This window comes from Boleophthalmus pectinirostris, unplaced genomic scaffold (genome assembly GCF_026225935.1).
Source record: "Boleophthalmus pectinirostris isolate CB_2022bp ecotype Guang Dong unplaced genomic scaffold, ASM2622593v1 HiC_scaffold_8, whole genome shotgun sequence".
Lineage (NCBI taxonomy): Eukaryota > Metazoa > Chordata > Actinopteri > Gobiiformes > Gobiidae > Boleophthalmus > Boleophthalmus pectinirostris.
The window spans coordinates 19398213-19470301 of NW_026571515.1; the positions used below are offsets into that span (position 1 = coordinate 19398213).

The 72089-nt window shown below is 37.4% G+C and overlaps 1 protein-coding gene across 4 annotated transcripts; it reads right to left on the reverse strand.

The window, feature by feature from the left end:
- Positions 1-365: 365 nt before the first annotated feature.
- hdac7a (histone deacetylase 7a) lies at positions 366-56332 on the reverse strand. 4 transcript variants are annotated; one of them, XM_055165748.1, is made up of 27 exons: positions 56168-56332; positions 54221-54289; positions 34086-34207; positions 27354-27547; positions 26215-26305; positions 24762-24879; positions 24584-24684; positions 23458-23586; positions 22873-22976; positions 21830-21931; positions 21562-21736; positions 20812-21014; positions 20172-20372; positions 19751-19961; positions 19102-19235; positions 18637-18757; positions 18417-18466; positions 16503-16610; positions 15841-15896; positions 14972-15059; positions 14773-14892; positions 13645-13742; positions 6089-6207; positions 5701-5834; positions 4256-4337; positions 3053-3191; positions 366-2980 (listed from the first exon to the last, which is right to left on the reverse strand). In XM_055165748.1, the coding sequence occupies exons 3-27, from the start codon at positions 34093-34095 to the stop codon at positions 2938-2940; spliced, it is 2931 nt and encodes a 976-aa protein (XP_055021723.1). In that variant the 5' UTR covers positions 34096-34207; positions 54221-54289; positions 56168-56332; the 3' UTR covers positions 366-2937. The 4 variants fall into 4 exon arrangements, with proteins under 4 accessions (XP_055021723.1, XP_055021722.1, XP_055021725.1 ...); XM_055165747.1 differs by having other exon boundaries at positions 55988-56332; XM_055165750.1 differs by lacking the exon at positions 34086-34207 and having other exon boundaries at positions 56168-56331.
- Between the last annotated feature and the right edge of the window lie 15757 nt (positions 56333-72089).

A 72089-nucleotide genomic window follows, 5' to 3' on the forward strand; every position in this document is an offset into this window, starting at 1 on the left:
TTTTCAATTTAGCCTCGATGAATGTGCTGTTCAAAATAAATCAACATCTGTCACCATTAAAATTATGTTTCTGTTTCAGTGTGATGAAAACGTTGCATCGTTACCAATCGACAACAGGAAACAGAAACCCGTGAAAAAACTCGTTTTCTGTCTCTGAAAATGTTGTTTGACTTATAGAAACAGCTCTGGTCTGTGTGTGATGTAGTTTCTGTGTCTGCCAATGGTACAGGTTTCAATCATTTTGTTTAGACCAAGTTGTTTATCAATCAAGCAGGTGAAGCTAGCTGCTAATTTATTGTTTGGAAAGTTGCTGTTTAGGAAAAAATAAGTAATTCTCCACAATATGAAACGAAATAAGACAGACCTCATAGTGAAAATTCTTTTAATAAGGGGAGACCAACAGTAAAAAATAGACAATCTCTATACAAAGTAGGAAAAGTCAAGATTACATGTAAAGAACAGTATGAAACAAAGATTCCAATGTCATGTTTACACAGACAGAGTTAAGTCCAGTTAGTTGCCAATACACAGTACTGAATGCATCAAGGCACACATTGTGTATTTTGGTCTTTGAGTTTCTATTTACAGTGTATTACTAACAAGAAAATGACATCAGTAATAAAAAGGGAATTAAGAGTTGAGGCAATACTGGCCCCTATGTGTTTAAGACAAAAACAGTCACTATAAATATAATACAGGAGGTCATTACACCAAGATAAGGCTAACACTTGCAAAGGCAGTCACACAGTACACAAGTGAATACTGTACTTATGTGTACTACAGTCACAGATGTAGGTTTACTTCATTAAAGGCCTGCGGGCAAGAGACACAGCATGGTCAAAATGGCTGACACCTGAAGGCTGGTTATTTTGTTTTAAATTATAGGCCTGTTTAAGTTATAGGCCTAAAGTAAATGTAATGTAGCTTTCACTTTGTATTGAGACTAGTTATGTAAGATCTAAAAGTGAATAGCAAAGGTTTAACTTGTCAATTTTAGACTGAGGTTTATTATTATTAAGGCATTTAGTGAGGGTTCTGGATTTAACTAAAACTATTTAACTGCAATGACGTTTTCCTGATTTTCAAACCCTGCTTTGTTTATTGTGGTTAAGGGTGCTTAAGACTGCAGACTAGTAACAATGCTTCTCATGTAACGACTCGGTTTAGGAATTATAATGCCACTTTAAGCATTTATTAAACATAATTACAAAATCCAGATTAGGCCAAATCTCTGGCCTAGTGCGACTGAGGATGTTGACCACACTGACATAATATTTGATTAAAAATAAGTAGCCTTTAAAGGTCTTATATTACACAAAATGGATTCTTGTGAGCTTTAAGCCGTGTTATAATGTTGTTACCTCATCAAAAACAGGTTTGGTTTCATTCACACATGTTTGAGTAATCCTGGTTTATTAGGCTATGTTTATATGATGACGGTCTGAACAGAAGACGTTTAGACGCGTTCAGACGAGGGAGGAAATCTGCCTGCATACGGTGACGCAAAAGTGTGTGGAATTCGATTGGGTATGCATGGTGGTGGTGATTTATGTGATGAAAATGTGTTCGTGAGCAGATCTGACCAGAGTTTTGCATCTTGGGCAGTGTAGATGGAAAAGCTACGGTTGAGCGTATTCAACTTTTCCACTCTGGAAGGTGGTTTCAGATTTTTGCGTTTTTAAGCCCCCAAAACGCCGCCACTATCTAAACGAAAGGCACTTCCGATAAAATATTTTGTCATTTTTAACCGCAAGTGTTATGCCCTCAGTCTGTCTACATTTCCAAAACTGAAAATGCTTAGTTAACAGAAGACAGTGTTAAACATGTGTGAATAAAACAAAACACAACTCAGATGAGAAAACAACCTCACAAAAATCCAAAAAATTGTGTAACATGGGCCCTTTAAGTTGTATACCAAAAGAATAAAAAAGCTAATTACTATACAGTAAATCCACAGGTTCAGATGCAGAGGGCAGGTGCATACTGGCCCCTCTGCGTACAGTCTCTTTGCCTTTTTGCAGGCTGTTTCTAAGGCAGTTGTCTTTGGGTGACTTCTATTAAGTGCATGTATTTATTGCAGCTACAATTCGATGGTCCTCAGCATGGCCACAGTGGAATGAACGCTCCTTTAGTCTCAGGACAAACAGTAATATACTGTACACAGGCATCAATACTAGTGGTAGAGAAGGTCATGGTTAGGTACAGTATGTGCTTTTAAGACTCCACTGCTCGCAAATCTCGTCTACTTTTCAACGTAGCTTTATAAGAAATACAACTCAAGTATTTCGGTCAGCATGTGTCCTAGGAACCAGATATAAGGCATGATCAAAGGGAGAAACACAGCCATACAAATCTTCAAGAAACCATTAAATAGGCTATACAAAGAGGAGCTTTGGGTCTGCTGATGGTTCACATTATGGACTGAACAGTGCAAACAACAAGGACCTCAGCCCTAATTCTGTTTTCTGTCTTCATCTCTCTTCTCTCCTCCTCTAATAGTGGTTATGCTGACATCAAATCAAATGCAATGTCCGCTCGGCATCGTATTCACAAGTCCATTCTTCATCAAAGTGTTACGAAAAAAACAAAACAAAACATGGAATCATTGACAGTTCGCAAATGTCCTTCTGGAACCGGATATTGGTCCTATCGTTTTAAGGCGGATAAGGTGATAAAAGTCTGTTCCCATACTAGTCCGATGTCAGTTAGAAAGACAGTCTGGTATTGCTCTTTGGTGAGGTTTCTTGAGGTTTCCCAGCAGAAGTTTCACCACTGGTTTGAACTAAAGGTTTATTAGCACCGAGGTGGTATTTCTAGAGGTGCTGACATACGCCTGGTTGGCAGTGGGTGTGGGTTTAATAAGGCAGGTGGTGGGGCTCAATCTCGCGCCCCTTGTGGTCACTCGAAACAGCGCAAAACAATCTACAGAAGAGTTTTCTACATGGACTCGCTGTCATCTTCCATTGGCTCATCAGAAAGGCTACGAAAAGACAAATAAAAATGAGCTAAAATACCGAGATAAGGTTGTTTTAAAGATTTGAGGTATACTTACGTCTCATTGGACAGTACCCCCACGGACAGGGAGGCTAAGGCATTGACCGCGTCCGTCTCCTCGCAGTCTCTTCTCTGGGCGCACAGGTACGAGAGAGGCACAGATCCACTGGAGCCTTTCAAACTCTGCCAGTACTGACCTAAATATTAAAGGAATAAATCAAAAATCCATCAGAAGTGATATGGTTGTTGAGGTTCAAATGTTTTGTTTTTGTTTGCTTATTTTCTAAGGCAGCTGGGAGGGCTTGTAAAAAACGCAAATGCTGCAAAAAAAATACAAATGCGACAACAAAAATGCAAATGTCACAACATAACAAAAAGCCACAACACACCAAAAAAAGACACAACGGAAGTGACCGAGGGACGGACCAAGGGACCAAGCAACGGTCAGACAGTGACATCGATTACTTTTACTTACATTCTCAACTTCGTTCACTTCTGCGTTCCTTTACTTTTCACATTCTTGTTCTTCTTCAACTTTTCCCATTCACTTCCTTGATCCTTTAACACTTCGCTTGGTCCATCAGAAAATAGAGTCCCGCAGTCACTTCCATTGTGGCTTTTTGGTTTATTGTGGCTTTTTGTTGTGTTGTCGCATTTGTATTTGTTGTGGCGTTTGCATTAAAATAAGAGTCCCGCGGTCACTTCCGCTGTGGATTTTTTTTGGTGTGTTGTGGCTTTTTTGGTTTGTTGTGGCTTTTTTTTTAGTTTGTTGTGGCTTAATGTTGTGTTGTCGCATTTTTATTTGTTGTGGTGTTTGCGTTTGTCATGAGCACTCCTGGCTTCCCTAGTTGTCCAACTATTTGTACATGTTAATTAAGCGGTGCATTAAAGTGTCTGTACCTGATTTTAACTTATTCTAGTCAAGATAAATACGCTTTACATGGCACAATTTTACAAAAAATCATGAGCAACCAACTATCTAACACTATCCAAACCAGCCAGACCCTGTATTATTTGTCATGGTGCAATTTCAAAAGTAATACAATTGCAAATAGTAGGCAGAGATTTGAAAACCATGAGCAAAAAACTGCATGACACTATCCCAAACTGTTGTTTCTGTATCATGGTGCAATATTCAATTGGCTGAAAGGACTAGGTGGGCAGTTCTACAGGTCCAAACTAAAACATGTTCCTGACTCACAGTTTGAAATCAGGTACAGGCCCTTTAAATACAACAGACATCCACACTGGTGTTACTCACTTTGTATCTGGATGACAGTCTGCAGGGAGCGCACGGCGTTGGCATTTGGTTTCTGCATCAGAACTTCCTCTGATAGCAGCTCCTGAAAGACAGAGATAATGTTCATATTTGAGTTGTTTTTTGTTTTGTTTTTTTCATTTCAGGAATCATGTTTTAAACCTTCTCAAACATCTGTGCTCCCTGGTGAATTTCATACATTTTTGGCATTGGTCACACATAGTTGTCTCAGACCATCAAACACAATGATACAATGGTACAGTATATGAAAACTGAAGATCTGTTTGTGGATAAAAAGCTTGAAATTGTATTGTAAGCTTTCATTTTTGAAGACTAGTGACTAATTTAATCCTATATTACCCTGTTTTGTAATCAATGTTATAATGCTTCCACACAAAAACATACCTAGAGCTGTGTTTTTTTTCATTCACACATGTTTAACCTTCATCATTTGGATAATTTTATCCTTGGAATTGCTTATTTTTATAAACTGTAAAAGGTAAAAAGAGATGTAGACAGACTAATAATAAACCAGGATTACTCAAACATGTGTGATGTGTGATTGACTCTGGGTATGTTTCTGAGGAGGTAACATTGTCACATGACTTAAAGCTCACAAGAATCCCTTTTGTGTAACACAGGACCTTTAAAGGCTACTTATTTTTAATAAAATATTATGTCAATGTAGTCAGTGTCTTTATAATTCCTAATTCCTTTATAATTCCTAAACATTACATGAAAAGATTTGTTACTAGTCTGCAGTCTTAAGCCGGGCGTACACTTTTGGCCCTTTTTGAGCCGATTTTTCACTTGTGGATTGTGCCGAGGTTTGGCTTAACTGTGTGCCGTGCTTCATGTAGTAAACATGGGGTAACAAGAACCAATTAATACCTCACGATCAGCTCTCGGCAATTGTAGGTCGCAAGAATATCAAACCTGTTTGAAATCCAGTCGCCTCTCGTGAGGTTTTCGCACAGAGCATCAGTTCGTATAGTGTGAAAACATGAATCGTGAGCTATGAACTTTTAAACCCTTTGGTCATTTGGTCATACAGTTTGAGCTGGGGCTGAGTGAAACAATCGAAAATATCACACAGTGTATGCATTAAGCAGCTTTAAGCACAATAAACAAAGCAGGGTTTGAAAATCAGGAAAACGTCAATTTTGCATAATATAAACTAAATAAATTAAACCTCACTTGTTCAAAAAGTTTTCTGAGGAGGTCAACCAGGCTGACTAATTCCACAATGGTTCAGCTAAATACCCTGTGCACTCTATGTTGTGAGTTATGCACATTGAATAAGACAGGAGCTAACCGCAGCAGTTATAAATGCCTCTTATGTATATCTATCCAATGGGGAGTTTCCAGGCCCCTGAACACCCATGGAAATTCCACAAACCCTCTAAACACATCACACAGAACTATTCTTCAGACACTTGTCTTTTCACCTGTAGACCCAGCAGAGCTCCCACACAGGACTCCGAAGCATCGCAGATGGCGGTAAGGTCGTGACCTCCTTCGAGCGCGAGCACCAGCCGACCCCCAGCCAGGGCCATGAGCTGTCGGGTCAGGAAGCCAAAGCCTGTCACAGAGATACAAGTGTCAACCACAGAAAAGACGACTGCTTACCGTAAATGACATCGTAGTAACGTCCAATATTCTTTCAAAACAAATCTGTATTTTTAACTTGGGGATCCTCCCACAGCAAACTAGCAACTACTCATTACGGTAATTATGGCCCGACAACTGGGCTTTGAGTCGTAATAATCTAATAATATCTTTCGAGGACCACGAGCAAAACTAGAGAAGAGGGAGCGTGTGGTGAGAGGAGCGTACATTTGGCAGAAACTTTGTAGCCTCCCAGTGGAGCAGGGTTACCCTCCGCAGCATCGAACCCGGCTGAGACCAGCACGACATCAGGGGAGAACTCCTGAGCTATGGGCATCACCACGGTTCTGTAAAATAAAGAAGAGAAAAGGTTAGACAAGACTTCCTACGGCAACATTAACAGCGATGACAAGAAAAATCTCTCACTTTATTTATTCAATCAATGACGATTTTCAGTTTAATTTGACTTTGTGTTAATTAAAATTCGATATTTTAACATAAACAATACAGACAGAAAGAAGAGAAACATTTAGCAACTACTGTCAGGCAAACAAAAAAAATCACAACTTTTAAAATTATTATTGTTTTGATCAATGGCGATTTTCAGTTTGATTTTTATTTTGTTTTAATTAAAATAGCTTTCAGTATTATTTTACTGAACATAAACCATACAGATTAATCAGTGCCATTTAAAACAAACAAAACTACTCAAATTTCTTCCTCCATAGTCTTTTACTGACAGAAGATCGGCTGTACACTTCTCAATTAAAACTGACAAGTAGAAATTACTGAATCGCACTGTGATTAAAATTTTATTCATTCCTGTTAAGAGAAATTCCATATCTGTGCTGTACGGAGCTTCACTGCCAGCTCAGTCCTTCCTTGTTATCTTGGCTTGTGTCATCAGAGATATAATACTCCCTACAACAGCAGCATAGCCAGATTAGCCTTTACTACACTACACTGTCATAATGTCTGATGTAAATACACTTCTCCTGTGTCAGAACTCCAGCATCATCCCTCTTCTTCCAACTCTGGAGCTACTACTTTTTATTCCACAACTGTTACACAACCCAAAGGTCATGTGTTTTTCTTTTCTTAACCAAAAACATGACAACTGTAACTTACAAACTGCTTGCCTTGCCATTGTTCTGATCAGCTGCTCCACGTTTGTCTACAGTCCTCTCTGTAAGTGACCAGATAAGACCAGTCCAAAAGACCAGTCCAATACGTGTAATTGTGGATAAAGTTGCCGGGGAAACCTAGCCTAAAACAAACGGGAACTTAAAAGGTGAATCATCAGAATAACTTCCTCACGAGAAGATGATTCACTGGATTTTTACTTTGGCAACCTCTGAAAGAAGGAGAAGTCTTGTGGAGAGGTTAAGATGAACATGCCTATTTGCTCTATTTGTGCGCAATTAAATTAATTTCTTGCTTTTGTTATGCTTCTTTTATTATTCAAACCTGGACTGTCTTAAGCAGAGGTGGGAGCACTCATTTTTAATACACCATTTAAGTAAAATGTTCTCAGAAAATGTTCTTTCTTTGTCTGGAATGTTTCACAGTATGACATTAAACCTTTCCATCTTCATGGAGACCAAACCAGACCAAGTTACAGGTCGGATCTGTGGTGAAGCGACCCCACTCACAGTCAGAATGCCTGTTTTTCTACACATTTTGAGCTATAAACCCACTTGTAATTGAATAAATGTAAGACAAATCTGTTTAATATCACATTCTCAGCAAAGCAATGACGAGAAGGTGACAGACCCCCAAACAAAAAGTTACACAGTGCACCTTTAAACTCACTCAAAGTAAAACGCTGAGAGCAACAAAACGTATAATCCAACATAAAAAACCATTAGCATGACAAGCGGATGCAAAAGCTCTGTTTGAAAGTGCTCTCGCTGCCGACAAAGCACCATTGATGAATCTGCGGAGCGTGAGTAACACAAAGTCATATTGTTTGGTCAGCTCTCTGTTGTTTGTTGGACTGTAAACAGAACCGAGATCTCCTTAATGCTATTGTTGTGAAGGGAATAGAACGTTGCTGTCCCGAGGCGGGCTGGGTGCGGTGGGGGCTGGGGTGGGGGGGCTCTGTGGCGGCCCAGTTCAAAGCCTGAGTGAGGCAGTCTGTTTCCCATTAGAGGCTTGTCACTCTCCTCACGTCATTGACAACACAGAGAGAAGAGGAAAAACAGTCCATCTGGGATCCATTTACCTTCATTATTCTGCCTGGGGACTTTGTAGACCCCCCCCACCCCCACCTCACCCTCCCCTTCCTCGTGCGCACATACATAAACGCAGACTCGGACGCACATATCGGGATGTGTGCGATGCTGTCATGGCTGCGTGCAGATGGACAACGTGAGCTCATTGATAGAACACGAGATATAAACACGTAAACACCTTTCTGTGAGTGGATACACGGCAAAGGGAAATGCCAAACACTGATTATGTAAACATACACAAAAACAAGGACGCGAGCCCATCCAACTCTTCATCACTTCCAGAACTTTTAAAGTGTGTTGAGTGAACTTAAAAGGAGCCATTTCAGCTGTAAACTAGGAATGTCCCAACGCGACTTTCTCTAGAAGAAGTCAAATTGGCTAATGAACCATAAAAAGTTTGCAGACAATGCGCTGTTGTCCTTTCACAGATCACTTTGAATGAGTCTCCTGTGGGCAGCATTATTATTATTTTATTTAATTTATGTGCAGTTAACCTTCATTTCCCCCAAAAAGGTATAAACTGTCCTCATGGTTTTCTGTAGGCACTGAACATTTTTGTGAATGCACCCTGATTATGGCCTATAGCTACAAAAGGCTTCACAAATAGTATTGGGGGGTAGAACTTTTAAAGTATTTAGCCAAAACAATAAAAATTAAGTAACAGAAAGTTGTACTGATATATAAGTTACTGTCTTTATAGAATAGTGCTCAATTTTGGTACACTGCCAGTTAGTGTCCATTCCACTTGTTAAGAAATGTAAGCTTTATGCAAGGGCTGACAGCCAGCATTATACATTACTTTAACTAAGATATGAAATATATGTTATGTGTCTTGTCTAAGGACACAAAACCAGCCTGCACTTTATTATAATTGCCAGTTCGAGTCTGTTGCTGTCCATTTTGGCTACACGTGATTGGAGATTAATACAGCTCACTACAAACTGGGCTTTTGCGGTTGGTGTCATACTCTATTTCTAAAATTGTCCATTTCTCACAACAACTCTTTTTCATCAATGACTTTCAGTTACTCAAGAGAAATCCCAGTGACTAACACAGTCTTCCGTCATCTCGGCCGTTCTTAGGAGTAGGTATATCACGTCTTCGTTCTGATATGGCGCCCCGCTGTCAGGACGTGAGGAATGCACACAATAACGTCGCCGTTCACATCCAACCGCAAAAACCCAGGGCCCACCTCCTGCGTGGAGCCATTAAAGCCAACCCGCTCCCCTAGGACTGAGAGACTACAGACAAACTAATGGAAAAGATGGAGGAGGCGGGAGACGCTGAGGGGAGCCTTATTAAAGATCAATCAGAGGAGGAGCGGAAAAAGGGAGAGCGCATTGGGGGCTGGGGGTGATGGAAAAGAACGAGGGGGTGTGAGTCAGGAATAAAAGAAAAAAAAAATACAAAAAACTCACAAACTTTAAGACCATAAAAGTGGAGCTATTAAAGTCTTTAATGGTTTGGTTGCAGGTGAGGGGTGTGTGTGGTAAGAGGGGGGGGGGTTTAATGAGAAAGAAACTATTGAGGTGGTTGGCAAACTACGCTATCGGCTTTTAAAATGAGAGCAACACCAAAACAGAGCAGGAAAAATTACTGAACCATCCTAAACGCGTCAAGAGTTTTATATGTTGTCTGCTATTATCATGACATCAGTGCCATTTACACGACTGGTGTTCCACAAGGTTCAGTTTTAAGACCGAAACTGTTTATTCAATTAAATGTCATTAGTTGCAGTATGCCCTAAACAGTAAAGATGACAACAGTTTTAATTTTATCATGAGGACAAATTTGTGATATATTGTACTCTAAGTAAAATAGTTCCTCAGGGCACAGTTTTAGGGTCAAATAATTACCCTTTATTTGATGAATAGTGGATCATCTCTGCTTATGTTTATTTTGTTTATCTCTGCTACATTATAAGTTAAAATATATTTAATATTAGTGCAAAAAATTATATGGGAAATCGGTTTATATTGCAAATTTTTTGTTTAATGAGAAATATAAATGACTACAACTCTGTATTGAATGTAGAAACCAACAAATGTTCCTGTTCAATCAAAAATCACTGCTTCATTGTCCGTTTAAATCCTCATCTTTATTTAAAAATCTGAAATATTGACTAATAAAATTGTAGAGTGACAGTAATTCCTTAATGTTTTTGATACAAATAGTGCAATATAAATGCAATCACTTTTTTCTTGGCTTTTTGCTAGTGTAATTGTAAATGCGGCCAAAGGTAGACTCATAAAGGAAACATCTTTATTTAAAAATCTGAAATATTGAGTAACAAAATGACATAGTGACTGTAGTTTCTTAATGTTTTTGATACAACTAGAGCAATATAAATGTAATCACTTTTTTCTTGGCTTTTTGCTAGTGTAATTGTAATTGCGGCCAAAGGTAGACTCATAAAGTAAACTATTCTTCGATTTCCCCTTTCCATCTATAATTTCACTAATTAGTCTTCCTTCCTCTATTGGCACATTTTCCGGTGTTGTTTATATGTGGTAAACTTAGTCCATCTGGCGTTGTAAACAAAGAATTTCTTAGAACTTTAAGTCCAAATCCACAAGTTTGGCAATTTGCAATAAAACAATACAAATTACATTTTAAGGGGACACAACCTTTCCAATTATTCATTTTGGTTTGAAAAACAGGGTCAATTGTCTTTTAATTATCAATCTGAAATGTAATCAACAATCAATTCATCTTTTAACGGTAAAAAAGCACTGTGGAGCCAATACGCTTCCTGCTCTGATTGGGAAAACAAACAAGGAGGGTCTAATCATAATCGTAATTATGAGCCATAGATCAGAAACATATGTGCCGTAATCCAAGATTGAACTGAATCAACTAATACAAACTCCACTGTTCCTTTATTAAATTGAGAAATTAGGATATGATTACAGAACATGGACAATTTGTGTTTTACTTGCAGACTCGCCCTTTCCTGCTGCGAGGCAGGGTCAGAGGTCATTGTCAGTTAGATGCCACACAAGATGCCAGAGTACATAAGCCTTTCCTGACATGCTTTCTCAGCTATAGTACACATTCATACATCATTCAAACATCATAACTCGCCCGCACCTGTGAGAACGAGGGGGTGCAAATATATTGTTGATGCTTGCAGGAGTAGTACTTATTAGTCACATCTTACAAATACACCAAGAGAGAAAGAATTCAGAGTCAGCTAAGTGTGTGCATTATAACATTGCAGTAGAAGCTTTGCAAAAGCTTTGTGCGTTTGTGAAATACAGGCGACATTATAGTATACTGATTTAACTGAGATATTTGGTGTAGAGCTGCACGATTTGGGAAAAATATCGAATTGCATTTATTTATTTATTTTTTATTCTTTGGACAAGCACTGCATAAAAAGATTTAGATTTGTTATTTATGTTTTAATGATAGGATTCTGATCAAAGTTCTGAAACATGAACATATATGACAAACTAATCATATTTAATTAGTTTGAACAGATCTAAACTGCAGGGTTAGCTTTTTTATGCAAAATAAGACAGGATATTTTGTTTTTTGTGGTGGAAGTTATTGTACTCAAAATGACTGCAGTATTTGTGGTTTGCTAATAATGTTAATTCAAGTTGCGTTTCGTTTCGATTGCAATTAGTCTTGAAACCCAAGTTTGTATCAGCGATAGGCCTATATTTAGTTGGGGGTGACCACTTTATTTGAACATTTGAATACTGTGAAGACTGTGGAAGTCTAAAAGTCTTCTTCTTTTTATGTTAATTGTAATTTATAATATAACTTGTAATAATTGGCCGCAAATATCAGCCTCAATACATTGGTAGAGCTTTTTCGCATATTGGTATCTGGAATATGGTCAGATATTTCTTTACAGCATGACTAACTATACTTTCTCTACTAACTCTCAATAAAATGCTTGATCATAATTAATGGAAGATTTAACTTTTAGTCTATTCAGTATCCATCTTCTAATTGATTTTGTAAATACATAATGGTTTACTTTGTTGATGTGTGATTATGTGAATGTGTGTGGGCTACAGAGTGGACAGTGTGAATAGCTCCTATTGTTGACTGAATGTAATTGCGCTGTATAATTTATTTCTGTAAATCAGGGGCTGCAGATGGAAACTAGCTGTTTATTTTTATTATCTGGTGTGGAACATCTCTGTTTTTATTAGTCTAATGTCTCTGTACATTGTCCCTTCAAATAAAGACTAAACAGAGTGATTGTTATATTAGAGAAGAACTGTAGGTGTTTTATAATGACAATGTATAGGAAATAAATAGGGATGCACCGATACCGATATAGAATATCAGCACTGATACTGAAAAGTTTGATATCGGTTAAATCGATATCGTGGTTGGGCCTTTAACTGGATGTAATAAGGCTATTTACAAGCTGATTTTGGTCTAGAATGTTGCATAATGTTTGAACTTTTATTCATATGAAGCTGTTGCTGTAGTGATGTGAAGGACAAATAACACTTGCATCACGCAATTGGATCTCTCTTGGATCTCTTATTGTGATTTTTTGCAGTATCAATATCTGCTCAAATGATTATCTAGTTTCAGTATTAGTTTTAGTATCGATTGGTATCTGATTTCAATACTTATATCAACCCCACATGACATTGATATTCCACATTTAATTTGGAAAATTCATGCTAAATGTACGTTCTGATGCAGTTTATAAATAAGGGCTGGCATCAAGTCCATTTTGTTTCATGTAATGTCTCTTGTGTAATAAATTTTAAGGCGCCATTATCAGTCCCTACACTGATACTGGTTAATATCTGGAATCAACTGATATTTTTGATGGTTCCTTGACCACGTGACCAACGATAATACCAGGTCAAAAACCGTTGTGAATATTCTGATGTATCTAGATCACCCAAAGACTTCCATAAAGACACCTCATATTAATGACCCCTCTGCAGTGGCCTGTGTTTGTACATACCATAACAGCATTCACATGTTCGTCATTATTGAGCCTGCCTTCGCCACTGTACCCCCCCTTTTCCATAACGCTGCGGTTGCCACAGTTTCCTAAAGCTTTCGGCGCTGCAGACTAGAAAACAGCCCACACTCCTGAAGCTTAACTGCTGCCAACCACCCACCAATGACAATTATGGAAGCCACCAGCAGGAAGTAGCCGTCTGCGCTCTGTCAAACGCACAACCTGCACACAATTTACTGTAAGGAATCGCCAGTTATTGGAACAGAGGCCAGAGCCAGACACATGCTCCCCAAATGACAGGGATTATTAATTACGCAAGAGATACGTCAACGCAGAAGTGTTTGTTGTGGCTCGAGGAGGAAACTGGGGGAATTGACAGATTACAATCCAGGCAGAAATCATAATAGGGATCAATAAAAAGACAATAAAGGAAACATCAAAGCTAAACTAAGCTGTCACTGGCAAATGTTGCAAAGAAGTACAGTTTGAGACATTGTGCTTTGATTTGCAGTTCATTTGAAGAGAGTTATGCGCTATTGTGTCATCCAATAGAATTTAAGAATCACATTTTTATATTAATCCTGATGATGTGATAATTTTACCTGAACGCAGCAATATATTCTGCGTCTCCCATGGGCGGGTCCAGTCCTCCGGTAAAGGCCACGTTGACATTGAAGCCTTCCCCTGCCCCTGATCCAACCTGAGAGTAAGTACACATCTATGTTAGGATCAAAGATTAACAGTTTTTACTGTTTATTTATTATGATTATTATTATTTTTTTTACTTTTTAGGCTATCTTCATTCTCTGTAAACGAACATGCAATCTTTACCAGAGCAAAATTCAGTTAGCCTGATTCATCAGCTGGTTTCACTTCGTAGAAACCTTCTGACCTCGCAGTGGTAGGATTCGTTCACTCGTCAGTAGGCAGGTACTTTTTTTATTTAACCAATTGCTACTATTTGATTGTGAAGTGTGTAATGCTCCACTAATGGGGCTAACTGGTATATTAAGCTTTTCCCAAATGCCGTAGGAAGAAGGGCGATAACGTCTTTCTCCTTGATAAAATTCACCACACATTCTCTTTGTTTCGGCTTTAAATCCTCGATCTCGGGAATCGTTGCCAACACAGAAAGCATGGCTCTTCGCTGATTGGCTGGTGCCCGAACTCGCACTTCTGGGGTTTTTGTGAACCGTCTAGTGTAGTTGCTAGAGAGAAATGAAATTGAGCGGAGGCACTAGGGTGGCGCCAGTCTGGCAAGAATTCAGTTGCCACGATACTAAAATTTCAAACTTGATTTCGATACTAAATAATTAACAATATTGATTATGATACCGCAATTAAGTTTTTTGTATTACAATGTCATTTTCATAGATAAAATAATGGTAGCTTTTATCTTAGCATGACATCTTATTTATTTGTGGTGATAAAGCTTGAAATCATACTAAAACTGTTCATCAGGAAAGCTCAAATTTTGATTTTATTGTGATTTTTTGCAGTATCAATATCTATTGAAATGATGATCTAGTTTCAATATTAATTTTAGTATTGATTAGTATCTGATTTCAATACTTGTAACAACCCTACATATTGATATTCCACATTTAATTTGGCAGATTAATGATAAGTGCACGTTCTGATGCAGTTTATAAATAAGGGCTGGCATCAAGTCCATTTTGTTTAATGTAACTGCAATGCCTAATAGATGCTTACAAATTGATATTACTCACTTCTGCAGGAGAGCCACTGCCAGGGAAGAAGTTGCCATCATCATAACGGTGTAGGGATATATACAGGACGTTGGGGTCGTTGTAGAAAACTTCCTGGGTACCGTTACCATGGTGAACATCCTGATTAAGAGATCAGAGGTTTGACTTCAGAGAAACGTCCTCATGTGTTGCTTAAGTATTCATATTTACAGCTTCTTACCCAGTCAACGATGAGAATCTTGCTGACACTAAGTTTGTGCTGAAGCTGCTTGGCGGCGATGGCCACTGAATTGAAGTAACAGAAACCCCTGAGGAAAAAACAAAGGAATGTTAACATGAGTCAGAAGAAGTTAAATAATGATAATAATAACACATTTTATTTATATAGTGGTTTTCAGGACGCTTTGCAGAACAAATATTAAAGTAAGCAATAAACCAATAATACAGGAAAGATAAAAACTGTGAATCATCTTGAGAAACGTCAAACATTAATAGCTATTCTAAATTCCAAGTCTAAAGTTGTCAAAAGGCAAGGATAAAAACTTTATTGAAGACCTTTTAAACAGAAGAGGTGATGTTTTGCTTTGCTTTGTTTTTACCGTTCCCTTTGCTGCATTAAAAAGTTATGTTTGTGAAGAAATGAAAACGGAACTGTTCTCAAGTTTTGTTTTCCCAGCCTTACAGCCGATTCATGATCTAATCTAACAGATATCTCACAGACGAATCTCTCTTTAATTAAATAAACATAACATCTTATACTGCCTAGATCCTGAATCACTGGAAACTCTTCATCCACAGTCTATCTACCAGCTAAATCTCTAATAAACACCACTATAGCTGCTAACATAAGGAAAGACAGGAAGCCTTCACTGTCGTAAAACAAAGCATTCGTTTCATGTGTTTTCAACAACATTACATTTACTTCCATTCATTTCCGACACACATCCTCCACCACGACATGCCTGGCTTACACCATAATGCCAACCTTTAAACCAACTTTACAGGCAGATACTCGTCCCTTCAAGGCCCTGTGGAAACTGTCTTAGCGGCCTGGGGTCTAATGAAAGCACCACACAGGAGCACACTTACATTGGGTTGGACGGGTCTGCGTGGTGCCCCGGTGGTCTGACCACAGCAAAGCCATTCTGTACGGAAGAAGAAGAAATGTAATTAATGACTGTTCCACAAGACAGGAGATTGTTTACTCGAAGAAATCTGCAGCGTGCTATTTGAGGAAAAATTCAATTATCTTTTAATGTTGTTTAGATTAGACCCTTCAAAGTTCTATGTGACTAAACACTGCAAAAAAATGATATCTTACATTGGTTAAAATTAAAATGGATTTGAGTGGTTTTGAGTTAGATTTAAAATGTTAGTTTTCATTGCTTAAATGGTTTGATTATCATTTAAGATAATTTATCTTTAATTAAGAAAAAGCATTTTCTAAAGGGGAAGTACATTTTTCTTTGCCTTGTGCCTGATTTGGTTTGAAATATGAGGTAACGTTTTTACATAAGTAAAGAAACATTAAAACAAACAAAATAATCTAGGTCTATCAAGTAACTAAGTCTACAGTAGTAAAAACTTCTCAAATAAAAAATAATATCCTGAATTCAAGTCATTCTAACTAATCTGAATAAATAAATCAATATTTCTTTTTTCCACTCACTCTAGCCTTAAAATTAAAAACAGCTCAAAGTTTTAGGCTAAAATTACAACTAGTATTAGTATCTAAAAGAACTTGAGTTGACCTTGAGTTCCCCTTTAGCCACTCTGAATGCCAGCTCCACCACACTGCCCGCTGCCATCCGTGACGCTGTGGACGTGTGAGCCTCGTTCCAGATGGTGTCATTGTCAACCTGCAATACAATAATATGAATACATTATTATGAATACATTAGTCTATGTTTATATGGGACAAGATCTCACGAGACACAATTGACGCAAGATTGTGCAGATATCCTGAAAATGATCTTGTGAGATTTTTTTTAAAATGTTTGTATGTTGTATGTTTGGTTTGGATAATAAATGAAGCAAAGTACTGGCAGTTACATTTTTGGGAATCTGTAGTCCCAAAAAGCAGTGCTACATTGACAGCAGAAATATTAAATAAAGTAAATAAAAATGGTGATGCTAAATTTGGGAGCTGGATCATATAATTTATTAATTATAAACTCAAAATCTCGTCTTGTCTAAAGTTACCCAATGTTTGTATGCTTCTAAAACTAAACTGAGCAGACTTCTCCCTTCTGTTTCACCATTGTGTGACAGGTGTAAAGTGAGTAATGGTTCATTAGGTCATTTATTTTTTATGTGTCCTGTACTCAAAACCTCTTGGTCTGAGATTTTTCATTTATAAAGTACCATAGAAAATTATACTGCCTGATGTTCTGACTGGTGCTTGGGTATTCAGATCAAACATTGACACAGTCCCAGATAATTCAGCAAACCATTATGTTTGGCACGATTATCGCAAAGAGGACAATTCTGAGGGAATGAAACACCACAACACCTCCCTGTTTCCATAAATGGTTAAACTATATGATGTCTTGATTGTATCTTGAAGAGATTCAGTACAGTCTCTCGGACCAGAGATAAATTTACGAAAATTTCAGGACCTTTTATAGATGATATTAAGCAGAGGACTCGACCTCAAACTTCAAAGGACTGCTTTCTCATTTGAAACAGGCAAACAACAAGTTTTTTTTTTTGTACATATGTGCACTGGCAGTGTTTATGTGTGTTTTTTTAATTGAAAAAATGGAAACCAAATAAACAACATCTTGAAAAAAAAAAAACTAATCTTGTCTGTTTCTCGTTGATCCAATCTCGTGTCTCGTCTCATCTTGTGGAAATGATCACATCCCACCCCAATGCATTATTATGAAACTTCTTGTGGTGTAATAAATTTATATTTTGGAAAAGTGGAATATGAAAATATGTAATAGGCCAAATGGGAGCCTACATAGAGTTAACTAATATAAAAAAACAAGCACAATGACATAATGCAGATCTACACTTTGCATTTTGTTTTGGATAAACCATAAACAAACTCACCAGTACCAATAGATCAACTTCAAACCTTCATATTTCTTTGAACATTAGAAGCGTCTGCTCCTCTATTTAGCATGTATTTATTTGTTTCCATTCGTAGTAAAAGGCTTATAGGACAAACAGATGTGTTTCTTGGCTTTTTGCGAGTATTGTGTTTTAGCTGTTTATATTTAAACCCCCTGGAGGCCATAAAAGAATATTTAGCTCTTGTATTTGAAAAGACGGCCTGACATCCAGCTGCGATTGGATCTCCACATCATTCTTTCCTCTCTCCTCTTCTCTGTTTGTTCATAAAGCGGCATTACTGTCCATCTGGCTCGCTGACAATGAAATCCAAAGCATTTCTTTTATCCTGGCTCGTGCACATGCGGTTCCCATTAGTTTGACTTGTCATGGTCAGACACGGACTGTCAGGCAAAAGTTAGCAAAGCGCACGGCCAGCTCTCTTTTCCTCTTTAATATCCTGCCTTCTCTCCGTCTCTCTCTCTCTCTCCTAATTTCTGTCCTTGGTCGTCTGTTCTTTTGAAATAATATTGCCTTTCATCAGTACAGTGATTGTATAGAATAGCGTTCATTAAGGGCTTTGGGGCATTATTGCAGTAGTCTCTTACCCCGACTCCGCCACACGGTAACATCACGAACATGCGCTGGGAGAGGATTCCTGCAGAAATAAAACAAAATGAGTTAAGCACCATATGATGCGTCCACAGGTTGGTTTCTTCTGCATGTTTGTTAAAATTATATTGTTATTGTGTAGAAATATTACATGCAGTAACAGATAATGGCAAATCTCTGTTGTGACTATAAGCATGTCTTAAATATGTGACTAACCAGCCAGTTTGCGGTTGTCCAGTTTGAGCCTGTTGAGTGGGTTGGTGCCGTACAATAGCACATGCTTCTCTGAGTGGACAGACTGCAGCTCCTCTAGTGTAGCCTTACGCCCACGAATAGTCTATTGGGAGAAGAAATTGGATATTATTACTTTCTTATAAAATTTCTGCTAACACAATATTAAGACTAGCTTAGATAGAAAAATGGCAAATTACTTAAATTACTCTGCAAACTCCTTTATATAATTTTTGTTGTTCTTAATTTTTATTGAATTAATTTAATAATAATTCATAATTCACAAATTTTACTCCATCTTCATAAGAACGTGAATTAAAGGAGTTGGTCAACTCTTTGTCATGATCATAAAAGAACACAAAAATATTACATAATGGCACAATAGTGGACTGTACTATGTAAATTACAAAATCATATTCAAAATAGTACATTCAGACTGATTTCAGATACCTCACACTGGCCCTTGAGCCCTCTCTCTGACAGACGAGACCAGATGCTCTGGATTCTCCCAGCATGCTCTGGGTGATTACTGTTGTCTCCACAAGTGCACTGGTGCTTCAGCATGGGTGACTCATACACCAGACCTGGACAGATACAGATTTAAGCATTGAACATGGCAGTTTTCAACTTTAATAACAAGTACTGGCATTTACAACTTCCAAATACAAAAAGTAGGCCACCCACAAAATGTTAAATTGAACCTAAATGCCTTATGTTGGATTTCATTTTCAGGACACGAGCCTAGATACATTAACTTGATAAACCAACAAATAGGAATCTACTTTTACCATTGTATTTGAATGTATAGACCCCTTGTTTATACATTTTCTCTCAATATTCTCCATATCATTTAAGGATCCCTTCAAATCATTTCACAACCTCCATAAAAGTAACAACCCCCAGGCTGAGAATACTGTCTAGTATACAGGTAAATAAGGCCCCTGCAGTCCAATGATTTACAAAACCCATCTTGCTGTTTTCTACCCTGAATCATTGAGTTCATGCTACACTGGATGGTAAAGTCAGCAGTACAAAACACAGCCATCATGACATTGCTGTGTTTACATTTACACTGTGTAGTCGGAACAGTGAGGCTGACCTGTTGTGAAGCGTGGCTTGGCGCTGACCTCCTGACCGGGCAGAGTCAGGGTTTTCTCAGGCAGGGTCAGGGAGGTGGAGGCTGGGGAGGACTGTGTGCGAGACAGGGGCCGATGGGCCACGCCCCCTCCTGCTCTTAACACGGGCACAGCCAGAGTCTCCATCTGACGGTGGAGCTGCTGCAACTGCTTCTGCTGCTCCCACAGCAACGACTACACAGCACATTAGGCCAAGGATTACAATCAATAAATAATCAAGGTACAAAAGAGAAATTTGCGTCACATTACATCAGTTTACTGACTACATTAAAATGGGACAGACAAAGATAGACAAACCATGTCACTGGTTTGTAAAATATATATATATATATATATATATAAAAATTCTGAATATGACTAGAATAATATGAGGCATTATTGAACCTGGTTGAGAATGAGGGCATGCTGTAGGTTCATCTGCTCTTCATGGCTCTTAGAAACAGGCTCTGTCTCCCTCAGTGATTCTGCCCTTGCTCTGCTCTGATAGGGGGATTCTGTAGGTGAAGACCCGCCCCCATCCTCAGAGTCCATCTCCTCAGAGGGGATCTGGTGCAGCCGAGGCTTCTCACTGGACTTGGACATGAGCTGTGATGTCAACAAGATGAAATGTTTATTAGCAGAAATCAGAAGCCTTCACCTTATGTAAGGGCATGCATTTCATAAGTCATGCATAATTTAAAGAATATATTTGGAATAATATTAATACATAATAATATTTGTACCAACGTTCTATTTTGTTAAAGTAGACCAAGCCCATTCAGTGCAAAACTATCTCTACATCTACACCAGTATTCATGACTGTATATTTGTTAAATGCAGTATTTATTATGGAATACATAAAACTTTTAGAACTGACCGCTGTAAATAATATTTAAATGCTATTTGCATTTTCTCTTAGACTTTGACAAACTTTATTGATCCACAAGATAAATTATTTGGAATTTCCCCCCCTAAATACTGCAATTGTGGTGGCTATACTAATTTGTTATATAAATAAGGTCCATGTAGTATAGGTTCCTTTTACCTTGCCCAAGTGAGTCTGTTGCTTGAGCCGCTCCAGCAGCTGTGTGCTGTGCTGTTGTTGCAGGAGGTGAGAGTGAATCGCTCTGGGGCTGGGAGGCAGCGGCTCAGAGCGAGTTCTGCTCAGGGGTTTATGAGGAGGAGCACCCCCTGGAGACAGGTGGTCTAACTGCGAGAACTGCAGCGGGACGCTTTCTAAACCTGAAACTGGAGTTTGAGAGGAGGTACAGTAAGGTGCATGCAAATAATTTTTATATTTTATCCATTCATCATTATTTTTCAACAGTCACAATATGTTTGAGAAGGAAAGAATGAAGCTAAAGCCTTATTCTGGTTTTACTCCTAAACAACAGTTTGTTAACTGTTAACCCATAAATCCATTTGCACACTGTAAAAAGTAAATTTTTTATATTAACTGAATGCTTTTTAAACAAAAACACATTTTTTATAACTCTCAATAAAGACCTTTTAATAGAGTTTTAAAATAGTTTTATATGACCACATTATTTAATCTCATCACTGTTACACATTTTCTGAGCATAAGGCTGCTGTAGCCAAAATTTGCCATTCGAATTATAAACACCAGTAGATCACCAGAGCATCACCAGTAGAGGGAGCTCAAGAACTACAAACTCAGCTTCAAAAGTGGAGTAGCAAAACAGAATCCATTGTACCGTATGATTATTCAATTACATAAAACATGTATTTTTTTAAATTATAAAATTAAAAAATCTTCCAAAAGTGTACTTCTTACCGGTGAGCAGTGGAGAGTGCACCAGACCGGATGGCTCCAGGATGATGACAGGCAGAGGGTGAGGGTTCAGCTGCCCACTCTGTTCCTCTCTGCTTAGGGGCACAAAGACAGGAGAGCCCCCTGCAGTGACCAGAGGCACCCGGCCCACCTTCAGAGAGGACAATTCCCCATCTCCCTGCGCACACACACATCCACACATAAACACCACTGAAACTACTCTAGATCTTAAGATATGATGTGTACATAAAATTCCCTATTACTGTATTACCCGTGCATTGGCCGGCAGTCCCAGTGTGATCGTGGGCTGAGAGGAGGGACTGTGGACCGTGAAGTTGGCCAAAGTGCCGTCTCTGAGCAGGAGCCTCTGAGCCTGACAGATTTAAAAATACGGAAGTGAAACTATTATTAAAAGACCCATCAGGGGAAGAAGAACTGATAATCACCCGTAGATACAAATGCAATGTCCTTGAAATAGCTTGATACTAGAGGCTGCTAGCTAAAACATTTTGGTACAGATGTAAAAGCATTTCAGAGTACACTTTTTTCCATGATTATTTACATTATAGATTCTCAATGAAAGCATCAAAATTATGAACTAACCACAAACTTATTTTATATATAATAAATTTACTAAAATCCCTGGTTTTCACTTTTCACATTTCTATGCCCTGACGCATAGATATGTGAAGTAAAAACCATTTCAGGAAATTTCATCAAGAAGTTCATTGAGAGAAATTCAAGAGTTTGCAGTGCTGTCAACAAAGCAAAGGGTGGATACCTTGACGATTTAAATTTTAAATAATTAGTTGAGTTATTTTACTTTTTTCTATACTAAAAAAATACCATATATCTTGCATCATATATTTGAAGTCTTCCTTATGTGCATAAAATGTAGAAAGTAGTACATAAAGAAAAAAAAAAACACTGAATGAGATGGTGTGTCTAAACTTGTCACTGTCTTACTCTTAATCTGTAAAACTACCAGATAATATTTTGTTCCTTTTGAGCTCCTTTTTGCTTAATTGCAGATGTTGCCTGGTGATTGCGTGCAGAGCCACAGCAGGTGTTGACTGAGGTTGCGGTGTTCTGACTTCCTGTGATTAAATGAATGATGCAGAAACATCTGATAGACTGAGCACTGCTGCTGATTTAAACATGTCATTATGTCTACCACTGATCCGCTCATGTCTATGAAACACTCAATGCACCTCACTAACAAAGTGTTGTTCCTAAAATCAACCACGATAGAGGAAAAGCCTAATGTTGGGTGTATAATTAAGTTTATATTAAATGTGATAAACAGACACACACCTCATGCGAGAGACCAGCAGAGGGCAGCAGACCATCATTGGGTGCACTGTCATTGGGAGAACTGCATCCAGAGACAGGAGTACTGCTGCTGCTGGGAGAAGAGTCTGAAAAGAAATGTTTAAATACATTTAAGGTTTTGTTAAAGGTCCTATATTACACAAGCTTTAAGACATGTTAAAATGTTGTTACCTCCTCAACAACATACCTGGATTAATAGTCATAATATGCATTATTAGTCTGTCTATCTCCAAAGCTCAGTATGCTCTTTTCCACCTTGTGATGTCATGTAATGGTAGTTCTAAAGTTAACATCTACCTTTTACCTTTTCTTCAGTGGACACTGGCAATTCCATGCCTTAAATTATTTAAATGATTCTAGTGAATGTGTATGGAGTTTAAAAACACAGTGGAGCACTGTCTGTATTGACATTAGGGTTTACTTCTTGACAGAGGAACTAACTGTGCAGGCTTTGTGTGTTAAACATGTGTGAAGGAAACAAAACACAACTCCATATATGTTTTTGAAGAGGAAACAACATTCCAACATAACACAAACCTCAGTATATACAGACTAAATCCTGCTTACCCAGTGTGTCAGGGACTCTGTGTGTGTGTTTGACGGTCGGGGGAGCACTCTCTTTACGCGTCAGAGGGCTCTTCCTGGTGTGCAAGTGTTTCTTCAGCTTGTGTTTCACCTTCAGATTTGGCTCAGAGGCTGAAATCACAAGGACATTTTGGTTAATTGATTATAATAAAGTGCATGCTGTTGAGAGTTGCAACTAACTTATTTTAGAGGTCGACTGGTCAGATGATTATTTATATCATACATTAATACTTTTTAAAGTAAAGGTTGAAGTACGGTGAGTGAAGGCTTCTAAATAAAGAAGTAAATAAAGTGTATTACTGATGAAAAAGGGAAACATGATATTTTGATTTTGATATAATGTAAGCTATTGACTTCTTTTTAGTGCCTACAAGTCAAACAAGTCTTTTTATTGTACACAAGACTTTTTCAAATACATGTTGAAGTATGATGAGCGAAGACTTCTAAATAGAGAAGTAAATATTAGTGTTAACTGTATTACTGATAAAAATGGGAAACACGACATTTTGATTTGAATTCTAAGCTATTGACTTCTTTTAGTAGTCTACTAGTCAGCTGTTAAGTTTTCGATTAGATAACTAGTCAAACAATTATTTATATTGTACATTGAGACATTTTACATGCGTATACATTACCAACCAATACATGATCAAACAAATAAAGGTTGAAATACAGTGAGTGACTAGAGAATCAATAAAGTGTATTAGTGATGAAAATGGAAAACTGTTTATTTTGATTTAATAACTTTTGTTATAAAAATACCTTTTCATATGTGTTTTAGAGTGTGTCTAGTCCAGGTAAGGATTAAGTCATCTCTATGATGAACTGTTGATTAGTACAGTCTTTAACCAGATAGCAGATGTTGTACATATGGAGCAGCATTTTATGGATCTAGTGCCTATGTATAGCCCAAGATAAATTTCTCCAGGGGACAATAAACTTTACCTATCATTACCAAATACAATTGCAATTATTAATACACAAATTATCTTTCTTATCATCGACTAGTCACAGCTAGTTCATGAATGGTTGTAGCCCTAGAGAGGACAGTTGAGTTTATGGCTGTAAACTGATGAAATCAGAGAGTGAATGCAAAACATGTGTGCACCTGCTCTACGCAGCGGAGTCCCCTCTGAGGCCTCACACACAGACTGAGACGGAGACAGGGCCAAAGGGGAGGATGAGACATTGGGGTCCGGGGCCAGCTTTCTGTAATACAAGAACATAAAACATAAAGTGAGTAAATATAAAAGTGAAATGAACTACATCAGGTAAAACAGACTGACCTGTACGGGACAGCAGGAGAGGACAGAGGGTTCGGGTTGGACCTCTCCAGAGCCTGTTTCTGCTTCTTCAGGATCACCTCCTGCAGTTTCTGTTTGACCAGGGAGCTGGCCACTGCACCTACAATGACACAAAGGACATACACTTTACAAGTTACAGTGGGACGACTCCAGCCATTCAGGTACATTTTGGACTGCAGTGTTTGTGTAGTGATGCCCTTGTATAGTGATGAAATGTATAAGAAAAGTGCAATGGGACACTTAAAGGCGCTGCGGCGAGTTTTCCCATGACAGTAAAGCTTACAGCAACTAGCATGCTAAGACACACCTGCTGATTATCAGACAATAAAATGCTTTCCAATGAGTTGCCGACAATACCGACAATACATACAGAGCCTTTAGGAACAGCTAAAACATGGAAAACATTATACACTATTTCATTGTAATGTACAGTTATGGCAGTATATTTAATAACTATCTGAAAATGCAGTGACATTGTTGGGGACGTGTGGTATTTTTATTACAATTGATAATCTGAATGGGACTACCACACACACACACACACACACACACACACAAGCACACACAAATACACATATAGTGGCGACAGGAGGTGCGAGGAGCGACCGAGTCAATATTGACCCACTGACTTTTATGTGCCCAGGGCCAGAGCTATATTTAACTCCACTGTTGTAACTGCAGCGGCTCAGGTATATTTAGCCCCCACTTAAAAGACACTGAGATAAGGCTCTGGACATATTGTACATTCATTTTTCAGAAATTTTATAAACACTTCGCAGAGGGGATTTCCACTTTGGAATTAGCAAAGGTCACCAGAACAGTATGTGTTAAAGGCGCACGATGGAGGGTCTGGCCAGCTGCTTCTGTCCATGGAGATGTTATTTCTTGGCCTGGAATGTTCCACAATATGGCATTAAATCATAGATTATGTAATGAAACGGACTAAAAGAGTGTGATGCCGCCCTTAGCGTTTGGCTCCAGTGAAATGACGCTCACGAGGCCAGCAGTTATAGAGGTGAATTTGGAGCAGAGTTCCATATTAGGCATAAGAATTCATTTATAGACAAAATAGTGAAATAAAAAGACCAGGATCATGTAGCAGCAGTTACAGAGAGAGCGGTGTTTACAAGGAGACAAGCAGGTAATGCCACCAGGTTATATGTCAGATATGTCAGATCTGTGGAGAAGTGATCTTACTCATAACAAGAACGCTTTTTCAATGTGTTTTTCAGTTCTCAGTTTTCAATTGTATAAAAGTAACATAAATAATTTAAACATCAGATTGTGTAACATTCCAGACAAAACAATAGGATATTCACGGACACAAGCACGCGCACATACGCACGTCAGAAAGGTTCCACAGTGCATCATTAAGTGCAGTGAGACTTGTGGTGACATGTCTGGCAGTGTAAAATCTGAGTGTGTTGAAGCTCACTTTGTTGACTCTTGTCCTTGTGTTTGAGCTGCTGTAGCTCCTGCTGCTTCTCGTGCTGCTCCTGCTCCCGCCTCCTCTGCTCCATGTTATACTGACCCGCAACAAAGGACAGTGTTAATAATGCAAATACAGAAGATTACATTTAAACTACTAGTCTGGATAGTATTATTTGGAATAGCACGACACTTTACAGCAGGAATGTAGAGCTGTGCATTTGTTACTGACCCCAAACAATACTGTAAAATTAAGTATTAAAGACATTTTGTATATTAGACACTACTACTACACTAGTAGAGTGGTACAACTGCATAGTGATGTTATATGTGTTCAGTGAATAGAATGAATGGTAGTCCTCAAAATATGTATTGTTGGTGCCATTTTCTATGTTGCAATTTAGGCTCAGATTTAGTTCAGATTCAGATTCAGATTCATAATATAATTTGATTTATATTCAGTGATTGCATGTTACATCATATTTAGGATTACATTACTATATTTGATCATTTGTATTTAGTGACATTTTCATTTAGTTTTGAATGAGTTCAGATTAATTCATTTTAGAATTTCCAGATGCATAGTCAACAGGAGCCAGCACCAATATGACGCTTTGAGCTTGCGCATTCACGGGAGGTAAAACCATTGTTCTGTTACTTGTGTGAGAATTTCAGTAAAAACGAGGCGAACACACTGTTTTCTACCGTTGTTAAAACCTTAAACACGAGTGGACTTGTTCTTTCCTTCTGAAAGTGGTAAATTGCATGAATACGATAAGAAGAAGTCACTGAACACAAGAAGGGAAATTTAGCCACTTCATGTATGGTTTCGCTTTTATACTGATTTTGCAATAAGGTTCCAACAAATCAAGCTGTTAAATATATTACTCATTATTTTTTGACAATTTGCAATGTTGACAAAAATGAAATTTAAAACTGTCCTATTTCTTGCTGGGTAAGATTTTTACAATAGTATGTGAAACAGTACTCTTGTCTAAAGTAAAGTCATCCAACCTGTCCTGCACACATGGTAATATATGAAAGAGAGACTTCTACTTTTACAATGTAGTAGTATTCTTACATGAATATTTTGCTACTCCATTCCTATACCCTTTGTGTAACACAGTCCACATGTTTTACACCTACCCGTATGTGATGGTGCAGTTGTTGCTGGGAGAAGGAGGCGCGGGGCTGGGGGGAGTAGGGGCTCAGGAGCAGGGGCGTGTGCAGCGGGGTGAGGAGCGCCGTGTCCGACCCTGAGCGCATCCCCCGCTCGCTCACCACCCTCAGGTCCATGGGAAACGAGGCCGCGCACGACACCGGCACCGCCACCGTGGAATCTGGGAAGAGGAAGCAGAATCCGTCACAACTTTCCTCACCTCTGTTTACACCCAACAATGGTTCAAACGAGGCAGGTAAATCAGTGTTTGGACAGAGGTGGAATAATATGCGCTTTGAGCTCGTTTCAACACACGGAGGAAAACCACAAACCAGGGTTCAAAAATAGAAGCAGTTTCCAAAGCTGTGGGAAAAGTGAGTACATGCATTTAGATACAAGCTTTGCAAGAAAAATACTGCTAAAAATATAACACTTGTGGTCACATCGTCCCAAACAATCTGAGGTATGCACCATGGTTGAAAATTCCAACATCCGATACAGGAGAAGTCAATAAATACAAATTGTAAACATGCTTTGTGTACAGTGGAAAAGTCATCTATCACTATAATAAACTATGTGTCCAGAGGTGAACCAGGGATTCAGATTCAGGGGTAAATTCTCTGACCATTAAGGAAAACTGTTTTTTTTTTTACACATCTTCTTTGAATGTTACTGGGTTGAAACCAATGGCAAGTTTAGTAGTTTATCAGTCAGAACAAAGTAAGGGTTGAGTTTATGATGCACATTTGAAGAGCTTCAGTTTAATTCTAGTTAAGCAGCAAACAAAGGTGTGTACTCAGTTACATTTATTTAAGAAACTTTTAAGTAAAAAAGTAAAGGCACTCTGTTCTACCTTCTGATGTCTTTTGGTAATACAGGAGGTATTTCACTGTACTTTTAAAGTCCTTACAACTTCCCTAGAATCATGTGGATGATTTTGGACCTGGAATTACCCATCTGAACTGAACAAAAGGTAAAAGGTAACTGTTAAACACTTTATGTCATCACAAGGTGGAACAGAACATTTTGAACTTTGTTGATGTAGACAGACTAATAATAAAGGGTTACTGAAACATGTTTGAGTGAAACAAAACAGAACTCTAGGTATGTTTTTATGAGGTAACGCCATTCTAACACAGCCTGAAGCTCACACGAGTCAAATTTGCGTAATATAGGACCATTAATGCAATGTAACATTTGATTTTCCTTTTTTTTGCACTGCAGTATTGTTGTGTTTTCTTTAAATAGCCCCTAGATTAGTAATGGTAGCTTTGTGCACACACATATAACACACATACAGATTTCCATGCTTTTTGCATTCAGTTGGATCTATTTGCATTGCATGGCTGACTCAATGGGAAAGATTGCCTCATCCGGCGCTAAAAACAGGATCCAGGAAAGGAACGGCTTGGGAAAAGGCTGGTGGTGGTTTCTGTCTAAGTGACACAGACACACACGCACACACACACACGCATACACACACACAATTACATACTGGACCAATTACACACACACAATTACTATACCGACTTATCGTTCAATATATGAAAGCTGGAACAATATTTTTGGGGATCAGTATCAGGTGTAAAGTTTCTTTGCACAACTGGGAAGTTTTTGATTATTTTTGGCTATATGATAAGATTTAAGCCATAAAACGTTGAACTTCTGTGACTCATGACAGATGCAGACTATGTACTAAACTGTTTCATTCTGATTTTTATTTTTATTTAGAATATTTTTTTGTGGTTTAAATCTGCTCTTGGGTTATTATGGCATAAATTAGTTTCAACATTAGCGTTTATTGTCTATATTTACTTCAGCAATATATAGAACTTCAAAATTTTTTATCGTGACACACACACACACACACACGCACACACACGCACACACACATACTGGATTAATGGCATCATGCATATCTGAGGGAAACACAGAATCAAGCACAGGTGCATGTGTTTATACAAACCACAGACAAACCCATATAAAACACATTTAAAGCAACACAGCACTTTTTACGTTTGTTTCACAACACACACATATAACATCAGCTGTTCTCTTTCCTGCTTTTGTTTTTATTCAAATCTTGCCATTTTGTCACCCTGATACCTCCTTTAAAGGTGCACTGTGTAACTTTTAGTGGAGGGTCCATCACCATAGTATGTCATTAAACGAATTTATCTCTACGGAGGCAGCAGGTGTCGCCACAGGGCCAAGTTACATGTCGAATCTGTGGAAAGGCAAGCCCACTCACAGTGAGAATGCACGTTTTGAAGTCAATAAATACCCATGTTATTGAGTAAGTTTAATGCCATCCTGGGACATTTCAGAGAAAGCAACATCTCCTTGGAGAGAAGCAGATGGCAGACCTTCCACCAGAAAGTTACACAGTACACCTTTAATGACAAAACGTGTCACAATAACACCTTGCCAGTATCAGTGTACTGTATTTCAATATGTTGTTTAAATGTGCTATCCTCTTATCCATGTCGTCTATAAGAAGCTATTGTGCAAACCAGCTGCTTAATCCAGAATGAAGATACAGTTCAATAATTTGCATGTCTACAAATTCATGGAAACTATTCGAATACCTTGGACGTGCTGTTTCAATGCAAAATTTCTAGTTTTTCAAGTTCTGAGATAGCAAATGCCCTATATTCTCAGTAACATAGATAAGAGATCCACTTGACAGTCTCATCCCTGGTTCAGTGCAATGTCATGGATCACCACCAGTCACTGTTCATTTCTTCATTGGCTCGCCTTTACACAACAGTGTATTATAAACCTCATGTCACACACTCTTAAACTAGGGCTCAACAATTAATTAAGTAAAGCTCAGCCCACAAGCCTACGTCATCCATGCTCTCAAATGACAATTTTCCATAAATATACTAAAGCCTGATACGAAACTGTACACAACAACTTGACAAACCTGATGTGATGTGCAGTAGTTTCATTAGTGGGATGTACAATGATTGTGCTCTGAAGGGAGGTGACTTAGCACGGAGAGCGAAGGGAGGGAAGGGAAGGTAAAATGGTTATGTAAATATGTTATGAGTTAGCAGGAGTAGAAAAAAACACTTTTAGAGTTGTTTATAATGTGCACTCTGAGCAGTATCTTACTTTTTATACATACATCATGATAACTGCAAGTAGACCATGACGCACATTGCAGAAAAAGCACTTTTCCTTTAAAAAACACTAGCCTACTTCCACCATACACACCTGCAGTTGTTTGCTAACCGCTCTGGCTTGCATGTTGCTGCAGCCCAAACTTCACACCGCTCGACGCTCCACACAGACACATGCACACAAAAGTTTCACATGGTTTGTTGTGACATGGTGGTGCAGCGTGAGAGGAAAGTGTCACAGATGTAAAACATGGGCCTCCCTACAGCAAATACCTAGAAATGAGAGAAAGGCTGCACCATAACATACAAACATGCCATGGTGGAGATTGCTTCCACTAGAAAAGGCACACACAAGCATACACTGTCCTGTACAATGGCTCCACTTTGTATGTTCTCATTAACATGTTTGGGTTCATACCACAACAGTGCGTGTCCGTATTTGGGTTCACTCAACGGACTGCGTGAATAGCGGCGAGCATGCACACAGCTTTTGTAAGGACAGCGAGAAATAACAAGGCTTTTCTTCGCGTGGAATTGGAGAGGGGAACGCGCTTATACAAGGAGACAAAGGCCGCTACAGTTCGCACACATCCACGGCCAGCGCAGTGTCTCGCTCCCTCCCAGCTTCCCAAGGGTTATAAATAGAAAAACACACAGCTCCGGAGTTTACCTACACAGGGGCTTTTGTTTCCTCGGGAACACACACACGTTTGTATAGGAACGCGCTGAGGTCACTTCCACTTTCAGATGGATGGTATAAGTACACACCTGGACAGATGTTTGTTGTGGTAGGTAGCTTAGACTTACCTGCTCTTAAACCACAGTTATGTATACATTTTTGTAGAGTAAGGGTTACGGTTGTAGCGATACTAAATTTCCAAACTCAATTTTGATACTAAGGAAAATACTACTCCAAAAACAGTGCATTTTTGACAGAATAATCATAATAATCAACACAGATTGCAGCTTCTCAAATAGCACCATGTGGTCTTGTACTTTTCTAGTTCTGATAAAGAGCAATATTGTTCTAAAACTATCCTACTTTGGCAAGAGCTGGGGCAGGAGGCATGAGGGGGCAGGTCTGTCAGTCTGTATACACAGTTTGTAATGATTACTTGTGTTTTTAATTGTGTTTTTGGACCACATTGATAATTAGACGGCACTTCTCAAGGGGCAATAAATTAAAATAAATTCAAATTTCTATAACATTTGTCAGTATCGATACTAGTTTTAGTATCATTTAGCCTTTGAGTATTTAACATGAAAACTGCATGTTTGTTACTGCACAAGTGAACACTTTGCAAGCTGCACTAAGAATTTTAATGTACAGTTTTATTTGCAGACTGAAAAAAATCAAACAATGAAATAATAATGTCACTCACAAATATGAGATTCAGAGCATAAGATATGAGTCCAATATGTGGAGACACTGGTATGGTTGTCTTTCAAAAACATAAATGTCCTTGTCTGTTTTAAAAATGAAGTAAAAAATAAAGATGATGATGATGATGATGAATTATGTGTGTTCAATGGGCTTGCATAATGGCTTTCAATTCACAGAAACAATTACGCATAAGCAACTGAAATATACCCAGATATTCTGTTTCTAAGAAATCATGCTAATTTAACTTGCTGATTTCCTTGCTAAAACAGTTGACTTTAAAAGGAATGTAGTAACATGATTATACGCTAAACAAGCTGACCACATAGACCAATAAAAAGGAAAAAGAAACTGTAGGCTTACTTTAAAAATACTTGTCCATTTTACAAAGAATTTTAAACTCTGTCCGCCTTCACATCTGAAACTCAGACTCACTAAACACGTTCTAAAAACAGCGCAAAACTCACCTTTTCCTTGCAGTGTGTTACGTTAAACACCTTTGAGTTACTGTAAAAAGCACTGTATAAAACCAATGTATTATTATTATCAACTTTTATATCTACTGGTTAATAACTGCATGAAGTCATTATTCACAGCTGCACCTGTGTTTTGGGCGTTGCATGGAGGCAGGACACAGGGGTTAAAGCTATTATTAAAGCAATGGTTATTACCTGTAATGATATCTTGAGAGCTATAAAAAGACATTAATATGGTTTTGGAACATACAAGCAGCCTTGGCCAGAACAATGGTGTCCTATCCTCCCAGTTTCTATTGATTGAATACATGTTCCTCTGAATATCGAGTATCAAGTCTCCAGCAGAATTCGCCTGAAAACAATGCAGTGGTTTAGTCCTACTTAGACCTCTGTGACCACAGCTAATCCGCACTGTTTTTCCATTTTGGCTATTTCCAGCTAATACACAGCTTAAATGTTTTTAGATCTCCTCAAGAATGCTATTATGTTTCAGGCAGGGAGAACAAGAAACGCAAATCCTTGACCCTGGGGTGGGACTGTGATTTTGATTTAAACAGCTAATGGCCACCACAGCGCCACTATAGATATTTGTGCATATTAGCGTTATATCCATCCTTGATTGTTGCCAGGAAAGTAAAATTACACATTATACATTATAATTTATGCTGACGGGGTAAAATTATAACGGGTAAGTGTTCCTGTCTGCTGTTTTCTCATGCTTGATAAGGTCATTACAGTCTGAATGCCTTTTAGAAACAATGCATACTTATACTTAGATTATGTAAGCGGCGGTGTGTGCTTACCTACCTACCACAACAAAGAGACGCAAGCCGAAACCATCTATCTGTCCCTCCTAACAACAGCATACCTACAAACTGGACCAGAACAGCGCCGCCACAAATATGGTGTCAGGTGTCATGTTATGTAGCGCTATTTCTATTTGTAATATAAGACAGACTATAGGTTTCACACTTACGAACCTCGTAAATGATTTTTTTTTTTTTTTTATGGAGAAGAGGTGTTGGAAAGAAAATACATGCTTTGAATTTTGCCAGATTGCATTTTCTTTCAGACATAGCCTTAAACCAAACTAGACCAGGGCTAAAACTGGATTTAGCCGGACTAAACCCAGATTAGGCTTTTACTAAACACGAATTAATTTCAAAGCCAGAGTAAGCAGCGGCCCTGGTATGTAACTTTTTTTTTTTTTTTCATTATGGATTTGTTTATTCCACTGAAAAAAAAACAACAAAAAACTGTGTCCTTACTCTGAGCGGGTTTGCATCTCCACAAAACTGACTCTTATTTCGCCTGATAAAGGGCCTCTTCCTGCTTGTGTCCATGGAAATGTTGTTCCTTTGACTATTATATTCCACTGTGTGGCATAAAACATACATATATCTCCATGGAGAATGTTAGGGAGTATATTTTTGACTTCCTATTTCCATGAAATGATGCAGTTTCGCTCCTAAAAAGCTACATATTAACAGTAATAATAACAGTAATACACAAGTCGTATATAGAGCTTTTCAAAAGAAACTCAAAAGATGTGTTTCAAGGAAAAAATGAAATATCACTTTAATACAAGATTTTTAGCAGCACTACTATTGACACCTCCCTTAAATATGCGACTGGATCTTAATATAGTACGGTACTTTTAAACTATACAAATATATTCTCTTGCAGCTTGATGACGTAAGTGTAAAATGTGTGAACTTATTTGGTTATGTCTACCTTTCAGCATTTGGGTGATCCTTCAGTTCCTCCCCCTGAGTTCACTCTCCACCTGAGTAAGCCTGGACAGGTTCTACAGGTACGGCCGGGTAACACAGCCAGCTCGCTCTTTGTTTAGCGACCTGTCAATGTTATAATACAAGACAATAGGACACAAAGATAATTCAGTCATCAAAGATGCTGTTTAACACTAGAGAAACCCAGGAAGTCTTAACGTGACAAGTGACAGACACTAAGTTGCCAAATATATTTGCTACCCCACTCACTTTCACTCCTACATTCATTAATGTAGTTCCTATTTTTTTAACATGCACAACGTGGCAACGGAAGTAAAAAAATAAATCAATTGTTAAAAGAAAAGCTGTTCAAAAATAGCCAGCAAATATGAGCGTGTTGTTAAAGAGGCAATATGTAACTTTTGTGGGAGCATGTCGGGGGGCTTGGAGACATTTCTTTTTACTAAAATGTTCCACAGTATGGCATTAATTACAGGTGTTTTATATTGATGAAAGTACTTGATGAAGGAAAAATGTGAATTGTGAATTTGTAACCTGGCCTGGTGTCATCACTCGCATCTCTTCATGAAGATAGACACGTTTAATGCCAAACTGTTCCATTTCAACATCACAGGCAAAGCAATATCTCCATAGAGACGAGAAAGTGGTCCACCCTCCACTAGAAAAGCTACATAGTGTAACTTTTACATTTGTGCCTTGAGTGGGTAGAGAATAGCCTGATTCATCAGTCGCTTTCACTTCGTGGAAATTGTCTGACCTCGCAGCGTTAGAATTAGTTTGTTCGACAGTAGGTGGGTACTTTTTAATTTAACCAATCGCTGCTATTTGGTTGTGATGTATGTAATGCGCCGCTAACAGGGCTGACTGGTATATTAAGCTTTTCCCAAATCCCGAAGGGCAATAACGTCTTTCCTGTTGATAAAATTCACCAAACATTCTCTTTGTTCCGGCTTTAAATCCTCGATCTCGGGAATCGTTGCAAACACAGAATGTATGGCTCTTCGCTGATTGGCTGGTGCCCAAACTCGCACTTCCAGGGTTTTTGTGAACTGTCTAGTGTATTCTGATTCCTGACCTAGTCACTGGAGAGAAATGAAATTGAGCAGAGGCACTAGGTGGCGCCAGCCTGGCTAGGTAAAGAACATTATGTACAGTATGTTATGAAATTATAATGACACAAAAATGCACCTTTATTTTTATGTGTACTAGTTCATTTCATAAATCCAAATTGGCTGACTTTTAAATGTGGACTGGTCTGTTCTTGACTCAAACACACAACATCAAAGTATTAAAAGCACGTTGCAAATGTTCCCTGTATGCTCAATGATATAACAACAGCTTGGGCAACTTTTCTCATAATAAAAAAAAATCGTTTTATTTCACAACATAGAAATGTCCTTGGTTAAAGCTATTGCTTCATATAATTGCAAGATGACTACGTATGCAAATCTAAATATAGATGTCCTTCTTGTATTAAATGCCATTATTTTGCGGGCGTGTTTGTACCAACTCTGAGCCAAAAAATAAACAACAGGTTCAAGTGCGATTTATGTTACGCAACCAGGCAGAGGAGATTGTGTAAACTAAAAATACACTGGGAAATTTTGAGGGCCAAGTAATAGAGTTGACAGTGAAGATGTTGACTTGACAAACATGCAGGGAGCCATTCCTTTATTAAATTCTTGTTGCTGAGTAACAAATAAACAGCTGATTCAGGCAATATCCGCTATTCAGTAATTGCAGTTACGTAAGGACAACTGATAAATGGGATGTCTCCATATAGCTGGAATATTAAAACAATCTGAAAGCTAATTACAGAAATTGGAAGCAAAAAACAACTTAAAAAGTACAAAAAAATAGGTCAAATGTCTCTTCTGATTTTATTTTTACATGTACATTTATACAATTATGCATTATTTGACACAGTCTCTTTATTTCTCTCTCTATTTCTGCTATTTATTTTGAATTTATTATTACCATTTATATTTTTGCTCTTTGTTATTAAAAAATATTGTGATGTGAGAGCTACTGTGTCCAAATACTGTGTCCCTTGTAGATCAGTAAAGTTTGTCTATTACTTGACACCCAAAATACACAAATGCAGTTAATTGCAAGACAAAGTATCCATAGGTTTGAGAATGACGAAGAATTTGGACTGTTGCCATAACGATTAACAATAAAATAATGCCTTTTGATTCTTATTCTCAAAATGTCACCTATAAACGGGAAGTTGAAACACATGAATAGTCAAACATGTAAATAAATGACCAAATGCTAAAAGTGAGACTAACTCACAAAGTTAATCCAAGAAAAAAAAAGAAAGAAAAAGTTAAATAAAAAATCTGTGTTTTTATAAAAGAAAATGAGTGAAGATATGAATGAATTATTAAAAATACACTAAAAATGAGTAGAATCAGGAAATCTGCAATGGAATTACAAACTAAAGTCCAAACTGCTAGACTTTTAAAACTGCCTACTCTTCTATCAACATCTCGAACCAACTCCTTCTCCAGAAACTGACCTGACACCGAAGCACAAAATACAACCAAACATTACCTGTACAACAATGGGACTATTTTTAGAGCGAAGAGAACAAACCAAAGCTTGTGTGTAAGAGGAAGACATGGAGGCTGATGTATAATGCAATGGGGCTCCGGTTCCCTGGCTCCTCTGAGTTTCCATAAACATCCGCAACCTCTCTCTCCCTCTCTCACCATCCGTCTGTCTGTCCATCAGGCCTCCTTGAACCTTGACACTAATGAATCACAAACACACTGGAGTACGTGAGGTTTCCAGTTACTAGTACAAGTGTTAACAGATATAACCAGCCTCGAGGGTCACCTGCAGAGACTTCAAAATATCGATATATCGTATTGTTTAATGTGATGGTACAGTATCGATATTGGGAGCTGCTGTATTGATATATCGCCAAGAGTACTTTTTGGTATATTTTGTTAAATTATTTAGTTACAGCACTACAGTTTTGTTAATTGTTCGGAGGAAAGAAACTCATTTATGCAACACATTTGACATTTTCACAGTTTTGATGAGTAAAATGAGTGTGTTTTATATGACCTTTGCACAAGAAGTGACGTTTTTAGTATCACAATCATGATTTAGACACAATTTTTTTATTGAACCATATCAAATCGATTTGAAATATATCGTATTAAATCGTAAGATCACTGTATCGAGATGTGTATTGTTTTGTGGCCTATGTATCATATCGGCAACTTCTTAATGATACCCAACCCTACCTGTCATGATAATTACTATATCAATTTATCGTTCAGTATATGATAACTGGAGCAATATATTTTGGGGCTCAAAAATAATAATATCGTGTGCGCATTTTGTTGCAATAGTGTGGAGGTTTCTGTGATAATTTACGTAATAATATAGTAAAATTTGAGAAGTAGTGAGATTTTTTCATCCCGTCACTTCCAGAAGAAATTATTTGTTGTTTCTGCTATTTATTTGTTGTAGCTCATGCTTAATGAGCTTGTATTTTTGAAAATGGTTTACTGGAATTATCTGCTTGATTTATTTATAATTTTGTCAGTGTCATAAAGTAGTTTCAATATTATCGTGTATTGTGTTATGCCACAATATACTGTATCAAGTGTCAAAAGGTGTTTTCATAACAGGCCAATTCCCACACCCACAATGCACGTGTAAGAGTTTTTTTTTTTTTTTATAAAGCATACCTGATTTAACAATAAATCACTATAGGATCACATTTAATGCAAAAATTATCATTAGCAGTTGATAAACAAGATTTAAGCATGCGAAAATCTGGGAGCGATAAGTGACCCTCTATTGTGTGTTCGGACATCTGGTCAAAACTAATATTGTAATTTTTATTTATTGGAGCCGATCCCAGTTATTATGGGCGTGAGGCCGTTACACCCTGGACAATTTGCAGTTAATCACAAAGCTAATATAGACTGACAGACAACTCCTTACTCAGTTCTCACAGTGTACGCGTTTGACTTTTATGTTGAAAACCGATAGGCTTACTGATACATGGAAATATTTGAATGCTCTTTGTAAAACTAATACAATTTGCTTGAAAATTCCTACACACATTGAAATGTAATGAGGCAATGAGGCAACAGTTGTTTGTCAGTGGTGGAAGAAGTACTCAGTTGTGTAATTTAAGTAAGTACAGATGCATAAGAAAAAAAACACTCAAGTAAAATGATCACATGAAAAAATCTACTCAAGTATTAAAGCACCTCTCATACTGACATGTACTTTTTAGTGGAAGTATGTCACACATATTTTGATATCTAATAAAGCTTCAAATGTAGTGATTTTTATAAAGTTTCGTGCTGTGTTTTGTTCAAAAGAAACAACTGATCTTGTTATACTAGCTGTTTTTATTTGTTTAGCTGTTGTTATTTTTTTGTTTGCTCCAATTATGAATGTGTTAAAAATAAACCTCTCAGCCTTTTCAGCAGGTCTCAAACAATAAATGTAGTGAAGTAAAAGTAAATGTATCCACTGTAAAATGTACAGAAGTAAAGTGCAGATACATCAAATTTATATTTTACTACACATAATTTACTACTTTACTTTACTACTTTTGCTTTGTTATGTTCTGGTTATTTTCCAGAAACTCAAAGCTGATTTACAATCTCATGTTTTATTCAGTTACTCCTCCAGTTCTCATTTAGAGGTCGTAAACTAATGCTGAAACCACGACTACTATTTACATTTTAGTAGAGTAGATTAGTGGTGAAGTGTCTTGCCCAAGGACACAACAGTATGCTATGCTGTTATATAATTTGATCTATTTATTTAGTATGTGGTTCCGTGCTCATGAATTTATACACAGATCTATAAAAGCAGTGTCTTATAAGCACAACTGTATTGTCAGTCTGAAAGCACAAACAGAACTTTGTTTGTGGTGGGGACATCCGCCTGTTTAAAACCCAGGCGGCTCACAGCACAAGCTATAATTAGACTCTTCACTCCTGTCATCTTTAAATGGCTGCCACATCCTCTTTTCTTTCTTTTCTTCTTGTTTACCTCTCCTTTTTTCTTCCCCTTTTTCCAACAGCAACCTCCTCACACATCAGATATCGGCCTTAAAAAAAAGGTCAAACTCATTCACCGAAAATAATAGAATGCATTCATAAAAATCTGCAATCTCATACTATTGTTGAGTCTAAACTTACCATCCTGTGATCAACAGGAACGGTAACCATGGCGACGGGGGCAGTCAGGCTAACAGGAAGCTCGCTCTAAAAACACAACAATGAAAGAACCAGAGCTGCTTCCTGTTTCGGAGCTGACTTCGGGCTCCCATATCCTGCCTGCGCTCTTACACTCGCCTTTCTGCCATGGTGCCCTTGAGCAAATACAGGGCAGTCTTTTCAAATGTGGGTACAATGGTGTTGCCACGATATTAAAATTTCCAACTTCATTCCGATACTAAGGAATACCGATTTGGATACTGCACTGGTAAAAAAAAAAAAAAAAACACTTCTTTAGAGAATATAATCTAATTTTCAACATTAAATCATAGTCATTTCTGTGATATTAGCCTCCCATGTGGTCTTATATCCATGTAATCCCTTAATCCCTCAGTTGTCCTGTGGTCCATGGGCGTATACTAGTTTATTTGCTCTTATACTTGTTCTGATACAGCTCAAGATCATTCTAAACAGTTCACAAAAGGCTCATTTCTATCCTCTGAAAGGGACTTTTTAGTATTTATACCTGCTCAAATGAGTTTCGAATAGTTTCAGTATTAGTTTTAGTATCGATTAGGATCTGGGTTTCGATACTTTTGACAATCCCAGAGTAGAGTTTCCCCATTTGGACATTCAAACCCACTTCAGCGCTCTGACATCCATTAACAGTCTGGTTTAATGACTAACAGTGGCCCTGAAGGCAACACGCTAATGTGCAATCAAAGCACAGCGCACCTATTTAGAAGTATGGAAAAAACATTTATTCTTTTGGGCCATTTGTTTGTTTGTACAGAAACACAAACGCAAGTGAATTGTCTAATAATTTAGTTTCAGAAAACGGACCTTAAGAACTGGGTGTTGAAAGTTACGGTGCTAAAAAAAAAAAGTAGTTGCTAAATCAGCCTTGTGCAACACAGGATTTCTATGAATAGAGTCTGTTACTGACAGTTATAATCAGGCACGTTAAGAGACAAGAGAGGAAGAAGAATAAACCACAGTGATTAATGCTATAGTGATAAATGCAAAGTTCAGATAACGAAGAAAAATGCTATAACAGGACTTGTATTTGAAATGAGATGACAAGATTGACTGAGTTAGAGTAATATTTCTTCTTCTAAAAGTGCTGGTCTGCCATCATAACAAATTTTGTAATATATATATGTGATAAATGAAAATATTTAAACTACTGACCAAAAATCCAAGAGCAGATTTAACCACTTACCATCCACCCGCCCGCCGGCAGGCGATTTTCCCAAAAAAAATTTTACCACAAAAACTATTCTAAATCTACAGTATTGTTAAAACAAAACATGAGCTGCAATAAATAGCTAAATGAAATACTTAAGTACTTAGTTTGCATCTTTATAGCTTAAATCTTATCAAAAAGACAAAAAAATAAACAAAAATTTCCAATTAGTGCAAAGAAAAAGTCCTCATGATAAATACTGACCCAAAAAAATATTGTGCTTTCATATATTGAAAGATAAGGAGATATACTAATTATCATGACAAGCCTAGACAGCTGTAGTAAAAGTAGTCTGCTTTCTAATAACAACTCCCAAAAGGTTGATATTAGCAGAATTTAGAGTTATCAAAACTTAAAAAGCGTACCATCATTGGTTTATGATGTGCAGCGTTTTTTTAAATATAGATATACATATATTAGTTGCATTACATTTATTGAGGGCACACCAAGAATAACACTTGGTTTAGTAGTGGCTCATTGGTGGTGTGCATAGAGTAGAAACTCCTCATGAAGCTCCGGGAAGTAAAAGCTCCACATCTGTCAGTCTGTCCCAGCTGGAGTGTTGTCATGATACAAAAATGTCAAACTTGATTTCTAAACTAAGGAACACACTCGATATTCAAAACCAATTCAGATACCACAATGATGATGAAAAAAAAAACTCTTATTTTTCAACATTAAATATATTTTTTAATATCACTATGAGGTCTTATATCTGTGTAATTCCTCAGTCCTCCAGGTGTATGTGGTCTTAAATTAGTTCTGAAACAGCTTAAAATCATTATAAAGCTCAGGAAAGTTTCATTTCTGTCCTGCTGCTAACTCTATTTTTAGTATTGATACGTGTTGAAATGAGTATCTAGTTTCGATACTCTTTAAAGTATCGATTAATATCTGACTTTCAAACCATTTGACCACCCCACCCAACTGTGATCTCAGTATTCACTTATTTTCTCACGTATATTCCAGTTAAGGGTCACTATCACGTGTTGCACAATACAAGCTACATAAACAGACTTTATAGCATCCGAGACTACCACAAACTCTAGAAAAAAACCTTTACACAAAATCAATTGTGCTAAAAAAAAAGGGCTAGTCCAGCTGTTGTAGTACTTGTAGCGTGGTATCTCTCCTTCTCTCTCTCTCTCTCTCTATCTCCTGTCCCTCCTTCACCCTGAGGAATCCACAGCTGTCGCTCCCATTCAGTGCTCCTCTTCTTCTGCAGCAGCTGTCCAGACTGTGGTTTGTGAGTGCACAGAGGCCTGCCAGGCTACAACTGTCGCCAAACTATTTCTATATTTACGGCGCTGCTGCTCTGTTGGTGCATACTTACTGTTGGAGTGTAAATGCTGGCGTGTTTGGCTGTCGTCACATTTACCTTCTGCTCACTGTCGCTGGTCTAGTCCAAAGTTTGCGACTACTGTAAGACGACGTATAGATCACTTCACTTAAAGGTCCTATATTACACAAAATTGACTCTTCTGAGATTTAAGTCATGTTATAATGTCGTTACCTCTTTGAAAACATACCTGCAGTTGTGTTTTGTTTCATTCACACGTTTGAGTAATGCTGCATTATTGGGCTGTAGTTTTACCTTTTACATTTTGTTCTGCAGAAATTATTCAAATGAGTCTAGTGAAGGTGTATGGAGTTTAAAAACAAAGTGGAGGACTTCCTGTATTATGGCATGACAAGGTGGAACAGAGTGATTTGTATTTGAGAGAAGAAATAAAATGCAGATTAAATATGCAGATTTTGTGTGTTAAACGCGTGAATGAAACAAAACACCACTCCAGGTATAGATCAAAAACATAGATTAAAAACGTAAAACCGTAAAAGAGGCCCTTTAATCAACGAAACTATCTCACATCCTTTAACTTCATGGTTAAACTAAAGGTAAAAAACAACACTAGTAAAGCCAAAGATAGCACAGTTTAAATACTTATCTATTTCCCTGTACTTGCTGTGCAGTTACAACTCAGATTACAAGAAATTTGCATAACTACTTCACTATAAACATCAGTCGTGGACTCATGTGGTTCTATACTTGAGAGAGTAATAGTATTAATGTTGCCAAGCATGTCCAGAATTCTATTTAGAATCTCTATTTTTGTTATACAGAAGAATATCAGTCTGGCCCCCACTCTCTCTGTGGCACGGCTGTATAATCTGAAATAGTTTAGTGCTACACTCATTGATTCTGTGGAAACCTGCAATGTTTTTCAGTCCCTTGTGATATTTTTTTCCTTTTTGTTTTAATAAAGATAGACCATGTGTGTCCCTGATTGGCTAATCCAGCTGTCAATCACTCCTCGAACTCCCTTCCGAACTCGCAGAGATTCACTGTTTTTTGTTGTTTTTTTTCCGGGTTAAATAAAGGTTAAATAATTTAAAAAATGAATAAATAAAAATATTTTCAAGTATTGGAGAAGTGTATTAATGTGGAAATGACTAAAAGCATGTCTTCATAAAATATAATCGAGGTTTTAAAATGATCACCTGTCTAATCTCCCCGTACTGTTCAGAAGCTTGTCTGTTATGTACTTTTCCATTTCACTCTGTCATGTGCCCTATACCTTAATAAAGTTTAAAAATAACCAAACAAAAAACGATTTCCAAGAGCTAGGTCATAAAACTACATACACCATCTGTTACCCATAATATCCACCTGTTATCTTCAACAACAACTTTCATTTGTGTAAATATTATCACAAAGCGCCCAGTCTTATTGCAGCTGCCACAGAAGCAAATCAATAAATTACATGTCTATAGGGTGACTCCCGGTTTCAATTACATGCTTCTAAATTTAGCCTTTTATTTGTGATTTATGGCTTTGGTGCAGTCTTGCGTGCTATTACATCCTGTATCTGCCCCTTCCTTTTGCACAGGTGCTATGGCTTCAGCAGAACATACCAATATCACTCCCATTTGCATAACTCGCTCAAGAGACACACTCCCCACAGCTATATTCGGCAAGCATTCCTGATGGGCCCGTCATGTTTTTGACTCAAGTCGATGTTGCAACTAGCCTGGAGCTTGAAACTTCATACTCATTCATTAGAAGCACACTTACTGCCAAATGAGGTGTGACTGTGGGGGACTCCAGGTGTGCAGAGGTGGTGAGAGAGACAGAGTGATGGTGATGGAGAGAGAGACAGGGACAGACAGGGACATTTTGATGACAGAGCATGATGACAGGATTGAGAGTGTATCTAGTTTGTTTGTTTTACTATATTGAAACTGGAGAAAGTAAAAGTAATTTTCAGTTCAGAGTACACAAGCGAACCTTCTCTGAATAAATACTATGTTGAAAGCAATAAGGGAGTCACTTACCTGTGTATTAGGTGTGAAAATAATGCACACTCAGATACTAACAATATTAACACTGTTACCTACTAAATACTAATCATGTGAAAAAGTATCAGTACATACAAACATACATAACACGGGAAAAAACATGTTTTTTTTTTCTGAGTTGTAGAATGGTCTTGAGTAGATGTGTGCAAAAATATTGAAATATCGATATATCGTATAGTTTAACGTGATGATACAGTATCGATATCATGGGCTGCTGTATCGATATATCGCCAAGAGTATGGTATGGAGTTTGGTATACTTTACTAAATTATTTAGCGACAGTGCTACAGTTTTGTTGTTTGTTCAGACTATGGAAACTCATTTATGTGACACATTTGATGTTAATTGTTTTGATGATTAAAATGGGTGTGTTTCAAATTAACTTTGCACAAGAAGTGATTTAACAAAGACTTTTAGTATCACAGCCATGATTTAGCCTTTATTTTTTATTGAACTGTATTGAATCGATTTGAAATATATCGTATTGAATAATATTGAATCGCAAGCTCACTGTATCGAGATATGTATCGAATCACGTCTTATGTATCAAGATATGTATCGTATCATGGCTTATGTATCGAGATATGTATCGAATCATGGCTTATGTATCGAGATATGTATCGTGTCATGGCTTTTGTATCGAGATATGTATCGAATCATATCTTATGTATCGAGGTATGTATCGAATCATGGCTTATGTATCGAGATATGTATCGTATCATGGCTTATGTATCGAGATATGTATCGAATCATATCTTATGTATTGAGGTATGTATCGAATCATGGCTTATGTATCGAGATATGTATCGTGTCATGGCCTATGTATCGAAATATGTATCGTATCATGGCTTATGTATCCAGATATGTATTAAATCATGGCTTATGTATCCAGATATGTATCGTATTATGGCTTATGTATCGAGGTATGTATCGAATCATAGCTTATGTATCGAGATATGTATCATGTCATGGCTTATGTATCGAGATATGTATCTTACCATGGCTTATGTATCGAGATATGTATCGAATCATGGCTTATGTATCGAGGTATGTATCGAATCATGGCTTATGTATCGAGATATGTATCGTGTCATGGCTTATGTATGGAGCTATGTATCATATCAGCAATTTCTGAAATGATACCTAGCCCTAGTCTTGAGCCATAGCTGAACTTGTATAACACCACATGGTAATATTATATACTTTTGTCAAATAAAATTGTGCTTTTAGTGTCAGTGTAGTATTGAACGGTATCAAACCTTTTCCATGGTGCAAAATTGAGGTATGAAATGTTTGAATCATGACAACCCTGCCGTATGTTTTAATAAACATGTACTTTTGTTATTGATGGGGTTATGGATAGCTGGGAATATGGAAGAAAATGTATTTGATTTTTTTCCTCATACATAAAGCCTTATTTCTGTTCACTTATTTGCACAAAAACACACCTTGGCATGTGTATTTTAAACATTGTGTAAACTGCCATTAAACATTAGATGAGTCACTATAACATAAATGCTCATAAATGACTCTCCTTTAATTATAACTGTGATAAGCAGCTGATTGAGATATACTGCTACACCACATTTTTATTATGTGAGCGTTTCAAATCAAAAATAGCTCCAAGAGAAGTCGCCCGACTGGTCTGCTCAGCTCATTCCATGGGGCAGGCTGGAGACATTAGAAACTTTATTGCTCCCTCTGGGCAAATTCTGATTTTCGGAGCAAACTGGTCGAAGGTCATGATTGGTTGCAGACAGGCATCTAAGTATCAGTTATGAAAAAGCAAAAATCCTGATAAAAATGTGTTTATATATTGAATTTGTTTTCTAAGAATCAGTTTCTGTGTTATTTAGTTCTAGGTTTTAGACATTTGAAATAGTACAGTGGGTTTTATTTTCATGTTAAATTTAAAATTGGACTGCGGAAAAAGTATTCATCTAAGTGCAAAAAAATGAAAAATCCTGATAAAAATGTGTTTGCTATAAATCAGTTTTCTTTTCTGTTTAGTTCGAATGTAGATCTTACAACTTTTGGACATTTGAGATAGTACTAGAAGAGTAGATTTTTTTCATGGTTAATAGGACTGAGAAATGTATTCAGTATTCAGTAATGTATTCAGTTTTTTGTTTATGCTCACGAACCTTATTAGTAGTTGACATAATAATTTGTTTGTTTGTTTGTTTTTTAACTAAGAAATTCAATCATATTGGAAATGGGGCTTGATCTACATGAAAAAAAAAAGTTTTGCAATTTCACCCTGACCAAAATTGGGGTGTGTTCTTTGATCTGAAGGTGCAGACACACAAACAAAAGAAACAAAAAAACCCACAATCATAAATTCATGATGATTCACCTTTAAAGTGTAACTGAAGTATCTGCTTCTTCTCAAAGTTCATATATTTCTCTGTGATTTGTTAAATAGACCTGTCACTCGCTCAGGAGCGTGAGACCAATACGAAGAGTGGGTGCGGAAAAGTGCCTGTATTAGAGCTGTATTAAACAAAAAAGCACTGAATCAAGAATATAATGAAAACAGCAAAACATCAGGGGGACCAGACCATATCACCCAGTTTAATCTGAGTGGGAAAACTGAAATTATGAATTGGAAAACAATTTGTAATTCCATCATTGCGAAACGAGGCTAAAGACATCATATTATCTGTACTTAAGAGCTGTTTAACTTAGCAAGAAGTTAAACTCTGAATCAGATATTCTTTAGAAAACAAAACTAACTCTTACTCAAGTCTAGGTTTCCCACTGTTAGCAGATTTGACGATAACTAACTTAAATCTTGCTGCAGACAGGAAATCCAGCGAATGGGCACTCTGTCCTTTGTCCAAACCCTGCTCTTTCATCACCGCTGTCCTTCATCAACTTCAAACACATTCTCCACATTTCCCCGGGCAGATAAAGCCCCTCCACAAAGCAGTGCTCGTGAAGGATCTCCTGCTATCTTACAGGAGACCTCTTAACTTTATTGATGTGATACTCATCTAAATGTGGAATCTAAAATAACAAACAAAGCGTGACCTCCGAGCCAAAATAGTCAAAGATTAGTCATGGTTACTGATGATGAAGAGAACAGTGTGGAGTTTTCGGGCAGGTGAAAGGTGCAGATAAGGCTAACTGCTTGGATCAAAAGTGAAAAAATATATAAAGCGGATGCAGCAGGTTTAAAAGGATGAGCCTCAGTGGACTGAAATTGATAGCAACAAATTCTGAACAGTGTGGCCTGGTGAGAATTCTGTCTCTTGTTATTGCAGCTCTTTAGGAGTCAGCAAAGAACAAACAACAATAATGCCGTGCGACTGAAGCAAATGCACTTTCTGAGTCACAGTTTCTACTTACTTGGAAATATGTATTCAGTGTGCTAAATGATAATAACTGAGCGATACTTAGCTTCTCACTTCATTTGCTTTGCTGAAGATGTACCAGGCCTGGTTAGTACTTGGATAGGATCTATTATTATTATTATTATTATTATTATTATTATTATTATTATTACAAAGATAGTTTGGTTGATTGCGTACTCCAAATATTACTTATTTCATAAAAATCCCTCCAAATGTCCCTACTATCTTTTATTATCGCAAACATTTACAAATTGCTATTATATCAAACAGACAAAGTCAGTCTCTTCACTAACACAACCCTAAGTTAAAAAATGTCCACATCAGGTGATGTGTTCTATGTTCCTTGAGTGTTGTTGTATTTTCCATTCCTTTGAATGGTTAAAAGATAACACGTTCTGAGAAGAGCGCCTTCATGAATATGCGCAGTCACACTCTGCTGTCTGTACAGAGCACAAAAGAGGAGGAATTAAGATTCTTGCTCTGCACTGGTCTGGGATCTGCATCCACTCCACTCTGAGAGCCTCAAAGAGCCACTGATACACAGGAGACTTAGATCACACATGACAGTGCACATCATGAAGCTGAACCAAGATGCATTTTCAGGAAGGAAGTAGTAAAAAATGAAAAAAAAAAAAAAAAAAAGTATGACAATTTTGAGATATGTTGCAAGATCCTGAGTCTTTGCAACTATGCTTTTGACACTTTGCTCATTCTTTTCCATTTCTGTTATGTTTTAGGTCAACTGCTTGGAATATTGAAAGATTCTCTATGAGAGTTTAATGCCATTCAATGGAAAATTCCAGACAAAGCCAAAACATGTCCATGGAGACATGCAGGTGGCCGACCCATCACCAAAAACGATACACATACATGCATCTTTACCCAAAAACTCCAAACTTTCTAGTGTTGTATTTCACTAATTGTTCAGTACAATACCAAAATACTAGTCCTCCTGAATATTTTAATACCATCTTTAAAAGGTCATTTTCCAGAAACTAATTGAATTCTTCAACAATGAACTGTGCACCATGTTCCCACACCCACGCACACCACTTAAATAAACAGCCATTGTGCTTGCCTCATCCTCCATTGGACACTGGCTTCTTGTATAGCCTGCAGCTCAGTCAGATGTGCAGTCAGGAGTGTGTCCACATGAATGAAGGAGATCTGTTTACATCAGAGAGCTATCTGATCCCAGGTCAGTGTCACTCACCCGCTCCTCTGGAGTCAATGTGATCTGTCCATTACGCTGCATCTGAGGTCAGACCGGATCAAAATACAGAAGAGCCTATTCTGATAAGGGCCAGACAGAAGAGATCCAATATCTAATATGTCTGCATTGTCTGGAAGATGGGGCAAATGATTACATCACCTATTATCAAAATAGAACACTAATTAACCCAGACTCCCATATTACAATGCAAAAAGCAATATCTGGGTTAAGTCAAAAATACTTAAATCAAGAACATTTTACTTTATTTTAGAAGATACAACTTGAAAAGTAAAATTATCTACCAATAGAAGAAGTGCATTTTTCTTAATTCAAGCGACATTAGAGTTTGTTCCTTATTTTAAATGCAAAGAGTTGTTTTTATTAAGTGTAGTTGCATGTATTTTTATATTTAAATAACAAAAAGTCTCCACTGATAAATCATTTTACTTGTAAAGTGAAATCGTAATCAAATCATGATAAAACTTCCTTAATTCAAGTAATCTCAACTTGGCTAGATTTTAGTTTCTCTTTTCACTTTTCAAAATAAAACAGAACACACAGCTATGCAAGGTTATACTTATGAATAAAGTGCAAGGCTTTCTGTTCATGCATCACCTCCTCTCTGGGTTTATTTTTAGTCCATCTCAATTATTTTGTTGTTCTCAGGGTTTCAGGGAGATGTGGTATAAGGTATGTTTATCTGTTGAGTTTTGTAACAGTTTTGGTCCCCATTGTTGCACCATTTGTCCAAACTCTCTGTGGTTATAATGATGCAAAGTTCTCACGCTGAGCTCTGAAAACGTTGCTGTTCTACATCAACATAAGCTGTGTTAACAACTGCAAAAGAAGCTCATACTCCCAATTCAGCTGAATCATTTGATCATAATTTATTGCACTTAAGTCCATTTATTGTACCGCCACAAACCCTTAGTCTAGCGGTAACTCACTGACCACAGCCGGGAGCTTTCAGCCCAGAGGTTAATACAACTGCCATTGATTTGACACAGTAATAAAACGTTAAGGACACTGCTCCCTCAGGATCTGGTACAATTTGTAAGTACAACACAAAAAGAAAGTACACACACAGCATGTATCAAGTATAGCTGTGCCCTCAGAAAAAGCACAGAGCCGTGGGGCCCGTGGGGGGTATTATGTAACATTAGCCCCTGACATATCAAGTGATTTCACGCACCTCCAGGCCGGACAATCGGACCATTTGTTCAGCCGGTCAAAAATAGCCGCCTGGTTCATTGGCGTCTACTATTACCAGCTCTCTAGATCAGACACAGTAGAGTTAAGACTGAGAAAATAGTCAAGGAGATGGGAGACCAGCATTACTATTATTAGGTCAATTTAAAGAGGCACTGAGCAATATTTCTGGTGAAAGATTTGCTGCCTGCTCATCTCTCTGGAAATGTTATTGCTTTGACTTGAATGTTCCCTTAGATGAAACCTATCTATTACAATTTAGATCTGTGGAGAGTCGCCCCCATTTCACAGAAAGAATTAATGTATTTTTGATCAATAGAAACATCCGTACTGAATAAAAGCTCGATGAATATGTTATACCATGGAACATTCCAGACAAAGCAATTACATTTTCATTGAGACAAGTATCATAAACCTCTCACGATAACTCATTTTGACGTTCCATATATTACTGAAATAAAAATAAATGATAAACGGTAATATTGAAACCAAATCATAAAGCACAATTATTTTCAATATGCTGCAGAATTACAACACTTAAGCAACTGGTTTGTGTGATTTTAGTTCAGAATTCATCCTTCTACAGCTTAAATTTGATCATATTATATAAAAAAAAGTCCCACTAGTACGAAGAAAAGGTCCCCACAATAAATATTGATCCTCAAAAATTATTGTTTCATTTATAGTATATTGAACGTTAAGACAAAACAGTAATTATGATGGCAGGCCTAGAAAATAGTCAAGAAGATGGGAGACAACCAGCATTACTAATATTAGGAAAGTTAAGTTATGCTAAGATAAAGTTATGATTATGATAGGTTAGTCAGAAAGTAGAAGAAAGTTAAAGGTCCTGTATTACCAAAATTTACTCTTGTGAGCTTTACGTCATGTTGTGTCATCAAAAACGTACATGGAGTTGTGTTTTGTTTCATTCACACGTTTGAGTAATGCTTTAATATCAGTCTGTCTACATCTAAAAAGCTCAAAAAAAACTTCTGTGATTTTGCAATGTCATGAGGCTGTAGTTTTCAAGTTAACAGCTCCTTTTACCATTTGTTAAGCAGAGATTATTCCAGGACTGAAATGATCCAAATGATCCCAGTGAAGGTGTATGGAGTTTAAAACTTCCTGTATTACCACATGACATCACAATGAGTTTTCTGTTTGCTTAAATATGCAGGGTTGGTGTGTTAAACATGTGTTGACATGAAACAAAACGGAACTGCAAGTAAAGTTGTGATGAGGAAACAACATAACAGATCAGAAAAGTGTGTAATATGCAATACAGTTAAAGTATTTATGATGACTTGAACATGATTGTTTGGCATAGAAGACACCATATCTACAATTATAGCTGTTTTTGTGCACAGCTGTTCCTACTTAGAAACCAGAAATACAAAATCATAAATAACATTTGATTTGATCCAAAGGATTAGGCATTTTTTGCATTGTTGAGTGCACTATCAGGACATTTTGGGCATGCCATGGGTATGTGCAATCCAATATACAGTCACTATCATTGAGTTGCAACATGACTAAGCATTAAAGTTTCTAAATGTTTTATACAGCTAAGTGAGTCATGTGGCGGTAATAGTAAACACAGATCAAAGTTAAATATCAGCAACTGAATAATACATAGGAGACTAGACTAAAGTTGACTTTGCTTCTCAGCTCATTTCAATGGAGCAATATTTCATCATCATTAAAAAAACATAACAAAACTGCAAAACATATATAACTGAAGTAGCCTTGACAATCCTGAAGTATTTTATTCAGAAACACACCGTCCAGACATAGACAATGTTAATGTATGCTTCTAAAACAGTCCCAGTGGAATCAGTATGATCTGTAGAGCAGAACAAGCAGCAGGTGGAGGACAGAAGAATGCTAAGGGATGTTAGGGGATTAGCGCGTTATCCAAGTCCCCTCCATAGCAGCCAAAACTAGAGCTGTTACACCTGCAAAGAACTGATTTAGTACTTTGAATTTCTGTTCTCCACAGACACGTACTGCCACCAATGACCAAAACATGTTTCTATCCAATTCTAACATCTACCTGTCTTCAAATATAATGTATTTTGACATTTCTGTGTTTTAAAAGGTCAGACTGAGAATTCTGAAAGCATTACTCCATTACTTGTGTTTTCTCTTTATTTATAGTTATTTAAAGGTGCACTACGTAACTTTTTGGTTGGGGGTACGTCACCTACTTGTTTCTATGGAAATGGAATGTTCCACAGCATGACATTAAACAGCTCTACCTTACATTTATTATGTTTACATGTGGTTTTATTGCTCAGAAATACCCCCCAAAAACAGGCTTTCTGACTGTGAGCAGGGTAACTTGGTCTGGTTTTGTCTCCATGAGGTTTAAAACCATACTGTGAAACATTCCAGACAAAGCAATAACATCTCAAAGCATCTGATGGACCCTCCGCCAGGAAAGTTACACAGTGCACCTTTAAGTTAGTACACAAAAAAATTCAGTGGTCGTGCTTAAATACCTTACCCTACATGGCCCACGATATCATTGGAAGTCGCTAGAGTTACACCTGAAATAAGTTTTTTCTCTTGGTTTTATCTTGACCCCAGTGAAGGAGCAGGCCTTACATAAGAGTTACTTACTGCAGCCTTTTCATTACTGAGAATCCTTCATTATGGTGGAGAGCCGGAGCTGAACAGAGCGTGAATGGGATTAAGTCTATCTTGGCAGTCTCGAGTAGTTCAAATGACTGCTGGAGATGGAGTTTTTATAACAGCGGTTTCGCAAGTGGCACACATCTGTTCCTGCCCTCTACCACCTTTCGCCAGGCTGCCTGAGAATATTCAGTGTGTGTGTCCGTGTGTGTGTGTGTGTGTGTGTGTGTGTGTGTGTGTGTGTGTGTGTGTGTGTGTGTGTGTGTGTGTGTGTGTGTGTGTGTGTGTGTGTGTGTGTGTGTGTGTGTGTGTGTGTGTGTGTGTGTGTGTGTGTGTGTGTGTGTAGGGGGGACAAAAGGAGAACAGTTGGCTCATGTGGACACATGTAACCAGATGCTGCCTTCATGGCCCTGACCTCAGTGGGTTTTTCCACCGCCACACACTCACATATACACTCACATATAGTGGGCACATAGTAGGTCCATGGAGAGTGATCCCAGCCTGGTACCATTCACACACTCATGCATTGTAATCCTACACAGGGTGATCAAGAGCTGGAGAATGCTCTAATCTGACACACAAAGAGGCGGCCGGATGGGAGGGTTGGTGTCACTGTATAATTAAGTCAATAGGTGCATTAATACATCATACAAATCCATAAACGTGTAATTTCGCTAACTATTACTAACGAACCAAATAATTTTTGGGATGAGCACTGTTTGCAAGCTATATTGTGCAACCAAAACTTTACTGAGACTTCAACATTGAGCACCAACAGACAGCGTGGAAAGAAGGAGTGTTGACATCTCAAACGGGAATACAAAAGTGGAATAGAGTCAGGAAGTTTGTGTTGCAAACTGGGCTTAAGGTAAGATGTTAGCAAACATTTGCTTACAGTGACTATTTATGCTCTTAAGTCTCTCATATCTGGCCAGATGCTGAGCTTTTATTTTCACAGCAGAAGTTAAGAGGTGTGAGAAATTCCATATTTACTTCAAAACAATATTATTACTGCTGTCTCAAAAATGTGTTTTTATTTATTTTCTAAACATATCTTGGCAGAGGCAGGCTTGGGAGCAGTGTGCTTGCTTTGTTTACTTTTCTACAATGACTAAAAATATGCTTTTATTGACTAAAATAATAATGTTGATAATTATTCTGTTATAATAAATTAATTACTATCACAGTTATAAATAATGTTTCTCCAAGGATTGGTCCAGTTAGTTTGCCTGGTGGTGTCACTTGCTTTTCTCCATAATGATAGAGTTTAATGCCATACTTTAGAACATTCTAAGCACAGCACTAACATTTTCATGGAGGAAAGCAAGTGATAGATCCCCACCAAAAATGTTACATACTGCACCTTTAAATATGTATAGTATAATGCATTTTGAAGGTTTTGCATATCGAAAAGAATACATCATCTTTCTAGTTTCTAATGTCGCATATCTTCCAATCACTATCAGACAAATACCAAAGCTCCCTCCTCTGACGCTTCCCACATCTCCTCGCTCTCATAATTAAGTAGGACCTGGGGCAGAACGCACATCAGACGGTCCCCATCTTTCCAGCGGGCCCCACACCTGCTCTGCACTTTACTGCGCCTTTTGGAGAATCAAGCCACTTACATCACTCACTGGAAAAATGCTGTCAACCCAACAGAGAGAAGGGCCTGTGTGTCATATGTGTACGCTTAAAAAAAAAAAAAAAAAAAAAAAAGACATCGTAAAAAAGGACAAGATGAAGCCTTCCTGCCTCACCGCACACTGTAGAAGACTGGCAACATTTTTCCACATCAACCTTTCTGACAGTCATGTTAACAAGCCCGAATGCCACTTTTACTACCCAAAACAAGACACAGCGGCTCATTAGAACACAGTGCTTTAAAGAGACACGAACCTTTTAATGTCCGGAATATGATGTCCTCTTGGTTTATCTTTATGAAGCTGTTGACAGTGTGGGGTCCATCTGTGCAACAAAATAACATATTAAGATACAGGTAACAAAGCGTGTTTAGTAAAAAATAAATACATAAAAATTGTGGTTGACTATAGACATGCTCTGTGCTTCAGTTTTGTGACTGAAAGAGGGAGCGTCGCTGGTAAGAGCTTTCAGATTTAGTACAATATTGTGCAAAAACTTCTATAATCAAGTAGTATATATTGAAGTACTAGTAAACAGCACTGTCTTTATTAAAAAAGAAAATAAAAACTGTCCAGGCACTCCCAAAACTAGAGCTAACTCAGTCCATGTGTTATTCTTTCTGTTGTTGTGCATATAAATAATCCAACATATAATAATCCAAATAAAATAATTAGTCAGATAATACAAAAAAATGTGGTCAACAACACTGACCGGTTAATCCACTAAACTCCTAAAGGGCTACAATGCAAATTTTCACTGTTTTGATGACTGACCTACCCTAATCCTGCTTCTACCAAAGTTGATCCAAGCCATAAACATTTGTGGACTAGCTTAAGCCTGCTGTTGTACACCCCACCCCATGTTTACATTGCACTGGCTTATGATAGTTTCCTTTGGACTTGCATGAACCATAACCACAGTCGTATCACTTATAGTATTAAAGCAAACATGTCACAGTCAAAAAAGATGTTTATCTCTTGTGGGGAATTATTTTTAATGCACCACCGAGATCGTGGCCAGTGACTGACAGACAATATTGTATAAAGGAAATGGGGTAGGAGATTTAAAAAAAACTAAAAAGCTGCAATTGTGAATAACACAAAAACTATAATGCTGCGTTTACTGGCAACAAGAAAGGAGAGAACGAATTTGACACTTATTAATGGTTAGTTCTGTGGCTATTGATTTATGTCACATTAAAAAAAATGTTTAATTGTCAACGTTAGATGAAAACATTGCATTCGAGCAGAGTGACCAGACATCCCCATTTACCCGGAACAATCCCAGTTTTGAGCCCTGTGTCCCCTGTCCCAGCAGATTTATCCAAAACCAGTGATTTGTCCCAGTTTTATACAAGAAATGCCCCAGGTGTGTCTATTTTTGACCAATCTGATCCCTGCCAACAGTAAAGAGAGGCATAAACTGTCAGAGAAATGTCAGAAAAGCTGCTTAAAAATGATGAAAACACAAAGATAATATGACTATAGTGACTCACCAAGCGCAAAACGATTCTCTTTAATTACGCACTCGTTTCACAATTTTATTATTACCAATCACAACAAACCAGTGATGTCACAACAATTTTTTATTTTGAAAATCTCGTCACCTACATTAGAGACTACATACTATTAGAAGGTAATTATATAAAAAATGATTAATACAGGCAAAATATAATTTATATGTTTTTTGTCTTGTAATACAAACTTAACCAAATTAACTAAAAACTACTTCACTTCACTTTTAATTTCAACAAGTAAAAAATAAAAGTTGTTATTACGGCGTAAACAGCGGCACATCAAGGCTACTACAAAGACGTACACGGCGCCGTTCGCTTGCTGCTATTGGTCAGTTGCCTCACGAGCGCACGATGCAATGAACCCCGCAGATAAAACAACGCGAACACCTGTGCAGGAAGTCAGAACCCGCCAAAGCGAAATGTCAACCCCAAACACGACACATTCCCCGAGTTAAAATGCTCTCACTAACTCCCAGCTGCAGCCTGTCACCGCTGCGTTACCCTACCTTGCAAAGACAGCAACCTCCGGAAAACTTTTAAGCTCCTACAACACTTCAACTCCGCAGAATAGTTCGCATAATCCGGTTAATACGGTTACAAGCCCCGGGAGCATCCGCGAGCGAAGCCCCCAAAACGCACGGGCGGAGGAGAGCGTGCGTAAGAGCGTCCGTGTGTTTGTCACTCACTAGAAGACTGTAGCCTACAAAAGGAGGAGGAAAAGAAAAAGGGCTGAGCTCAGTCAAGTTCCACAGCGAGAAAGGAGAAGTCCGTCCCCTCCGAGTCCTGCCCCTGCTCTCTTCAACCTCCCGCTGACAGAAATAGCAAGCGAGGCGGGCCCCACCAAAAATAGCTTTGACTTCACGCAGACCTTCGCGACTATTGTTTTGCCGCGCTGACAGACGCTTATTGGGCGCGCGTCGCAGCCAATCAGAAGGTGACTTCTGCTCGATTCTAAACTTGTGCCACGATCTAGACTTGACAATGTGCATCAAAGAATGGGGCAGTTTGCGGTGGCTCCATCTGCTGTTGTAACCCGGGCACCAGCAGGAAGAGGCAGAGAAATGTGAGTCTATATAAGCCTACGTCTGCGCGCTCAAGGAATGCTACTCTAATAAAAGACTTGTAAAGAAACACAATGATTTCATGCTACTTTTAGCCACCATTATAGTCATTATATAGCTATGATGATGTTTTGCCCTACATAACCAGCCTATGCTATTGTTATCCATGGCCTGTGTGTCTATTGTTGTGCATAGATGTGCACTGAATTTAATACTAGCCCTAGTATTTAGTATTTATTTATTTATTTGAGCACAATTTTCCAAACATTACAGTAAATGCGTTGTGATTTCAGTGCATAGCTGAGTAAAAAAAAAAAAAAAAAAAAAGTATATATAATCGTAACATAGTTTGCATATCACAATTATTGGCTTGGCTTTTATTCAGCAGGTCTAAAGCTCTTTCTGGTTGCAATAGCACAAGTTTGGACCTTTTATGGTGTAACTGAAAATCATATCTGCCTTTTGTAAGTGAAATTTACCTTTGCATTCGACTCATCACCTCATCAAGATTAATGGCGGCTAAAACGATGTTGGTATTACTTTGTATTTCTGGGTTTGTGAGGAGCGATTGTAAAACCTTTAAAACGTATTAGTGATTATATAGTAGAACTTAAACACAAGAATTGTTATTTCAATGTAAAAATTACCACTGTTGTTTTAATATATTTTACTACCAAAAGAAGTTATTTTTTTCAGGGTAGCAGTTTATCTAAATATATTTAAAGGGCCCATATTATGCTATTTTCTGGTCTATGTTATAATGTTCCTCATTAAAACATAGTTTGTTTTGTTTCATTCACACATTTTTAACGCACAAACCCTGCATATTTAGACTGAGTTCTTCTCAAAACACTCTCTTCCACATTGTGATGTCATGTGGTAATACAGGATGTGCTCCGCTATGTTTTAAACTCCGTACACCTTCACTACAGCCCTGGAAGTCGACTGAACTAAAGGTGAAAGGTAGCTGTTCACTTGAAAACTACCACTACATGACATCACAAGGTGGAACAGAGCATTTTGAGTTTTGGAGATGTACAGACTACAGACTAATAATAAAGGATTACTCAAACATGTGTCTGGGCGGATACAGCATTATAACATGACTTAAAGCTCACAAGGGTCAGTGCGCAATATAGGACCTTTAAGCTACCCTGTCAGCAGTTATCTACTTGACATTTAATATTGCTGGCCTGCGCAAAGGCTTTTGGTAGAAGTACAAAATATTCATCTATTGCCATGCCTTACATCAGAACCAATCGAAGTCAAACAAACAGAACATACCTGAGATTCTCAGGCTTGTGTGGGCTACAACAACTTGCTCATAAAAGGACAAAATAGAGGTTCCTCCAGAAATGTCCCCCTTGTCTGTTCTATTAAAAGTGCTCAGTGTAAGTTTTCTAGTGGAGGGTCTGTAGATTTTATTGCTTTGCCTGGAATGTAATACAATATAGCATCAAAAGTACTAGTATCTCTTTAAGGTTAGGGTTTGCTCAAAAATACACAAAAACCACTGCCTGGGTTTGCCTTTTCGTAGATCTGACTTGTAACTTGACCTGGTTGTGCCATCTTCTAAACCAGTTTGCTCAAGTCTAATATACTGTGGAATATTCTATAGGCTATCACCGGAAAAGTTACACAGTGCACATTTAAATTTAAGGAAATTCCAAAAGCACGTTTCCCTGTATTTTACAGGTAAAACACTTCCTTATCTTTAGACTTTTTACCGCATGTCCATGAATTAGAACAGTTTCACATTCTCTGCCGATAAAACGGGGCACAGGGCATTCCAGCCACATAGGAGGAAGTCAGGCATCCTGTGTGTGTAAATCACGCTCAATTGCACAGCAGATAATAGAGTGAAGCACGGTGACGCGGTTCTGACTGTGTTTTTCTGGTGATCCGCATATTTTCTGTAGAGCAACAGGCTGTTTACTGTTTACAAGTGCTAATATACAGGCCCATGGACATTCTTTAGGTGCACATGACAGCCAGCATCACTAACAACTCAGCATACCAACGTTACAAACTGTTGGAAGACAAAGTCAATGTTGCTTACGTTTAAGAAAAAAAAAATACAGAACTTCAATCATTTGCAGCATGTTTCGTGTTGAATGTTTGTTTGTCATTATGTGTTTTTTTTACTGCTCAAACTAATTGCCCCCTGGTGGGATTAATAAAATCTGAATCTGAAGCAAACAATGAAATTCAAAACTAATAAACAGCAGAACCATATTAAAGCAATAAATATGATAACAAATGTAACCCCATTCAATGCCCAAATGAAACAGATAATTAAAAGGCCAAAAACATGCACACATTTTATAATTGTAAATAATCCTAAATACCTCTGAGAAATCACAAACTCCTGCGGTGCTTGGTTTCAGGTTTTAATTGCATCTTTTGTGCATGTTTTTTTTTTTTTTTAATTCATCTGTCTTTACAATCAGTGGTGGAGTTAACAATTTGGGAGCTATAGGCAAACTTGAATTTGGGCCCTCACTATAATGCACCATATTTTTGTTTTTTTTTAAATATTTATTGTTTGTTTTTCACCATTGTTCTTGAGACATGCACATCTCTATTTGAATTATGGTGGATTGAAAAGTAGTTTTATTTTTTTGCTAGTACAAATACATTTTTGTTCACGTCCTTTACATTATTATTATTATTTTCCCTATGATTATTGTTTATAAGTTAACTACTCTCATTTAATGAGAGAAAATCAATTTTTTTCTGAAGCCTTGGTTATTAGTGGCACTGAGGGCAATTGGTTGGGGGCCCCTCCTGGTTTGGGGGCCCTAAGCAGCTGCCTACTTTTTCCTTTTACCGCCTGTGTTTACAATAATAGGCACTGGTTCAGTTTAGATCAAAAGTCAGACTTGTAAAACAAAACAAAAGTAAAAACAAAAAGGAGAATTAATGCAATGCAGAATGGCATAATAGACCAAAAGCTAAAACTGACTTAGAACCACAAGGAGGAACACATAAAGTGATTAATTTAGAAGTTTCTATATCAATATCAGCGTCATATATTGACTGAAAATGGCAGTTAGGTTGCATTATAAATTTTTTCTCACAGAAACCACTGGAAAAAAAAAAAAGAAATCAATTTCAGCTTCAGTCGACAACTACATAACAAATTCGTTTTCCCCCCCGCATATACAGCCGTTTTTAGCTCACAAATACATTTTGTGCTCGTTTCTGATCTCACAGTCAGGTCAGTGAGAGCTGTTTGATAGCAATACCGAAACCTAGAAGTGTGTCTTTATGTGTTTCATCTGCTGCTGGTGATCCTCCTGTCACCCTTTGGGGCCTCAATCAACAGGGGGAACCCGTCACATTTCCCAGAAGCCTTTGCAGGTACGTGGGTGTTCAGATCGACACAGGGATGTAGGCTATGTATGTGAACTGGAGAGCTATGTGTTGTATATGTGGTTAGTCCATTCAATTACACAACCGAGCACATCGTCTGAATCACATCCGGTTTCGAGCTGAAAATAACTAAACCACAGGGTGACAGAAAAGCATCGAGCAGCAAACGCCCACAGGGACACTTCGAGACAAGAGCGCACTGGTCACTTAAGAGCCCCTAAACAACACTGACCTAAATCTATGGCCTTTCGAGGACTTCTTTTCAGTAGCACTTGTTTTATTTATATCAATATGCCAAAGTTCAAGAAATGTCGTAGCATAAATCAGGTTCTACAGAGCTTCATTATGCAAGGTCCGCTGCCGATTATGCAATGAAAAGTCAAAGAGAACCATATAGAACCATGTGGTTAGTTGCATGCATTTTTAGTTTTTCTCTTTTAATAGGTGTTACTTGTGTAGGTGTCATGCATAAGTTATAGCACGCAATTTATTTTAAAGAACTGAAAGCATACAGAAATTATGAACATACAATCGTTATGTATGAAACTGCAAAAAGGGTATTAATCATTGCAGTATAGGGCTGAGCGATTACAACTGCATTTACTTAGTTTATTTTTCTTTGGTCAATTAACATTATCATACATCATATCACAATAATTTAACACAGAAATTATGTGTTTTATGTTTATCACAAAAGTTATTCTACAGACCGAAGGGACAGAAAGCAACACAAAACTCATCTTTTATGACTGCAGGAAAGAATACCTACTTAATTCTTTTGGTGCACACACAAACACAATACAGACACACAATGCAATACACGTCAACGTTCATAAACATACTAACCATGTACATATTAGTATTCATACCTATTGATATATAAATACATAGACACTTTTACTTTTACTAATACAAGAATCAGATTTAAAGGTGCATTATGTAACTTTTTGGTTGGGGGTCCGTCAGTTGCTTGTTCTGAAATTTTCCCATATATGGCATTAAACAGCTCTGCCTTTCATTTACTCAATTACAGGTGGTTTTATGGCTCAAAAACAGCGTGAAAAACAGACATTCTGGCTCTGAGGGGAGTGCCCTTCTATAGATCTGACCTGTAACTTGGTCTGGTTTGGGCTCCATGAAGACAGAAATGTAATACCATACTGTGAAACATTTCAGAGAAAGCAGTAACATCTCCATGGAGAAAAGTTTTTGATGGACCCTCCACCAGAAAATTTACAGGAGGCATCTTTAATGACATGTTACAGATCTAAACTACAGGATTAGCCATTTTTACGCAGAATAAGACAGGGGATATTGTGATTTGTTAATTTCTAATGATTTTAATTGCAATTTTGATTCAATATCTCTTGCAGAAATAGTGCAATAATACAGTATAACTTCTTCATGTGAATTCCTGGTCATGTAATCCATAAATGAAAACCCTTCTGTGCCCACATGTTATCCATATCTGATTTTCAAACGCACCATGAACTGTTACATCTGATCGTCTCACTTCTCATGACATGTAAACACTGTAATCTTTGAGGTTCTTGTGTGGCTTCAGAGTATTTTAAACTTCTATCGTGTAACTATCATCAACTACATATACATGCTTTCATTTCCAAGCCGTTTTACACAGTTAAGGTTATGTCCTTGCAACTCAAAATAAACTTCAGCTCCACCTGTGTCTGTTTTATGGAAAATTCTAAGTAAAATTGGCTACATGTGCCTGTCAGTGAGTGGGTATAGAAAACATTTGCAAGTTTCTGGATGATTATTTTTACTGCTCACACACTGAATGAACAAAACCGCACAATTGATTTTGGCATTATTGGTGGGTTTTCAGATTCAAGAATGTGATGATGTCATGGTCCCAGAGTGGAGGGGGGCAAGAGACACATTTTCCTATTGTTTACATTGTACTTGGCTGTGAAATAAAAGGTAAATTCACAAATGTTCTAAGCGATCGTTTCTATTGACTTAACTCTAGAATGCTATAATCTTAAAACAAAACCCCAATTTGTACAAAATATTATCGCCTTATATAGAATTTTGCGATGACTTTTGAAACCCTGTAGTAAACACCTGAAATCAGGTCTTAAATTGACTTTTGTAAACTTTAAGCCATGCTAAAATCTGGTTACCTCATTAAAACTGATCCCGGCTTGTGTTGTTTTATTATTCACACACGTTTGAGTAATCCTTTTTTAATTATTAGTCTGTCTGCTTAGTCAATTATGAGTCTGTCTACTTCTTAAACGCTCAAAATGCTCTATTCAGCTTTGAGTCATGAGGCAGCAGTTTTCAAGTTTAGTAAAGAGAGAGAGAGAGCGTCAATTCGAGCGCTAAAATCATCCAAATGGTTTGCAAAGGTGTACGGAGTTTAAAAACAAAGTGGAGCTCTTCCTGTATTACCACATGACATCACAAGGTGGAACAGTTTTTTCTGCTTGAAGGAAGAACTCGACCTTAAAGTGCAAGGTGTGTGTGATAAACATATGCAAATGAAACAAAATACAACAATGCTTTTGAAGAGGAAACCACTTAGAAAATAGAAAATAGTGTAATATGGGTTTTCATTGGCTTTCTAAAAAAATAACAACACAACCAGTTTGCAGTATTTATATATAAAGGTTAACCAAGTAGCCTCCAGATATTGCATTTGAGTTTATACGAAACTGTAACTAAAGCAGATCAGTAACTGTAATTGTTGACAATCAAAAGTTCTGCAGAAGTGTCTGGTTAAAATAGCAGTGTGACGTGTGGTAGTGTTCTCAGTACTACATACAGGGCAGGATGTGGTCAATACGTGCGCTATAGGATCTCATCTGCACACACAAATCCTATTGTACAAGAATCGAAAAATGCTCAGACTTATTGCAGTAACATTCATTTCTTTTATTTGCTTGCAACCCATTCACACGCACATGAATCACGGACTATCCCAGACAAATTAAAGGACGTTGTAATGAGTAACGGTGCACATGATGTCACTGACAGTAAAAGGGAGTGCGCAGACAGGCTACACCCAACGTACTTTGAACAAAAGATTAATATTAGGCTACTACTGCTATTATTATTATTGTGTTAATTGAACCATACACTATATTAAAGGGATTTGGACAAAGAATACAGTTGCTAACAGATAATAACAGTAATCTAAAGATATTAGCTTGGGAAATTTTGGGGAAATACGCACAAGTTAACGTATGACTGAACGTTCTCTTGCGATACTGCTGTCAAAATTCCTGCCGAACTTGTTTTGGTGGAGGGTCCCGTTCATGTTTGTCTATGTGGAAATGTTTCACAGTCTGACTTTAAACATGTCTAGATGCAAGTAAGTAGACGCCACCAGAGCAATTTATAGGGCAGATCTGTGGAGATGTGACCCTGAGGAAAAATATTTGCGCTTTTTTTTTTAGCAATACTGTATTTAACTGTCTCGTATTGTGTAGTGGTATTTATCGTTTTGTATTGTTGCAATAGAGACACATTTAATTCTATACTGTGGAACATAAAGCAATAACATCTCCATGGAGACAAGCAAGTGGCAGAATTTCTACCAGAAAAGTACATAGTGCAACATTGATATAATCAAAACAATGTTGATTGTTTGCTGTATGGGGTGTCAAACTCAAATGCACAGAGGGCCAAAATTAAAAACTGGGGCATCGTGGGCCAAACTAAATATTTTTGGAAACATTTCAACAACATCTGCATGTTTTCTCTTCTTTCAAGATATGTAATGTTAAACCTTCTCTTATTAAAATAAATGTTTAATAATAGTTTTGCTTAAACATTGAATCCAGAACAAGCATAATATAAAATAATAACAACACTTTAAATAAATAATGTCTGTACAGTCTATCTGTAGGCGGCGGGCCAGCTCTATTACACAGTTGATACGATCTAGTAGACCAAATATAATTATATTGCAGGCCAAATTTGGCCCCTGAGCCTGAATTTGACATATTGCTGTATGTGATTGAACGTTTTCATATCAACAAATCACAGCAGTGCCGTCTAATTTGTTGGTGAGAAAATATACGTGGAGAGGAATACTTCCGGATATATAGACTATATGAACATTGCAACATGATACTTTGCAGTGACCTCACGCTGTTCTGAATGTCTATGGCACAATGTTCAGCAGTTACCACGGTGACACAACACACACAGTAGCAAACATGACCAGAAAAGTTTTAAGATGGCCTGAAAATTCAAGAAAAAAAACAAAATAGATTTAAACAGCACTTTTTCAGGAGTCTGTGATCAAGATGAAAGTGACCCCCAAGTAATGTTGATAAAATCAGCTGCAAAGTATCAATACACTGTGGAATATTATAGTATAAATCCTGCTCAAAAACACACTTTTCTTGTATCTAACTCATAGAAAACAATGGAGCTTTGGTATAGCGGTCAGTAAGGTGGAACTGAAGAACTCTTTGCATCAAAACGACCAGGCTGAGGATAAAGGAGAGGGCAGAGAGGTGAGGAGAAATACTGAGTGCACTGTAATAATGTTTGGCCGCGGTCTGCCAGCGGGGTCCTTCCCTTTAAGAAGCACTGGGGAATGTGTGGAATGCGGAGAGGAGATGAAAAGGAAGGAGGGAGGAGGTAAGAAAGGAGAGAGGAGAGGAGGGCCGAGGCTGGGAACAGAGGACAGAAATGTGAGCCAGACCAGACACTGAACACAGGATCATCAGGAGAAAAACAAATATTTAAAAGAATATGAGAAGGTGCTGTGTTTTGGAACATGGAGTATTTATAAAAGCAAGTGTTTTCAGGTAATAGTAGTCAATAAAAGCAATACTTCATTTAAAAGTTATGAGAAAACTTTTTTCTTTCTTCAGTTAAACTAACAATACACTCTTTAACTCAATATATATCAATATACTGTGTAAAAAAGATAAAGCTGGTGTAAAGACAATATTTCTGTTATAATAACTGAAAACAATCAATCAAATAAAAATTATTATTATTTATGCATTTATTTTATTTATTTTGTACTTTTTCAATAGAGATTGCAAGTTTTATTATTTGCCTTTTTAATGATTTAAAGAAATTTATCTTACACTGTGAAAAAAGTAGGTTCAAGAGGCTAGGTAAAAACAAAACAAAAACCCACAAAATAATAGAAAATGGTTGGCCTTTACTAAATATCAATCCCAAAATATTAAGAATAAAAAAGAATACTCAACTTTACGTGAACTGTACATGATCAAATAATGTGAACTTAAAATCTGCATTATCTGATACAAAACTGCATTATACATAGGCCCCTCTTTTTCCGTCCCATTCATTTTTGTAGCACAATGCTCATTGAATCTTCACTGAATCAATGAATGGAAAAAAAGGCTTGTGCATGAAATCCCCACACGCCTTTTATTTGAGAAGGTCTGATGGAGAGATTTACACAGAGATGAAAAACAACATTTAAGGGACATAAGTAAACTAGTTATATGGATTTAGAAGCCATTAACTTTTTTTGCTCACAGTTTGTAAAGACCTTATAAGTGTTAAAGATGCTGTAACTGATTTTTATTGTATTTAAAGCTTAAGAAAACAAACTAGTCCATTTTTAACAGTTACAGCAATCCAGAGATGTTACTCACGTTTCTGATTATTCATCACAATGACTTTATAAGTGCTTTTCAGAGTGCAGACCAGAGTGCAGTTTTGTCATCACAGTAATGTAACAACAACTAGTATGCTAACTGTGCACTTCCTCCGAATCGAAAAATAAAAAAGAAGGAAGGAGACATATTCTACTTGTGTCTTCTATACAGTTATAATCTATGACAACCATGTATGTTATTTTGTACATGTTAAATCACAAATATTGATCTAAAATGACTCAAAAAAAAAAAGTCCACTGACTTCCACGTTAGAAAAATGGGGTACCCAGTGGGAGCTGACGTTGCCATAAAAGCTGACGTTGCCATAAATATCATCACAAAAAAGACAACAAAGCTATCCATCGTCTAGAGCAGGGGTGTCAAGATCAAATTCTCAGAGGGCCAAAATTAAAAACTGGGACTCAGTCATGGGCGAAACTAAATATTTATTGAAAAATTTCAACAACATCTGCATGTTTTCTCTTCTTTTGAGATGTTATGTTAAACCTTTTCTTATTAAAAGAAATGTGTAATAATAGTTTTGTTTGAAGCCAGAACAAGCATTATATAAAAAACAATAACAACATTTTAAATAAATTATGTCTCTATAGCCTATCTGTAACCAGTGGGCCAGCTAATACATATTTCATATAATCTCATGGGCCAAATATAATTGTATCGTGGGCCAAATTTGGACCCTGGGCCTGAGTTTGACATGTCTGGTCTAGAGATAGCTGGACATCATGTAAGCGAGCAGTGGATTTGTTTTTATTTTTTCTACCAAATTTACCGAAATACAAAATAAGTGATTAAAGATTGCTCAAGTATCCACTAATCACTCCAAATACAACTTTGACTCTGTAAAAAGTGAACAAAAACAACTTCAGCGTGGTTAAAAGCTCTAAAAAGTAAATTTGGTATAATAGGTCTGCTTTAACAAATGAAATACAAATGCTTATTAATGCCTATGCACTAGTATCATATATTTTAAAGCGATGCAATATTTCTTTCTACATAAATGAGAGTTAATATCAGATGTTCAAAAGGAAAAAAAATACTGTAGGTCCAATTTCCTTGCCGCTCTTCTTGTTTGAATTGAATTTAGAAAAGTTTAATATTGCAAAACATCTGAAAAGGAGTATCCCCCAGACCTACAGGATATTTGGAGCAAGGCTGAGCTGTTTTGAACCCAAACACAGCCCTTAGAAACCACAGGAAACCCCCTCTTCATTTCATGCACACATGTACGCACTTATATATGCAGTCACTAATCAAATCAAAACGCACCGAAAGACGCCCACCATTCTGTACAACAACATGAGGAGGTGCGTGAGCGTCGGAAACACCAGCCAAAGACAAAAATAGGCTCATACGAAGCTGAGTTTGTCTCGGTTTCAACCTTTCTATTCTCAAATGCGCACCACTCTGTGTTAGAAGTGTAGGTCACCGGCTGGAAACAAACATGGAACGAAAATGGAAAAAGTTGAGAAGGACAGAAGAAAAATCTCACTAATCTATAAATAGGTAAAAAGTTTGGGGGGGCTGATGAATTTGAGAAAAACATCATAATTTTTTCTGGAAGAGAGACCACCACTTGCTTGCTTGTATTATAAGCATTTATATATTTTTTCCTCTTTGTTATTATAATATATTGTGATGTGTGTGTGTACTGTGTTCACATAATTTCACTTATGGATCAATAAAGTTTGTCTAAGTCTAAATCTATCCGTGGAGATGTCATTCCTTTTCTTGGGATGTTTGACAATATAGCATTAAACAAATCAGTTCCGTAGGGAGGCAACCCAGTTTTTAGAGGTATTTTTGAGTAGTAAACGCACTTAAATAAATGCCAAAACTATATGTTTAAAGCTATACTGCGGAACATTCCAGGCAAAACAGGACACCTCAACATCTTAAATGAAACAAGTAGGTAATCAAACCAGAAATGTACATTACATTACATTAGAGTGAATTTATTCTAGTTTAAGATCAACCATTTTTTATTAGGGGTGTAACAATATCCATTTCTCACGATACGATATTGTCACGGTATGAACCTCACAGTACGATATTTTTGAGTAAGCTCACGATATGGTGTGGAGGCTCACGATTAGGGATGTAACAATATCCAAATCTTACATCTCATGGCACGATATTTATTGCAATATTTTGTGGACAAAACTGTTAATATGCTACTTTTTCCTCTTAAAATGGCTTGACAAGACTTAACCCAAGACTTAAAAGTGTTTAGAACTGTTATTTCTTCATATAGTTTACACTAAAATGCAGCAAAGGATCATGGTCTATGTTTTTAGCTATTTCTGCACCATAACTCTTAATTTAAGCAAAGAGACTTTTAATTCGATATATTGTGATGGTCCACGATATTATTGTGGGAACTCTGATGATACAATATTACAATATTTCAGTTATTGTTACATCCCTAATTTTAAGCATAATATATTTTTATCATCCGCTTTTTCTCTTATCTAGAAAGAGGTTGCTTATTGGCACAAAACAGATGCATGAGTCTACAAAAGTCCTCTAACATATTCCACTAATTTACACTTTTTTGCAAATGTTTTTTTTTTTTTTTTTCCTTTTTTTCTTTTAGCTGCTCTAAACGGCCAATATTATGCTATTTTCTGATCTATGTTATAATATTGTTACTTAATCAAAAACATACCTGGAGTTTCATTCACACATGTTTAACACACAAATTCTGCATATTTAGGCTGAGTTCTTCTCTCAGACAGAAAACACTCTGTTCCACTTTGTAAATCCATGTGGTAAATCAGGTTTTTAAACTCTATAAACCTTCACTAGAATAATTTGGATAATTTCAGCCCTGGAATTTCAAGTCTGAACTAAAGGCAAAAGGTAGCTGTTAACTTGAAAATGATCACAACGAGGAATAGAGCTTTTTGATCTCGGGAGCTGTAGACAGACTAATAAATAAATAAATAAAATTACTCAATCATGTAGGAATGAACAAAACACAACTCCAGGTATGTTTTTGATAAAGTGAGTAATTCTAACATGACTTCAAAATTCACATGAGTCAGTTGTGCATGATAGAGGACCATTAAAGACTAATGAATGGATAAGTTCTTTTTTTTTTCTTTTTTTTTCTTTTTTTACATGAATAGCTGCATACAATTTTTACTGGAACTAACCTGATCCAAAAATGGTCATTGTTTTTGTTGCACCTCTCAAAGTAGATTTTAAACTCCAAAAATAACATAAAAAACACAAAAGTACTACAAAATCTGCAGGTTTTACACAGGACCGGCCGGGTAAACAGAAGTCACCTGAGCGGAGCACACTTTTAGAAAGCTGTCGTTTTAAAGGTTACACAGGAGTAATTGCAGTCTGTGTAAAGTAAGCATAGCGTGGGACAGTTTACTCTTTCCTGTAAACCCAAGCTAAATTTAAGCACCAGTTGGACATTGGGATCTCCCTGTCCAGGGTTAGACACTGTTTCTGCACCAGAAAACCTGAGGCAAATAACCAGGTTTATCCATGGGTTACATTAAGATTGGAATGAGTAAATAAACTAGAGGGACCAAAACATCACCCAAAAGATACATTTACTTTACTCAGTCCATTCAGGTAAACAACTTTATTGAACCAGAATGATATCTCTCTCTCTGTCTTTTTTACATGCTCCCCCTCACACCTCAAACCAAAACCAAACATAATCGTGTAATTAAATTTGATATGAAAAGAAGGAGCTCACTGGTCACCAATCATTCATAAACAGATCACATTTCCCCCACAACAGATTAACAGAGTTTAGTGCTTGGCTCATTGATTCTGCAGAAATATGAGATGCTTTCTAGTCCCCTGTGATAGATTTTTTCCTTTCTTTTATCCTCATAAGCAGCCATATGTGAATATGGACAGATCATGTGTGTCCCTGATCGGCTAATCCACCTGTCAATCACACCCATTTGAAAACGGGGAGGTTCAATGGACTCACATCATTGGAAAATACTGAAGATGCGTGTGTTCTGGATCCTTGGCAAACAACTTGATAGAGAGTTAAATTCAAGTTGACGTCAAGAAAAGGAAAAAAAAAATCTGAACATTTTACTTATGAGGTCACACCCAAAGAGGAGCAAATGCAAACTGTTTTCACATCACAGAAATGTGAGCAGATCAATATAATGAAATGGGTTTCTGATGGTTGCTGATACAATATTTAGTCCATGGTCATTCACACATCGTGGAGCTTCATACTGCCTTCTGACAGTTCACACTTCACTATGATTGGTTAAATCTACCTGAAGACAGAGGCTGACCACTAGGAGAAGGGAAGTTTGTCATGCCAATCACAATTTGATTGTTTATTTTTGCATCATTAATCCATTACATAAGAGCATTTCTCCACACACAAACAATACCAACATCAAACACTGTTAGTGTTAGAGCTCTTGTCCAATTGCTGCACGCTGTAATCTGTTACTGGGTAGAATATTCCAGCCTGATTGACACTTCATATAGTGGAGATAGCAGCCCTTCAGGTGTTCTCATCTACCATTAGTCCTTGTCAGAGTGATGGATGGAGCATAGTTTTGGGTGAGGAACCACTGTTTTCTCTCCTGTTTTCACTGAAAGGTTACACACTTCAGACTTGTGGGAATTTCGCAGAGAGAGAGAGACAGATGGGTTTTGCTGGCAGGATATCCTGTTCTAAGCTGGGCCCGCTGTGACCCTTGACCCCTCTTGACCTCTGAACCGATCATACTTTGAGATCACATAGTCTAATCGCACTCAAAGTCGCCCACTTTTCACCAAAGCTCTCTCCCATGTCTGTGGCGCACTCACAGGTGTCACCTCAGCTATGGTCAGCCACTAGAAGCTCTTGAGATCATGACAACAAGATGGATAGACGTTGGAACTGGATGTGGGATACATTTTGAGGAACAGTAAATCTAAATCTATAAACTGCATTTTAAAATTATAGAAACAAGGAAATATGATAGGTGGGAGTTATACTAAAAATGAGGGCTGTACAATTTATCGAAATGGAACTGAAATCGTTATTTGAGAAAGTGTAATTATCAAATTATATAGGCAGCAGTTATTTACGTAATACAGTGTTTTTATGGGATTTTTATCCATGTAGTCTAGAAATAAATTTGTTTATAAGTTCAAATCTTAATGCCACTGGAGTTGATTACAGTGTACACTCTGAACAGAATCATACTTTTATACATAAATCAGCCCTAATGAAAATGTATTTCATGGAATATATTTGTAAAACTACATAAAAATATGGGCAGAATATTTTTGTCTGATTGACATTTCATGAGTTTTCATTCATATCATTTTAGGATCTATAATCATTTACATTTCTGTGGAACTCATGGGTCATTTTAAAATATAAACATTTGTCTCTGAATTCCATTCGGGTGAAGAATTTGGCTAAATAAAAGATCTGGAATTTGAAACTTATCACCCGCCTGTTATTTTAGTGCTAATCTGCATGTGATTGGTGAAGGTTAACAACATCGGCATGGCAACACTAAGTGAAACCTCCTCTCAGTGACCCCGCTCTCGCCCTGCGCTGGAAGCCATTAGCTGATGACTGCTTATTTGTGTTTTGATAAGCTCCACAGCGCCACCTCAGCCTGTGTGGCCAGAGGTGATGCTAACACAACATTGGCTGTGATTAGAGGAATAATTAGCCAATCATACGCTGCCCTCACAGCCAACCCTGAGGTCAGAAGGTTTAAAGGACAGAGGGCATGGCTTCCCAGGTGGTTTCCCACGGCAACCAGTCTGTCATAATACATTACTAATTCAAGCAGATATTTGATTATTTCAACAAAACAAGCACAAACTCATTTATCTGGGATACAGAAGCTTGTCTTCTGAATGGAAGGGAGTTTAGAAGATGCTCTGATCCCAATTTAACTAATTGGTGAAGAGCTGATCAAATTAAATATAAAGGACAACCCTGATAATTTATGTTTTGTTGTGCCCTTCACAGTTATTAATATGGAGCACACCTAAAGCATTCAACCCACTAAATGAAGCTCAACAGCCCAAGCCTGCCAAGGTTTTGGAAGTAAATTTCCCATTCATTTTTCACATAGACTTTCTGAGAAATAAAAATATTAAAGACATGGCAGAGACTAAACAGCTATATGGTATCTAATGTCCGTAATGCAGTTGTTTTCTGTTCAAATAGCATATTTAAAACTTAAAGTTCAGTGAAATTACTATTAAAATATAGCTGTTTCTAAGGCTTTTCAATAAAATTGTTGTTGTTAAGTTACAGATGCATGAGATGGAAGGGAGTGAGCAAGTATTAAGTTACATAGGTACACTGGTATTTATTTTGGAAAGTCTGTGTGAAAAATTAATGGAAATTTTACCTCAAGAACATTGAAGTAGCCAGTAACTGGTGAGCTCCATCATTTTTTTTGCCTTATTTTATCAGATTTAAAACATAAAACTCTAACGAAAATGTTCTCGTAGGTGCTTCAAAACAACTAATCAAACAGCTACTGACTAATAAGACAACTAAAGCTTGTAACAATTCA

Bases quoted from the DNA above. Each gene is read 5' to 3' on its own strand.
- hdac7a (XM_055165748.1), bottom strand. The intron at 24,685-24,761 runs GTCAGTCTGTTT...CTTGTATTACAG, and splicing joins TCTCCTGCTGTCCCGTACAG to AAAGCTGGCCCCGGACCCCA. The intron at 19,962-20,171 runs GTTCAATAATGC...TGTGCTGTGTAG, and splicing joins ATGCCCTCATTCTCAACCAG to TCGTTGCTGTGGGAGCAGCA.